Raw genomic sequence first — 72,089 nt, forward strand, 5'->3', positions numbered from 1 at the left:
CATTCTCAGAACTTTTCGCCATATTTTCTCACCTTTGCTCAATGTTCACTTTCAGTTTCAGCTCATTTTTGTTTTCCATTTTTTTCATACAGCCTATTTCCCACGGGTGTAGAGTACTTTTTCTCATTTTTTTCTCGAGAGTCTTTCTTGTCATCATTACTTTTCATTGCTTATTCCCGCGCCGAACACATTCCCTTAGAGATGACGATATTCGTAGAAAATTACCGACGAAAGCGAAGACGGTGATCTTAAGTTAATTGATTGAAACATTTTATTAATAATTTAAACATTTTAACTATAAATTTAAGGTAATGTGGGACGCGCTTTGCCCCGCTGTACAGACGACCTTAGGCAGCTGCTAGTGGGTAATATACACAAAACGCATATCCATTTTCATACTACAGTTATAATAATAAACACATGAAAAATAAATAAAATAAATGACACTCCTATTTTCACGCGGTGGTCAAAAACAGAATTGCACATAAAGTTCAGTAATAGTTCCCCATTACTGGTGTTCCGTCGATGGGTTCGAGAAACTCTTCCTCACCAACTCTAATTACTGCGATTGGTGAACTCTTCAGTGTGAATCGTGCGATTTCTGAAGACTCGATTGTGTTGATAGTATGTAAGATGAAGCAAAACTGTATTTTTTTTAATTTCACCATAATGGTTGGTGGCCTTGGTACCTACAAAGATAGATAGATAGATAGAATATTCTTTATTTGTACACACACACACATAAAATAAACTTACAAAACTTAAATACCTACTAACAAATATGTACAAAAATGGCGGTCTTATCGCTTAAAGCTTTTTTTTCAAGACAACCTTAGGGTGGAAGGATATTTTGTTTATAGAGATAATATTGTTTACAAAGATATTATAATACAAACTAGATGGACTATTGTTTAAGAAACGTCTCAACAAATAACACCCAACTTCTACCCCTGAGGTCTTATTTTGAATTAGTTCGGTTTGAACGTGACTTTATTCATTAGGTTGAAATTAAAACAGTAATATATAATTATATAATTTAATAGTAAGGAATGGAAACAAAATGCGGACAGGTTTTTGATCTATTTTTGCATGTGATGCACCATCTTGTTCATATTATTTAATATAGCTGTTCCCGCGCGCTTCGCTTCGCCTTAAAAAGTTTTCCCGTGGGAATTCCGGGATAAAAAGTAGCCTATGTTCTTTCCCAGGGTCTAGACCGTATGTATACCAAATTTCATTCAAATCCGTTCAGTAGTTTTGGCGTGAAAGAGTAACAGACAGACAGACAGACAGACAGACACAGTTACTTTCGCATTTATAATATTAGTAAGGATAAGGCCCTGTACCCCAAAAATACAATATTTTGTAACCATACTGAATGAAAAGCAGAGACTATGGGTATGTTTATTGACGCTCACGTACACAGGGTGTTACCAGATTTAAACTGCAGCGACGTACTCAATTTTAATTGGGTTTTGCTGTGCTATGTTTTATACAGGATGGAATTTAATCAACCAACTTACCGAAAGATAGTCAATGAACCTGACATACCCCTATGAGACCAATTCAGGGATATAAAAAACTAGGTGTCTGCCATTGCCTGCTTTATTTATCTAAACATAATTATTTATTTATTTAATACTTTATTGCACCTATATAAAAATACATGTACAAAAGGTGGGCTTAATGCTAAGAGCATTTTCTACCAGCCAACCAACAGGGGGTGCAGGAAAACTGGTACAAAGATTGGTATATTACTCTTCAGTTAAAGAAAGTGGACCTAAGATTCCAATACCATCTCCGCCCAGGAAATCAATCTTCACATAATTCATGTTCCGAAACAATGATATTCGCCATCATGAACGATTAATTATCGAGTATGTGCGTATTGCTCTGTCACAGGCGAAATGAACTGGATTATCGAATCTGCAGTGAATCGGACGAAAAGCATTTCAACTGAGATTTATTGGTGCAGGGCGGTCACGTTGGGTTACGAAAAACGAACGAACGCGAGCTGTAATACCATCAGTAGGTACTCTTACCCTCAAATTCATAGACCGTATTGTAAATTTACAGCAAGGTTAAAATTGGGTTTGGAACACTCGAGTTTCCACTGTATACGTCAGTGAAAAAGTTGTAATTCGTATGGCACAACGCCAATTTTAAACCTATTGTAAAGTGTCAAAAAGCTATATGAATGTGGGAATGAAAAAGATCCAGTAACATAGCACATGCCAATATTAGGTGGAACTTTTTCATTGCTCGCAAATTAATGATTATAAAATCGTAGTCGGGTATTATAGGTCGCAGTGCTCCGAAGCTTAGGACTATGGTTTTCTAAGATACATGGTATATGTGTAAGAATGCCATGATATCTAATCGCTATCTTTTTAATGATGTCGAATCTGAAGGCAGAAATTCTAAATTTAGAGCTGTCAAAACCTTAATTTCTTTGTTTAAAATTCGACTCTATAATTGTTTACGTAAATCTCGTTTTATGCTAGCAATTTTTTTAGTTTGACAGCGTTAAAATTAGAATTTATTCCTTCAGAATCGACATCAATATCACTGTCTAACATAGTTAGCTAAACTGAATCTCATGAAAATGACATAATAATATAATTGAAATGAATTGAATTGAGCCAAAAAGGCATCGTTGAGTATCAGATGTTTTTAACAGAATCATCGAGGTGCTTCCCAGACAGCCTTTTTTTGGAACATTGTGTATCATAATCCCTATTAACTTGAAACAGTTACTGTTGTCGTTCCCCTACTTCTTACTGGCAGGAAAATGCGAGCTTAATTAAATTTAAATGAATTCATCAATGGCAAACGGCTAATGGTTTCTCAAAAAAACATTTCTTAATCCATTCCAATTCAGTAAACAATTCTCATTAGTGAGCACAGTTTCCGTCCGGAATAAATATTGCTTGCTGAAAGGATAACAGCGCCATCTCTTATTGAAACGACCAACTAGCTGAAAGCTCGGAAACCGAAGTTCCGCAGCCCCTTTGACAGTTAGATTTACGTTCGGAATTCAAATAACATTTTCAGTCTTTGCCCGACCTCGGTGCCGCTCGGGTGTGTCTCGCGTTTGAGCTATTTTATGATCACCGCGTTAAATATCCGTTTTATAAATGTTATTTTAATTCTGTTACGTATTACGTTTCCTGTGTTGTGTCTTTGGTTATCAACTGAATTAAGTTAAGATTCAAATTTAAATTATGTGTGTTTTTTCAGTTTTAATGACTTATACAAATTAATAGTGTGAATAAAATAGTGACGTTTAGCGTACATTATTTTGTAAATTTTGTGTGTAATGTGTGATAACTGTTCATTCGGATATTGCAGCTCAACGCTTTTCTTTAAAACAGGTATAATTTTCTAAACTTCATTATTTTTTTCAGGGCTGAAAGTGAATAACCTTTTTTTACACTCTGGGATTCAATTAGCAAACATACAATTTAAAAATGTAAGCATAATCCATGCAAAGGAGATTTCAATTATTTACGGACAAGCTAGGTATATAGTACAGGAAGTGTACTCACAATGTCTGTACCAACTTTTAACCAATGAACAAACAATAATAATCTTGTTATAAGTTTGAACAAAATTTCAAGGGGTACACGAAAAGAGCCTCCCAATTGAAGCATGATCTAGATAAGATCTATATTTACTACCCATACTTTACATAATATACCAAAGTCCGATGCATTCTGGGCAGTCAGCAACTGAAAGCTAATCTGACTAGCTTGTCCTTAGGTACAGTAAAGGGCAGAAAGACCTGACCCCTCTCAGAAACATTATTACTATGTGAGGGGGGTTAGGTTTCTCTGCACTTGACCGTACATGTCATCGAGGTGAAAAACTCTAGTGGTCCGCTAAATTTTTATCAAGGCATAGCATGGAAATTGGATTTTAAACACAATTAAATGATATATTACATATGGAACAACTGTCAAATAGAAAATTTTGCAGACTTCGGATCAAGTTTTAGTATTTGTTACTGAAACGATTAGAAGAAGGTTGAGTATAGCAGTATGCTTTTACCCCGGACGGAATAAGAGGGGTGTAAAGTATGTATAAGTATATCATGTCTGTGTATCTGGGTGTATGTATCTGTCTGTTTTAGCGTATCTCCCCAACGGCTGGGCCAATTTAAGTTTTGATTTTTAGGGTCGTAGGTAATTTTGGCCCGAGTGTCCTTACCCATGTGAAAATCTGTTCGTTAAATTAAAACTTCTTTGACTTTTGGTGCCAATTTCTCCATAGTCAGTTAGAGCATAACCAGGGAGTAGTGGTTGACTTTTGACACATCTTTTGACAATCTGTCATGAATTTTATATGGAGATGGCGTATAATAGATAAATATATCCCTGTCGGTTAGATATAACCGACTATGGAGAAATTGGCACTTAGTGTTGAATGTCGTGGGGTTTTTAACATTGGTTAGGTCAGGTATCTCAGCTGAGATATCAGCATAGTAAGCTATGTATATAGAGGTTTTCGCTAAACACAAAAAGTAATATAAGTGAGTAGAGCTCAGCAATCCATCTTATAAAAACAAATGAATGGCCGTAAATCCAGCCCAGTACTGCTTAGTCAAGAGTGCCAGAGAACACTGCCAAAACATTACTTTGCCTCTCATATTTGATATTTATGTTAAGATTAGCCTTGTTTTAAATTTCATCGGACATGCAGCAGTAAGATTTGCGTAAAAAGAGAAAAATTGGATTGAGACTGCTTGTGCTTAATGTGCGTGCTCATATGTTTTTATATAATATAATTATGTGTACCTCTACTTACCTATAACATAAGTAATACAAGAATAAATCAAGAATAATCCGTTTGTTTACTATCGTTTTAAAGGGCGCCGCTTAAATCTGAACCAATTTACTATTCACTTTGTACGAAGGTATCTACTTAATAAGATTTGGGTCTGTTATCTTTTAATTAGTGTACAATTAAATTCATCAATCAAGGGTATTCTATCAATCTATGTATGTGTTTATATAATTATATATGTACTGCGTATAGTAATATATTATTATATAAACCGACATCGGATCACGTAACATAACACTATGTAAAGTGATTTGGATAGGCTTCGAGGCAATCTATTAGCACTGAGAGGCTACACTGTAGTGTGGGTGTTCCCATGTGAAAATCAATTCACATGCTTCCTGTATATACTAAAGATATAGGTATTTTTTGGTATGTATATAGGTAATAATAATGAACAGAGCTTCCATGAAGTAGGCATAGAAAAATGCGAGTTTTTTTTCAATTCATAGAACAAAACTTGTTTAGAATGACGAATTGTCGCACTATCTTTCAGATGTGCAGTTAGACCTGGGACAACCTGTATAAAACGGTAACTACTATAATTGCGTTACGGCAGGCAAGTCAGGTGTAAAGCGAGTGGTTGATATCGACAGCCAGCAGCATCAGTGTTTAAGGATAAAACCAGGTACAATAGAAATACATCGTTAACCATTGTTTTAAATCAATAATCCCACTATAAAATTAAATACTCGCTGTACTCTTCTAATTTAAACTAAATACTAATCTAATTTAACACGTATCCGACTTTAATATACCAACGACATGTGTATAGGAATCTGTACAAATACTCGAGTAAATTACGGTCGTATTCTATACGAGGGGAATAAAAGGTGGTCTGAAAAGGGTTAATGTCCTTCAAAGGGTACGAAGGTACCTTCATTGACGACCGAATAGCGTAGTGGTTAGTGACCTGACTACTGAGCCGATGGTCCCGGGTTCGATTCCCGGCTGGGGCAGATATTTGTTTAAAGACAGATATTTGTACTCGGGTCTTGGGTGTTGATATTTATATTTAGTATCTATCTATCTATGTATTTGTGTAGATATATCAGCTGTCCGACACCCATAACACAGGTTCTGCCTAGCTTGGGGTCGGATGGCCGTGTGTGAGATGTCCCCACATATTTATTTATTATTTTATATTTATTTGTGTGTCTTGGCCCTTCGTCCCCTGAGAAAGGGGGTAGGCATCCGGTCTGTAGATTTACGGTTTAGAAAGTCATACATGCTGTATATAATTCTTGCACTTAATTTGTGGAATACAATGTTTAAAATTGTTTAATTTGTTACTATCTATCTGTATCACCCATCGGGCGTACCCTTGGTCGTCAGCGATTAACAACTTATCTGACTTCCTAATCCTTTACGCTGTCTTTGCCGCTGGCCTCCACTGAAACACCAGCGCAGTATCCTTGGCTGTGGCCAAGGGCGCTGCAATAGCTGAGTGGACGCCTTTTTGGCGGACAGCAAATTTATACGTAAGTTCTGTATTATTGTGTATATATTTAAGTATGATTGCTGTCATTGTCAAATAAAGTTTTTTCTTTCTTTCTTTCTGAGCTCTTTATTTAACAGATACTTCTTTTCTTTGCTTGTCGGTGACAGATAGTCGAGCTGAACTAGGATTAGTAACCGTGTTGTAAGGATTAGCCCCAATTTCTCCATAGTCGGTTATCTAACCGAACAGGGATTGGTTATCAATTATACGTCATCTCCATATAAAATTCTTGACATGACTTTTCTTTCATGTACCATTGAATAAATAAGTACTTATATTACTTAAATATACTATGATAGTCCGAAAACAAAGAAACCAGCGTCTGAAATTTTCAAATTACTACTAAATGGGAGAAGGCAAGCCGAGTAAGTATTTTATAATCTAATTAAGTTAGGCTTTCCAAAATTTAGATGTACACATAAAGGTGTGGGTGGTATTATACTGTAGCAGCCCGTAGCAAAGGTTTATATTAATATATTTACGCTTGTAAATGAAAATTACGGCCGAAATTCTGTATTTCCTTGTATATTAAACCCATTAGTCTACTTCTTAACCTTTGTGTTGCGTTTTGGGCCAAATATACACACGTCAGAGGTGGGGTTTAATGAATGCCGTAATTTAAACAAAGTTATTATTACATTACATCACCTCAGCAATATTCTGAAATGTTTCATTAAATACTGGCTTTGTCATCTTGCTTCGTTCGTAGGGGTGTGGAAGAAGTGACTTACCAAAATTTTCCTTATGTTGTTCATAACCTTAGGTATATACTATCTTCTTCTTCGTCTAGTGCTTCTCCACTACTGGGAGTGGCGGTCAGCACTAGCGGTTAGCTACTATGTCTTGCTACATTGCATAGGTGTCGAAACACTACGATAAAAAAACCCTCGGATCTCCGGGGTCTCTCCGGAAAGTCATAATTAGCCTAGGTCGTCCACTAGCTTTATAACCTGGTCACCCAGTCAGTATTACACGCATAATGTCCCACCTTAGAGACTAAATGCAGAAAATCAGTCGTGCAAACCCTGACTGGTCAGTTGCTCACCTCTGGTCACAACGCTGACAAACCCCAAGACGACATAACTGCCACAGAAACGTTAAATAGATCGTATCTTCGTACTCAAACACGTTTTCAGTAAGTTACAAAAAGGACGAAACAAAATTGCAATATATTTCAAGTGACCAACCGCTTTTAACATTCGATTCCTAAATTCTTTTCCAATTGAATAAAAAGGTCGGATATCTAGAAATCTTCGGTGTTCGGCCTCCTTGGCACCTGTGCGTCCCTTTGTCATTGAATTTATTAAAAAGAGAAATATTATTTTCCCGCCCACCATCTCAACGGGTTTTTGTAGGTCATCGTCTTCAGGTAACCTTTAGGACAGTAACTTTGAGTTTATCAAGTCTTTATCCCTCGAGTAAATAGGGAAAGGTATTATTTTACGCCTTGTTTGTCAGGATAAGCAATATAATATCTCTAGAATAATTATATCAATAAGTTTAAGGTCTAAATATTTGAATAGATTGTACAATAAAATATAATAATTTCACAATGTTAAATTTAAATTTGGTGCTTTCAAAATCCACGACATTGATTCACCAAAAACGTTGTTGAAACCTAATTGAGCACAGTCTATAACATGTCTAAATACTTACTTGTCTCGTATATACCTACAACAATATTCTAAATATAAGTAGGTGGCTTCTACTGTACCTAATTATACCAACCGTAACTTTTATTTTAGTTCAGCGTACTCGTTTGAAGCGTAGCCTGAAGTTTGAAGGAAAAAACAATTGTATCGGAACCGTAGCGGCCATATTGTTTGTTACTCTTTCATTAGAAGTTGTTCGTTCGGGCCGGGAAAGTTGATGCCTGCGAGTAGCGTTTTGGTTTCAGTGTAGAAACCCAATGTTAACTTAGAGTGAGATTTAAATGGAATATTTTGATGGAGAACATCCTGTAGAAGTAAATTTTATCGACATTGGCCAATGAAGTTAGTATACATAGATAACGCTCTTTGTGATTGCACTGAAAGCGTTACTGGCGACCCGTTAGTGACGTGATACGTCGCAGGACCTATCACCATATATAATGCACTTATAATGCACTGGTAAGCATGTAGAATCGTGTGTGTAGATATGTAGATTTCTTTCAAGTTAGAGCACATGGTATGGTTGCACTTAATTAATATTGTGATTTAATACTTTATTCCACAAATATTACTTGAATTCCTATAGGAAGGTCACCAGGATTGGATCCTACGGCCTTTCTAATGAGAAGACAACGTAAGGCCCTGTAAAATATTATTTTTATCATCTTACTAATCAAAATAATGATATGTAACTTTTTTGAGTCAAATCAGAAATAAACCAACTAGAACTCTCCGCTACGGGTGGTTTGGCTTCAAGTGACCTATTTCAATTTGAGTCTCGAGCGGCAGACCTATTTATTTTGAAATGAACTTAATATTTGTACATAATTTGAATTTCTAACATAAACCACTTCCTCGGGAATTTTTTCTAAACAAAGATTCACTGAATTTTAGTTTAAACTATTCCTTCACTAACATTTTTACTAATAAAGTCAAAGTCAAATATTTTTATTCATCGTATAAATACCTATAAAATTTTCTGATGAACGTCAATTTTAACAAACTACTCTCCGTTCGGATAAGAGGGGCTCTTTCTGTCTAAGGAGAAGAACGGAATATTATTACTACGAATTATAAATTTTCGAAATTGTCTAAAATGGTCTTAGCAAGTAAAAAGTAGTTTCACAAATCTAGAACGCAGGTTTCCTCTCTCTGAGTACTGAAGCATCAAATTATTCTCTCCTTTTATGTATCTCTCAAAGCTTTCTAGGCGTTCGAGTGGCAGTTATTACGATTTTGTCACTGTCAATAGATCGACTGAGTGACGCCATTTCAACAGATTTACAACGTAACTAGCTTTTGCGTGTGAACTTCGCATTGCCTGAAAACGATTTTCCTTGGAATTGTTTCAGTGTAGGTTTTTTTTTCAAAGTGACTTCGCTCAAACAAACCATACAAACATAAAACATTATTTATATGTATATACCTTTATGCTCATGTAATAAAAAGTTATAATCATAATCAATTATTTTTACACTTTTCTTATTGTTTAGAATATTTCTATGTCTATATATTTTTACCGCAGTATATCGATCAAGGGTTGGCTGGAAGAAATTACAAACTCTAGTTTTGTATTTTATGTGTGTGTGTTTTGTATAGAATAATGTGTGCATACATAAATAATGGACGGGAGTGGCCAGCGTGGAACATCTGATGCGCTTGGCGAAGGATAGAGAGGAGTATGCAAAGCGCAGCGTTGGGCGGCCCCCCGCGAGATGGACGGACGATATAGGACTTGTGCGCGGGGAAGCACTGGATGCGGGCCGCCTCCGATCGGACAAGGTGGAAATCATTGGGGGAGGCCTATGTTCAGTTGCAGTGGACGTCCTATGGCTGAGATGATGATGATGATGATGATGCAGAGCTGACCGCCAAACTCCAGTAGTTGAGAAGCACTAGAAAAAAGAAGAAGAAATAAATAAAATAAATACATAAATCCCCGGGTTATGTACGAAGAACTCAAGCAAATGTTCTAAAATAAGCACAATCAATTTATTCCCCGCGACCCCGGTCGGCCCTCACTGTTCAAAGGCAAATTGAAATTTTAAATTTCTCAATCGAGTAAGGAATTCAAATTAACTTATTGATTGGACCTTTTTGTGAAACATTTTTTTTCATTGGGTAAAAAATGTGGTTCCTAAAGGTATTTTGTTTCATAATAAATGGTAAATCCTACGATCATACCTACCTTCTTTTTTATAAATTTAATGTGGTGAATGAAGTTTAGTATTTTCTGTTAAAATGAAAACAAAACAATGCTACCTTTTGTACACTTCCCCGTAATAAAAGTTTATTTTTAGTATCTAAAATCCAGCTGAAATAAACAAATAGGTATACAAAATTAATAACTCAATACTAAACATTAATAACTCCCGGTCGTGTTTAGAATATAAAATTCTCGTCGATAGAAAAAGGCAAAACTTGGGTCACATTCTTTAAGAACTTGGGCGGTCGCAAATAAGGGTTAATAAAGACATCTAATAAAACGAAGGCCGTATCGCCAATAAAATCTGGTGAAAGCCACGAGCTAGCTAAAGTGAATAAGCCCATACAAATGTCAAAATACTGGGTCTTAACTCCTTTTATATTATTAGTAGCTGTTCCCGCGCGCTTCGCTTAATCTTAAAAAGTTTTCCCGTGGGAATCCCGGGATAAAAATATATGTTCTTTCCCAGGGTCTAAACCGTATGTATACCAAATTTCATTCAAATCCGTTCTGTAGTTTTGGCGTGAAAGAGTGACAGACAGACAGACACAGTTACTTTCGCATTTATAATATTAGTTAGGATGAAATAAATTGTGGCAGTTAATAGGAAAACCGTTACTCTAACTTGACAAAAAACGAATCAACGAAATTACTGTCATTTCATTAGTACGTTTAATGCGACGAGATAGAGTCGTAGTCGAAACTTAGTTTTTCGTAAGATAAAGTCACCCCGCAATGGTGATAACATTTTACTATAGGCGATTTATAAAGCGTCAGATAAAATCCACAGGGCTCATTGTTATGGGATGGCTGTCTAAAATTTTCAACGAAATGAATAGAATATTAAGTAGGAGAGTTTATTAACTTCGTGGTCTTAAATATTAAATAGTCATCCCTTGGCCTGTTAATGATGATACCTTCGTTGGGTAGCTTAATTGTAAGAGTTATCGGAAAGACTTGAGGTCCAATTAAAGTTTTATTGATGTAGCAGTATTTCATAGTTTAACATCATTTATTAGGTATGATCCATACATTTTATTTCTTAGTTTTCAAGGTATAACCTACTTCCATAGACATAAATATATTACTAGCGTAAGGACAGGGCAAACCACTCAAGAAAATGGCACCCGTACGTTGGCCCTAAAATTTACATTTTAGGGCCAACGGTCCTCAGTCGACAGTTGTCTGTCAAGGAGAGATAGTCTTAATTTTTTGTGAATCTTGTGATAAATATGCCTATGTGTGTTGTGAAAGGCTGCAAAAACTATGATACAAAGGTTAAAAAGGAACATAGAATATCGTAACATCCTTAAATGAATAAATAAACACATTTTAAAGTGATAATTATTTTACTACCAAAGTCTACAATGGCCGCATGATGTAACCTTGTACGGATGTAATTTTTTGTTGGCTATCCTCCGCGAACATTTTCTTGTTGCGTACTATTTAGAGCGTGATTTCTCATTAGTTTTAGTTTTACCCGACCTGTACGGAGGATAATGTTTTCATACGTATGTACATATGTATGAATGTAATGGTCCATTTTTCTTTGTCACTTGTTAAATATCATCGCAAAAGTATAACCGCATACAACTCACTCATATTATTATTATAAACTGTCCGGTGACGATGACGGTATAATATGAACGCACGTACAAGGTTGCGTCGTCAGGATAAGTAGATCGGCACTGGCATAGTTCAAATAAATTATGACAGAAGACAGTTATTTTGTTTGAATGAAGAAGGTTTCAGTAAAATGTTCTGAAGGGCGTATCCTTCCTTTTGAAATCATTGCCTACTTCATTTAACAGGCATAAAGATCAGTCAATCAAGCGTCATATGACTCATACCCAAAGAGCAAAACCGAGATTTAGGTTTACTTTGTAAAATACAGGGTGTAAATGTCATGCTCCCGAAAACTGAAACTACATGATCTATAGGTCAAACTGAAAAAAAATCCCCAAGAAACATACCCTGGGAAATAAACTTTTTTTTTTCGATTTCCCATACAAAGTTAGATACCTACCTACTGTAAGATTTCTTAGGATATTTTTCTTAGGGAAAGTTGTTCAATTTGTCTAGTAGATCACGTACGTGGATGTAGTTTTCGGGGGCATGTCATTTTTTTTTTTTTTATTATTTATCATAACAAATCTTAGTTTTATAATACATTTTACTAGCATATTTTAACCACTAAGGTTAGTATTAATGCTACACAGTCGTTAACAATTTAGAAAAATACACAGAGAGGTTAATGCGTTATAGGTACTAGTATTACTACATAAAGGTACAAACGTAATAATAATATTTTTAGGTATAGGTATGACTTTTGGTAAATACTCGTATTACAATTTTATTTATTCTAGTTTTATCTTAATTAAAAAAATAAATAAATAATAATTCCAATACGAGTATCTATGTAGGTATAATATACCTAGTAGGCATATGAATACGGGAAAGGCACCGCTAAGCATGCATGTTCTCAATGAAGTATGATTTTAGTTTAGTTTTATAGTTCATAGGCGTGATCTTGTTTATCAACTCGATTGGCAATTTGTTTATCAGTCGGGGCACAATGTACTCAGCGGTCCGCTCGCCGTACGTATTTTTTGCGCTTGTTGTTTGTAACCTGTTTCTGGCCATTGCACGTGTATTTACAGGGTGATCAATTTTGCGTTTTAATTCATCGTTGAAGAAGTGTTCCTTAAGTATTGCTAGTTGTGCTTTTGTGTGGACTGGCAATATTTTACAGTGACTAAAAAGACCCTTGTCGTTATTATAAAATTGGTGTTGTATGTTATTTGTTACTATGTTTTTTAGTATTTTGATTTGTAAATTGTAAATTTGATTAAGATATGTATTATATGTGCGCCCGTAGCTGCTGATTCCGTATTCAATGTACGAATCTGCCAAGGAATGATACAGCATTAGTTTAATTTTGTAGGGAATTCTGTTTTTTAAAATTATTATTGTTGCTAAAAAGTGTCTTAACTTATTACACACATGCTCGATATGATTTCTCCAGTTAAATTTGCTATCTATAATGATACCAAGGTATTTTTGAGCGTTTACTATTTCGATAAAGGGACAGTTGCATCTGTTGTTATTTAATGAATGCAGACATTTATGGTTATGTGACACTATATTAGTAAATGGGTCCGAATACTTTACATATGGAGACTTGATATGTAGGAGTTTGGTTTTGTCAGAATTTATTACCAATCCAGCATCATGACACCATCTGGTTACTGCATTTAGATCCGATTGCAGAAGATCTCTAGCTTTTTGTGGATCTTTATTAGCAACAACGAGGCATGTATCATCCGCGAACTGAAAGCAAGTACAGTAGTTGATGCAGTTACTCATGTCGTTGACGTAGGATAAAAAATGAAGAGGCCCTAGAACTGAGCCCTGTGCTGTACCTTCTGTTATTGTTTTAGGATCACTGAACGTATTATTTATCTTAACAGTTGAACATCGGTTTTCTAAGTAGTTTTCACACCATTTTAGTAAAGGGCCTCTTACACCACAATTGTCCAGCTTATTTATGAGTTTTTTATGGTTAAGTGTGTCAAACGCACGAGAAAAATCAATAAAAAGCACTAGTACTTGCTTTTTTTCGTTTAAATAGCCATTAACTTCATCACTAAATTTCGATAATAGGTCAGTCGCTCCTTTACCTGCTTGAAATCCAAATTGATTATTGTATATTACGTTGTGTTTTCTGTAGAAGTTATGAATTTGTTCACAAACGTATTTTTCCACAATTTTGTCAATGGAAGACAGTAAGGTAACTGCCCGATAATTTGAAAAGTCATTTCTCTTGCCCTTTTTGTAAATCGGCCTTACACAACCTAGTTTCAGTTCATTCGGGTAGTGACCACAATTTACGCTACAATTAATAAGTTTTGAAATGGCAATTGAAATGTCCTCGCCTATCATTTTAATATCTGATATTTTTATGTTGTCAGGACCTGGAGCTTTATGGGAATTTAATTTTTTTATGATTTTAAGGGCCTGTTCCACAATGTCTGGGTAGTGGCTACCTGTCGGGTAAAATACATGCTGTCACTCTCTGTTATTATTTTTTTGACAGTGACAACATGTATTTTACCCGACAGGTAGCCACTACCCAGACATTGTGGAACAGGCCCTAAGTATATTGTGACTACGTACTATTTACACCCTGTATTTTACAAAGTAAACCTAAATCTCGGTTTTTCTCTTTGGGTAGACGTTTTTTTCTATAAAGTCCATTAAGTACTGGAGCATCACTGAAGCTTAGGAAAAAATAAACAAGAATCTATATCGCTACCTATGTTTTGTCTTTTTTGCCAAGCTGGAGCAATCCTGAAACAGCTGAGCCCCGAATTCAGTTCCCGGCCGGTACCTAATCACCGCATTAGCACAACAACGGTGACAGTTACAGAGGTATAACCAAAAAGATTACTCGACGGTTAAGCTTCGTTATTCGAAACAATTGAACGTTTTTAAAACGATCGCAAATTCACAGTGAAGACGAACTATCATTTTCACACCAGAGCAATTTGTTCTTTGACAGAGAGTGACAAACCAGTTCAATGGCTAAAGCGTCCAGTAACTTTTTAATGAATAAGGGGGTAAGACCATAAAGTTAAGCAGAATTTGTGTTTGTATAGAATTGTCGTTAATTAGGACCAAACTACAACTAAAGTTCATGCTTAGGTATATTCCCTCTGGGCCATAGAGTTTATTAGAAGTTGATTAGTTAGATACATTACTTTCAACACATTGGAATTGCACTACAAATTCAGTATCGTTCTGAAATCGCTGAGTTGTCATGAATATGGCAAAGTTTCCGCAGGTGCGTATGACAGCGGTTTCAGGATGTCCAGCGTTTTTAGAGTTCCGTACTCCGTTCCGTACCCTAATAGCAAAAACGAAAATCTTATTAGATTAGTAATCATTGCGTGTGCCCGCCCATATTTACAAGCGAAAACTTTTGACAACCGCAAATTTAACTCTTTCGAGAAATAACAGTACTATACTGGGTTGCTACCGAACCCTTTATATAAGTGAAGACTCGCACTTGACGTATTTTTGTATTTAATTCCTTGTATTCCATCTGAGTAGCTTATGCGGTGACAGGGGTGTCACTGCAATGTGAATATTTTGGTCAGAAAACGCAAAAAAAAAACTATTTCATTCGGCCACTTGACAATTTAATATTCCCTTTTTCTTTTAGAAGTTAATGTGCCGAGTCGTTTACGCAATAACCACTCCCATTGTAGTATATTAAAATTCTAGGCACTTCACTTGGTATAATGTGCGATACTCAATATAAAATACTTGTATGGGACGAGAAAACAAAAATAACTCATATTTAAACCGTGTGTATACTCGTACCTAGGCAGTTATAATATATGTAGGGTTGGCTACTCAAGACAAGATCGTTCCCTTACTGAAAATATACCAAAAAGATTGGAAGGTATCTTGCTGTAATTTTGTTGAATATACGGTTGGTATTTTCTGCGATAACATTATGGCTTCCGTTCATATGGCAAGCTCACAAATCATTTTTGCAATATTGAATCACGAGATTGCGAATAGCATCCAGTAAAAATGTCTTTTCAAGCGAATTGTGCGTTTGAGATGAAATGCTAACATTATGAAAACACGAAATAACACACTCACGTGCAATGAAAAAGTTCCAGCCACAATATCACCAAATTACTCCTATAAGGAAAAGTCTAAGGCCTGGGTCTCCTATTTACGTCGTAGTTCGCGTCCAGCGTCGCTCCGTGGGCCGCGTCACGATGCTCACTATAGAAATGTACTGATGCGGTCTCCCTCACACGCCGACGTTGGCGCGTAGACGTAGTGAGCATTGTGACGCGGCCTACGGCGTGATGCTGGACGCGATCTACGGCGCGTAATAGGAGACCCGGGGCGAAATGTACTGATGCGGTCTCCCTCACACGCCGACGTTGGCGCGTAGATGTAATGAGCATCGTGACGCGGCCTACGACATGACGCTGGACGCGATCTACGGCGCGTAATAGGAAACCCGGGCCTAAGTTTGGTTGACGCCACCGCCGTCTGCAATATTGAAGTTTACTACATTTAACAGCACATCAGAATATTACCAACTAAAAACTTAAATATAGGTATTTTGATCAAATTCTAAATTAAATGTTTTAAAAAAATGGTTTCGTGTCGACTGTAAGCGGAATATTTGTATTGCCGTGAATTCAGTGAGTGTATTGTGTGTTATCTACTCAATTACATCGTTCTATGCCGAAGGAACATATTTAAAACAATTGGCTGCTCAAAAACAGTATACAGAATATTGCGTAAAGTATTAACTCGATTCTGCTAGGTCTAACTTCGTAAGTACAAATCTCCGTAAAAATGTGTTTCATTACACCATCCAAAATAAAATACGAAAACCAACAAAAGGTTTATTCTTCTTTGTTAACATTTCTAGCAATTTTTTCCGATCTAAATCCCTTTTACCTTCTCTTAGAATTCGGTAGGTATGTGTGAAAGAAAGGAGAAATAAAATATATTATCTAAGTTCTCGGGCTATAAACTGCTTGTTCAGTGACCTTCTTGGAACTAGTCGGGCGGAAAAATGTTGCAAATGTGATTATGTTTTGTCATATCCAGTGGGGGAAATACGACTTTTATGATGCTCGTAATAATTATATTTGTGTTAGGTTGGTAAATAAGACCATTTAGGACTTTGCTGTAAGATAGGCATATTTAAAGTAGGTTATTGAGTGATAATGATGATACTAGACTCATTTTACAAAGGTAGGTATTTTATTTTTACTCATATTATGATCTCGGTTTCAGATATGTATAAAAAAATACAGTAAAATTATAAGTAAGTTTTTTTTGTTTCTAAAGCTAAACGTTCGGTTGCAAAACGATACAAAATCAGCGTCAAAGCACCGATTCAGATCCATCCGAGTCTTTAAAGTCAAAGGCTTTGAATATATCAGTACTGGCCATCCGTAGTAAGATGGCTCAGTTTACATACAAATGTTTGTCTACGGTACTTCGGAATGGTCTATCCGGCCATTTGCCCTGACGATACGGTCGCCGCTTCGAGAGCTAACGATGAATAAAGTTTCCATTTTCTTTTTGTTCCTTTTTTAAATTCCGCTTTATCGACGGCCAGGACTGTTTGTTTACTCTGTTTTGTCGTTGAAAAGATGAGAAAGCAGCTGGGATATGGATCCATGCTACATATTCTCGAAAGGTGCGTCAAACCTGTCTGATCTTGGTTTTCTTCGTCCAACCACTGAGGTCTACCCTATCTAACCTCGTTTTATAATAATTATTTTTTCTGTGGTATTTATCGTTATTATATTTTTGACTTCCGAATTAAGCATAAAATATTTAGTTATTATTCCATGTCCCAAAACTCACAGACAGACCTTTATAACTCAATACGATTTACCAACACGTGTAAAATTCACCCACACCCTACGATACAGCATTACAAAATTAAACTACTCGACATAAAGGCCCTTCTGCCGACAATAAACGCTTTACCCTAAACACAATAAGCCATACAAACAGAAGACTATCACTCGAAACCCTATTAACTGTTACATACTAAGATAGGTACATAGTGACTAATCGACCCAGAACACATTAAAACTGATGTAACTCCAGATCTTGGCGAGATATCTCTGGAAGCGAATGGGTCCCCGGGGTATGTAGCGCAAATTGTACGGCGTAGTCCGGACCAAAAAGGATTTACTTTTGATGTCCAGCTGAGCCTTAATTACATAATTCGTAGTTTCGTTTTCCTGTTTTCTGCCGCCTCTTTCGACACTTTTTCTGGGGTGTTTTTGCAGTGTTTTAGGCTTGGTTTCTCGTTGAAGGATGGCTGTGCGAATGGGAGAAGTGATCCGGGGTCAAGTAGGGATTAACTTGTTATTATTGTATGTTAGCAACACGTAATCTAATGTATATATTTTATATATAGTTCTATTAATTAGGTACATATTTTTTTATGAACAATAAATTAATAATAACGAAGCAGAAGGAATATGTTAGACTTCTTTGATCATCAATATACAAAAAAAGCTAACGTTTCTAATTTTGGTTCTACCTACATAAAATCTAATAATGCACGAATTTGACTAGCAATATATTATAACTGTGTACAATCTCACACACAATAAAATGCGAATATATTCAGTTAAAGTATTAGGTACTTCAGTACACGTATCTTTGTAGAGAAGCAAATAGGTAAGTTCATGTATCAAAGGCAATATATAATATTACATCTCTACCCCTAAATAGGTAGGTATAACATGAAAGCGTTAGGCTCCCTTTGAAGCTTTTGTTGGAGAAATAAATGCCATTCTAGCAAGTTAATGAAAAACAAAGCTTTCTGTACAATGGTGTCGGTAAACGGTAGTAAAAACAAACATTTATCTCAATTTGAAGGAAAAAAACTTTTTTGAATGTAATCGATTCTGCTCATTGATGGTATGCGGAAACGGGAAAAACATATTTGGAGTAAAAATTTTGAGGGCTATTCGTTAAAGTATTATTATATTACTGACCTGCATAATAATTTGCAAATTTTATTACTTATAAGTAATAAAATTTGCAAAAACTATATTCAAATGAGTAAATCACTTAAAATTGGATTTTGGTTTGGGTTATAAAAAAATAAGGTAGTTTTTTTTAGACCGTTTAATTATCAGAATTAAAATAAAATACTAATTTAATTTTGTTCCCGTAATATGTTTTTTGAAGAAGTTTATTATTTAATGTAAAAAATAAACTAAATAGATAGGTAACTTATTTCCCCAGCACAGAAAACAAAACAAAAAAATACGTAAACATCAATAACATAACAAAACTGAATTCGTTTCTTTTATTTATGCCCTGACAGTTTCACGCCGATAATTCTTAGAACAAGTTGTGGATATGTACGGGGTCTCGATTCCTGGGGGAGCGAGAACTTTATTCGAGTTCCCGAGTTCCCGAGTTCTCGAGTTCTCTAAAACACACACCGGAGCATGTAGCAGCACACGAGTAAAACTCGCACTGGCAAAAAAGTTCTGTATCAATAAATCGTTTCAATGTATTTACTTTGCCTTCCTTATAACGTTTTAGCATTTGCCTTTGCTACTTACATACGGAAAATTCAAACTATTTGTATTTAGGTTCCAGCAACAGATATCTTTTCTTGTTGAAAATTAACTTCATTATATTCTCTATTCTATTCTGACAGGCGGTGAAGTTCCTGTACGTTGCTCTCTCGAAGTGATCATTTGTACCGTTAATTTCAGCTCTCGAGTAAACTGGAGCAGCAAGCCTGGGTGTTGTAATAGCTGACGGAATTTGCGGTATTCAATTCTAAAATAAATTTTATTAATATGGGTCCTAACTTATTACGTATTTTCATAAAGTAATGAAGACAATTTCCGGTGGAGCTTATACAGGATTAATAATGTAACAAGATCAAAAAATACTAAACATAAACATTAAACACATCTTCGAAAATTAATTATCTTCAGTCTTATTATTATCTTTGATATTAGAATTACTGGAGGGTCGTCAAGGGTCGGAGGATCTTCCACTGCCAAAGGCTATTTGTGGCTCCACCCCTATTTCTGTTTTATTAGCATACAAAGACGCTTCATAATATCTGCCGTCCTTTTTGGAATATTTTTCGTCTCTTTCATGCAAACCTAAACGTTGTATTGTATCTATGTTGTATGTGTTTTGTGAACGAAATCTATTTATTAATATATTGTGTGTAGTTATGAATCTTTGCTTACCTTCCTACAAATGGATTTTAGCACTTACCTACCAAAAGTTTTTTGTAGGCTGAATACAGATCCTACTTTATAAAGTATGTAAAAAAATAATGATGCAAAAATACGCCATTAAACTTTGTACGAGTATCCGGCGAATTTCTCCAACATTTTGTGTGATCAAACAACTGGATGTCAAGATCGGTAAAAGCCGCAAGAAATTGAATTCAAGAAAACACTTCTCGTTGAAACACCTGTGGTACACTTTTATATTGCATACAACAGATTTCGTAAATTCCTTTAACACACACACACACACACACACACACACACACACACACACACACACACACACACTCACGCCTTGTACTAATGTACTCCCTTGCGGGGTAGGCAGAGTTGCATTGCTGCACCCACTTTTCGCCAGAGTGTTCTGTTAGTCCCAATGTAATAGGGGGCGGGCCTATTGCCATTTTACGGGCACATCCAAGACCCGAGAACAAATATCTGTGTTTAAACAAATATCTGCCCCAGCCGGGAATCGAACCCGGGACCTTCGGCTCAGTAGTCAGGGTCACTAACCACTACGCCATTCGCCATTCTTTTATTTAAAATTAAATTTAGTACAAATCCTACTTACTACATAATACAATCACGTGCAATGAAGAACCTGCCATTGAGGTTCCATATTATGTCACTGGATCTTATTCATTGCCTGTGAGTGTATTTTGAATACTTGAGTCTTATCAGTGTCAGGGCAACAATAATTACTCTTATATTTATCTGATTATTTTAATATTCTTATAGCAATGTTACAAATCATTCACGAATTTTAATCACTTAATTTTAATTTTAATCATATTGAGTACCTACTTGAATTTGCACAGCTTTATTATTATATTCTATTGGAGGAGCGCTGATGCCTGATGTACAGGTCTCTGGCCTAGTTCAGGCCCAGATGTAATTTGTAATTAGATAAGCTTTTTTGGAATAAAAAAAGAAAATTATTTATGATTATTATTATGATGTTACAAATCATTGTACCTACCTACCTTTTCTGCGTTATTTTTTTTCAATGTGGGTAGTAAAGACGCTATTTCTTTTTCGATTCTAACTTCAGAAGCTGTCGTCTCATGCAAACGGTACAAAACTTATAACAAGTTGTAAATAGAATTTGTTACTGTTGCCTTCAGAACTTTCGCGTCCCTATTTTTAATGTCGACTCATAAAATCGGGCTAGTTTCTACCTATATTACGAAAGTTATTACGTAAGTTATATCTTTAAAGCACTATTTGGTATTATGTTTTGAATAAACAGTAGGTATTTTTATACTGGTTATTGCCACTATAATGTTGGATATAACATAATTAATTTTTATAACCTGTGGTCTTGTCTGTGAAAAAAAGAACTAATAAAGGTATTAACACTATTTAATAAAACTACACTTATCATGTCATGCCAGTCATGTCATGATTTTAATGTACAGTGCCACAATCTTATCTGTTCCGGTGACGGCGTCGCTGTGATCGAATCCAGTGTTGCCATCGATAAAATTTTGCCGATTTGTGGTTTAAACGACAATGCATTTCCGCTATTGCCTATTTTATAATTAGGTACGTACATTCATAAGTATAGATAAATCAAAATATTGGGTCGATGGTAAATGAAAGAGGATATTATATATCAAACGACATTTGTTGTATGGAAAATTTGTACACGGCGAACAGAAATAAAATAAGCTTTAATTATGTTCTGATATAGGAGATTAAATCTAGATTACAATGGTATAGGTAATATCAGATCTGTGGGTCGTGGAAATACCGAGATAGACAGACTTAAAACAAAACTATTAATTATTATATATTTATTAATGAACACTTTATTTTACATTTTCTGAAGTAACAGTGAATAAGAGCATAAAATTAAAATAAATTCAGACAATGTACAAAGGCTAATTTCCAAAAAAGCAATTTCTTCCAGCCAACCCTTGATAGGTTGGGAGAAGAAGTGCGCGAAATTCTTCTTGGTATACTGCCTAAGATTTAAAGTGACATGTCCTGTAATCAAAGAAAAAAAAAGATTATATACTTTTCATTATGACCCATCCCGTCCCCACTGCTGGGGCACAGGATGGGGTGAAAATATTAATAAAATTACATGTCTATACAGAATAATGAGTATATGGGTAAAATTATTCGTCATATTTGGCAACACTAACCTGTAGCCGCTGCAACTCGTTCTTCCAATTTTTCAAACGGAATTAAAGGCAGATGCATACGTTATTCTTCCTGCATAAAAGCCAATATATCTATACTCTAATTTTTAATTCCGCGGAATTCTGACATTTCATTAGTGATACCACTAAAAAAGCTCTTCACCGAAAAAAGGAAAAATTTGGATCCGTTTCAGGGCAATATTTTTTAAATGTTTTCATACAAAAAGATAAATCTAAATATTTACTTGCTCAAGTGAAGTAGGTAATACAAAAATAACAAATATTTCAATACGAGCTGTTGCCACAAGCTTCGCTTCACCTTAATTAGTTTTCCCGTGTTAATTCCGCGATAAAAAGTAGCCTATGTGTTAATCCAGGGTGTCAGCTAACTCCATTCCAAATTTCATTAAAATCGGTTCAGCCGTTTTGACGTGAAGAACTAACAAAGATACACACATACATACATACACACATACAAACTTTCGCATTTATAATATTAAGTAAAATCACGACTCACGACCATTGTATCGAATTAATTTTAATAACTTTATTTTATTCTGTAGCATGGCATCACTTGCTACTAAATTCAGGGATAACAAACCTTTTTAAAAGATTTCAAATAAAAGATTCTCAATTCGGTAAGTACATAATAATATGTTCGGTATGTAGGTATGTAAGATTATTGGAACTGCACTATATTCACATATGACAATCCATTAAGCCTAATAAACAAATATGTATTTTTTTATTGTATAAGTATGTTTATAAATATGTTTGTTTTTATGTAAGTTTGTCCACGAATATCTCGGAAACGATTGATACGATTGTTACTATTCTTTTTTTAGGGTTCCGTACGTCAAAAGGAACCCTTACTGTTGTCCGTCTATCTGTCGGCTAAAGATATCAAGCTAATATTTCGTATAAATTTACATAATGATGAAATTAAGAGGAAAAATATCTCAGGTAAGTAGACTTGTACGGAACCCTCAGTCCGCGAGTCCAACTGGCACTTGGCCGGTTTCTTATTGTTGAACTTTCGCGTTGTGATCGTTTGTTGATTTTTATAAATGATATGGAGCCACAACCTGGCCCTTCCCGGGAAGCACCCCCATCTAACAGAGCACAAGAGTCAGACTTTCTCTCTCCCAGAAAGAAGCGTCCTTGTGGTTCTTTTGTGCCTAACGTAAAGACCATCATTCTAAATATTTAAAAATATGATATAGAAAATTGTCCGGATACAACTGATGTTCAGACTCCTATTGAAAAAAGTACCCAGCCAAAAAAGGTTTGTGATCTCTGACATGTCAAAAATTGATAACTGTCAGAATTCCGTGGGATAAAAGATTAGAGTTTAGTATTACTTTTCTTGCATCACATTTTAGCGTTTTTGGCATTTTTTCACCCAGAAAATCACAAAACAAATTAAATAACGTAGCGTCAGCCTCTTCGCAGAAATTGACAACTCAAATAACGCACTGAGTGTGAAATGACGTTTGACGATGACGTCTCGTTAGTTGCACATTTTGACCACCGGAACAGATAAGATTGTGGCACTATACCTACTGTTAAAAACATAAAAGAACTAAATACATATACTTACATTTATTATTATATTCCCTTATGTATAATATATACAGGGTGATTGGAAAGTCGATGTATTCCTTTAAATGGGTTGTAGTCGAAGGCATTTCCAGTCGATTTAACCCCATAATGCATTATCCGAATATGTTTAAAAGCAAAATATTTCATAAACCAACGATTTTTTTAATACTTTTTTGATTGTTTTGCATTGGTGACACCTTAGTCAACTAATCATAATCATTAATTGCGTAATATTTAACTTAATTTAGACACAGTGCTTCAAAATAGATGAAACATTAAGAAAATTTTACGAAAGATGAAAATAAAAAAGCTAATTTTAAAAAGAATTTTATGTGACAATTTTTCAGGCACTACAGCTTAAAAACATAATCAATTTATAAGCTTTAAAATGTCATATTCCAAACTAAAATCGATTAAGGTGTGATCAAGATATAGCCAAAACAACCGCATAGGCGGGCAAATCTCAGTAGGGAAACAAACTACATTTTGTTTAAATTTTAAGGTAAAATGTCTTATAACTGGACTTTTTAGAGCTCCGAACCGTTTGCTAATTATATTCTCCGATAGCGCGGTTCCTCAAAGGCACAGATCGACTACAAGGTTGCTTCACCGAAATAATTAGTAAACGGTTCGGATAAGTCCAGTTACAATACTTTTTACCTTAAAATTGGAACAAAATCTTGTTTGTTTCCCTACTGAGATTTGCCAGCCTATGCGGTTATTTTGGCTATATCTTGGTCATACCTTAATCGATTTTAGATTGGAATATGTCATTTTAAAGCTTATAAATTGTTTATGTTTTGAAGCTATAGCGCCTGAAAAATTGTCAGATAAAATTATTTTTTAAATTAGCTTTTTTATTTTCATCTTTCGTAAAATTTTCTTAATGTTTCATCTATTTTGAAACACTGTGTCTAAATTAAGTTAAATATTACAAAATTAATGATTATGATTAGTTGACTAAGGTTTCACCAATGCAAAACAATCAAAAAAGTATTAAAAAACTCGTCGGTTTTTGAAATATTTTGCTTTTTAACATAAATTTCGGCAAAATTCTTAAAAAAACTTAAAACCTTAATAACTCAGAAATGGTTGACTTTCGGATAATGCATTATGGGGTTCAATAGACTGGAAATACCTTAGACTACAACCCATTTAAAGGAATACATCGACTTACCAATCACCCTGTATATATGCATGCAGTATGCAACACAAAATCGATGAGGTATGTTTGAAAAGCTTTTTTTAATACTTTTATCTTTTTTTACGAATATTCCATTGTTTACTTTCGTTGCACTCTAAAAAAAAACACCGTTTGTATTACGATTCGGAACAACCTCCGTATTGTAAAATAAATGAAAATGTAACATTATATTTATTCTGAAATAAAATATTCTACATACAACGCAGTATGTTTTTAGTTCAAAGGAAATTCCCTTCAATTGTATAAATTATTGCCTCTAGCGATGAAAAAACATCCGTGAATGTAAAATAGGCCTTTTCGGTAGAAAACCGTTCATTTGAATAGAAAAATATCGGCAGTTGTTTCTGTTCACAACATTTAAAATTTCTGCTTTTTAAACTGCGACCAGAAAAGGGAGTGTTATGTAAGTGTTTGACGTGTGTGTATAGTAACTCCTATCCTAGATCTAAATTAAATGGTTATTATTTATATCTATCTATCTTGATTTAAGTCACGGAAGTAGCACTATGGAAGCCGCCGAAAAAAAGTCTTGCCATTATTTGCGTCGTTTACGCAAACGGAGGCACTGAGAAACAATAATTTAAGGCCAAATATCCCGCTGACATACAAATGGTTGAGAAAACAGCCCTATTTCTGCCCCTTTCCTTTGTTGACCGTTCCCATTTTAAGCACTCGGATTACATTTGTGATTCTTCCTTTTTATCCCATATCCATTGCTGTTTTAGTACGCTGCCAGCCGTTTTCCGTGATAGAAACGCAGCTATGTGAAGTCTAAGATTCGATACGGTTGTAGGTTGGCAGTATTGGAAGTGTTTTGATAGAGGATACGGGGTCCAGTAGCAAAGGGTCATGATATAACTGGCTCGATATAAGCGGGTAGGAGTGAAAGGCAAGTGAAAATATATAGGCTCTACTATTATAGATTCTGTTTTACTGGCTACATAGCATTTTCCTAGATTGTGGGCCGACGCTTTGCGAAAATATTTCAACGTCATTTGTTTGATTAAAAATAATATATTTATTAATTTAAAAACTGCCTACCATGGTGGCTTGATAATAATTTATGTAGGCATTTAACTTAGTTTATAAATTAATAATCATAACTACAAACTACAAAAAACTACGAGTACATACCAAACTAAAAGGACATAATAATACAAAAAAATAAATGCATTTCGTTGTCATAAAATTCCTTTGTGTATAAAAATCAGCAGCGCATTTTAAAACTCATTTCCTGGTTATTGTCCATATTTTTAATATTCAACAGATGCCTCGTGCGAGTGATGGTTGTAGATATTTCAGATATTTCATGCCACTTTAAAAACACAAGTGAAATTTTACAATGTATTACAAGCTTCAATGAAAACGATTTCGTGAACAGTTAAAAATATTTTGGTAACCATTGAACCAATAAAATTGCCAAATTAAAAAAAAAATATATATATTCCGATAGTACCTAAATGAGAGTTCATTAAAACGCCTGCACTACACTAATCATTTTTGAATATTTGGGTCCCGTAGTTTTATTTAAAAGTAAGATATTTTAACAAAATTATTATTACCTACTAACTAACTTTTGAATATTGAAACTTCGGCTTACTACTTATGCCACTTTTGCAAACATTTTGTATAGGCTTCTTTGCGGGGTAGGCAAATATGCACATTTACACTATTTGTTACTGATTTGTTAGGAAAGCAACTTGTTCGTTCGTAGCGTTCGTAGGTTCATATTAATTTTATTTGATATTTTCGTAGCACCTCGTAGCACCAACATAAATCTTATAAACGAAACTATTTATCCTAATTTGACCATATAACAGTACGTCACTGGAAAGGTTTCTAGCTTGTATTTACACTACTTACAAAATTATATCATGATCAATCTTCATGTTCATTTACCTATGTTCAATCTTCACTGCTTCTGTTATTTACTTATAAAAATGTTCATTGAATGGGAAGGCACTGACTCTCAAGATACAGGGTTACCTAGTTTGGGAGTCAGGGTTTTCATGTTTTATGTTTACTCTGCTTGTTTTCAATAAAGATTATTTATTATTATTATTATTATGTTGTGTCTTTACCATCACGGGACCATGGGGTCCCGGGCATTTGGAAGGCGTGCATGGGGCCGAAGCCAACATGTAGAGGCCCGTTTGAGAACATTAATCTATATGAAATGTGACACCAACCGACGATTTCCCCTGTGTAAACTATAGAGTAAACCCATGGAAAATCCCCGGTTAGTGCAGAACTATTGTAGGATATGGACAAAAATAATACAGGGTTATGGAAGGGGGTGCTAAATGGACTGGGTAACTGGGACTATGGAAGGACTATGGCCCCTGCCTGACCTATATGTTTCACACACGGATAAAAAGGCAGGGGGTGACTCGCACACACTTATTATTATTATTATGTTGTGTCTTTACCATCTCGGGACCATGGGGTCCCGGACATTTGGAAGGCGTGCATGGGGCCGAAGCCAACATGTAGAGGCCCGTTTGACAACATTAATCTATATGAAATGTGACACCAACCGACGATTTTTCCTGTGCAGACTATAGAAGTAAACCCAAGGAAAATCCCCGGTTAGTGCAGGACTATTGTAGGATATGGAGAAAAATAATACAGGGTTATGGAATGGGGTGCTAAATGGACTGGGTTCATGGGACTATGGAAGGACTATGGCCCCTGCCTGGACCTATATGTTTCACATACGGATAAAAAGGCAGGGGGTGACTCGCACACACATTAAATGGGCCCCCCAAAACAGTCGCTAGCACATAACAGTGACGTAGCAACAAGGGGGCAACATGGCATGAGGTGCTGAGGGTGGAGAGGTATACCAAGGCTCTCAGAGCAATCGCGGATGCCGGTCAAGGCCCCTACAAGCACTTACTGGATATACATCCTTCCTCCGAGCATTTCTGCTCTAGCGGTACACCACTCAAGCCAGCCAATGAAGGCAAGCAAGAGGTGGGAGATCCTGTTCCTCGTCAGTGTTCACTCTGGACAACCAATAAAGGCAAGCCAGAGATGAGGAACAGGGGTTCTCCCCGGCATCGGGTGGGAGGGGTCGCTAATGCCCAACAGCTCGCCACAAGCTGCCCTGCCGCATTATTATTATAATTATTATTATTTCATGCAACAAATTTAATTTAATCTCCTTAATAACCTACATTAAAATCTCGGCAGAGTTACTAAAGCCCTTTTTAATAGCCATGGAAGCCTTGTCCACTGGCCCAATGTTTAACAACTTGAGTTACTATCAACTTACTGAACACAATTGGAGTGACCACTTAAGTCGAAACTACATCCAGGAAACGGTCAGGGAGTTCACCAAAGTCCTGTCACAGAAAGTTTCTTAATCAAACATTAATCTTATAACTACTACCAGAGATTGGTAGGATGGGGATGGTCTCTGAAAGCTTTTGTGTATTTACATTTATAAATATTTAAGACAAGTCAAAGTTAGTGCCTTATCCTTAGTTTGGATTGGGTTTTTATTAAAGCAATGTATAATTTGTATTGCATACAAAATAAATTCTGTAATTATTGTAATGTATTAATAAAATATCATCACATTATAGTAAATAACTTAATAAGTTGTTATTGATTCGCTATTGGTATTGATACATCCGACGTATCAAATCAACGGATATTTTAAATGAAAACACATTTCAGCCACTGGATTTAAATGTGAAAGCGGGAACATTAACATAATAATGTAAAGTAGGCTTTAATTTATTTGTTAACGAGAATAGCGTGGATGTGACCAAAACCGCTGAAAACTACATGAATTTATACAATGCGATGAGTTTTTGGACCGCAGACACGGGTAGTACATTCAACTTTTACAACCTGATTCTGAGTTAATATTTTTACAGTATTTTTTCCACCGATAAAACTGGAAGCTTTTATAAGCAAGGCAGGTGTTTGTGCAGAAGTGTATATTTGTGGAAAACCTAGTTACACATAAAAAAGAGATGTAAATAGTAAATTCAACCCCTCTTACTGCTATAGATTTACACTTTGCGTACTCTTCGCTCCAATTTAAATTACAAAACAAAACCGAAAGTTATTAAAACTTACCTCATTTCTTGTTTCAGATGGTGAAAGTGCGACCAGACTCCATAATTTAGTAAGAAAATCAGAGCAAAAATGATTACTTGACACAAAATGTTATACAACCGGCTATACCACAAGGCACGGTCCAAAATCATCAGTCATACTATGTGTCAACAATGTGCCAAAGAAATATCAGAGAAACAAAAAACGATCAGAATAGTCCCGCCTCGCCGACTCGGCAGTAGCTCATTTTGCCTCATTGTCATAGCATGTCTCTCTCTGCAATCAGTTAATTCGAATACAACCAATATGAACAACAGGAAGGCTGACAATAATGATAATCCGCAAAATGATGACCCCAACGAAGACAGCTACGATGAACACGGCATACATAATGCAGATTACGCCAAAGTCAATTTAGACACAAACTTTTACAATAGTAATGAAGATTTCCTACATTTAAACAACTTTTATAACTCCGAGAGCGCTTATAGCAACTATGTAGACTACAAAAATTTCTACTTGAATCCCTCACATCCACTGCCAAAGTCTAAGGTTAAGTTTAAGATAAGTAGTAGGATAGTTCAAACTAAATTTGGGAAGCTACAAGGCATCGTGCTTGCGATGGACGAGCACAGGTTCCTCAGTCCTCTGGAGGTGTTCCTGGGAGTGCCGTACGCCACGCCACCTGTTGGTTCCAACAGGTAAGAAACTACTATTTTAATTTCATTTATACACGTTCTTACCGAAGCGTAGCATAAACTTCAGCTGCAAATCCTCATTATTATTTTTTTAATTAAAAAACTATCGCGCTTATGGCCCCAGTCAGATTAAGAAAGGATAAATGATTCGTTCGATTCTACTCACTAACTTTCTAAACTATCTGGCAACGCACTATTTTATCAGCCTCAAAATAGTACATTACATATATATATATAATATAAAACATCTCAAATCTGGCTACTAAATAAGGTTGAGGTCACGACTAGCGTTAATCCTAATCAGGACATGCCCTAAGTCTGTCACCTAAAAACTTCTGACGCACAAAACACAGAGGTCAAAATATCTTTATTTTAACAATACCTTTTGAGACTGTACTTTGGAGGACCCTATTAGAGGACAAAAAGGTTCGATCTTCTGTTCACATCAAATTGACCCTTAGTCTAAGCTGACGACTGATCTTGAGAGTCTTATGACACTTCAAATAGAGAATAATTTTATATGACGATATTTATTTGTAAAGAGCATGTATAGTGATTTGTATAATGCTTACTTGTAGCTTCAATGATTTTAAGGGTCAAAAAAGGGTTATTGGTTATTTGGGTTTAATGCATAGAAGAAAGAATATTAGAAATTATATCATAATAATATCGTTTATGTTAAGATACTTAAATATTAATGTTATCTACAAGAGATTAGAAAGTATTAAAGTCTTTTGTCAGGTAATTTAAATTTAAAATCAATTCACACGGCAGTCATAGATCACATGTTATTTGAATGTTTTATTTATTTACACGACTATTCACTAGCTAATTCACGGTTTTGTGCTAGTTTTTTCAACAGGCAGTAAATTATACATAAAAATGTATTAGAGTGTACTATTAAAGTTAAGATACATATATTATACATAATGCTCACGACTAGCGACTATAATCCCCGAAGGGGTAGTCATGTCATAGGCAAGGACTTTGTATAAGTCCTTGGTCATAGGTGACTTGACAATACAAAAAAATCCATTTCGGTATGTGTAATAAAGTTTTTACTAGCTACTCTGTAAAATTCAAAGCCAATCATCCCACTCACAAAATGTATTAATGTTTAACATGGAAATATGAATTATTTCTTAAATTAGATTTAAAGTCCTTGTGAATATTTCAGCTAAGAAATGAAATTTAATTTTTCTACAATATTCCAAGTTTAATTACCGTGCACTTCAGGTCTCAGCGAAGAGAAAATAGAGCTATGACCTAGAACAATGAAAATGAAAGAAGAAAGATACCTACTTTTTTGTTTGTACGGATTTATTTAATGTTTCTGGTCACTAACAAAACCAATATTGATTAATTTGTAATCTGGGGGATTACAGTTGCGAACATGATTGTATATGTATGAATTTTCAAAAGTCGTGGATTACTTATAATTATGTGATTTACAAGGAGCTTGTGAGTTATCCCTCCCCTTTCCTTTGACCCATACTTTCAAAAACATCGATGCAAAGTTGGTATTATAAATTATCTGCTCCGATGTAGCCTGGAAGAAATTGCTCTTAATAATAATGCCCCCAAATATACCGTCTATTTTGTGTAATTTCTGTTTGTGTGCAATAAAGAATTATCTATCTACCTATCAATAGCCGTATGCCGTCGTATCAAAAGTTAAATTTTAACGAGTTATAGAAATGTGAGCAGGAATAACCACACTTCTACTTCTACGTAGTTCTTGGCATACGACCATTAAACAAATGAAATAAAAATATTCCGTCTGACGGCATTTTTCTTTTTATAACGAAGAAGAAAGTCATTAGTGACGACTTTTACCTAGCTTTCACGGCTCAGATGCAAGGAACACAAGTACTTCTCTAAGCTCAGATGTGGTCATTTCTTATGTTTACAAATGACAGTTAGATTTCTGGTTTACTATGTAATTATACAGAACAAACTGTGTTGTATTTTAAAGGTAAGCGTTTACTTTTCAGCATCGTACACAACGGACGCATGCATTCAGTATTCTTTGTATAGAAATTCACACAAGTGCGTCCCACTTCATCGGCATTGTTGATACGTATGATACTGATAGGTGAATGCTTACCTTTAAGACTTATTTCATTATGTTCTATTATCTGTCTGACTTGACATACATCACACATCTAGATATGCCTATTCTAGTTGTGTATGTTTCCTCACGAATTTTTTCTCCCACTTAAGATCACGTATCCTAATTATACCTACTCAAACTTGTGTTTAATAAACTGAAATTTTCAGGTTCAGTCCGACCCGGACTCCCTCGCCGTGGGACGGGGTTCGAGTCTCGGACAGGCCCGGTCCGGTCTGTCCTCAGAAGCTACCCGACTTAGAGGAAGAGAGGACCATTTTAGAAAAAATGCCTAAAGGCAGATTAGAATACGTAAAAAGACTGATGCCTTATCTTAAGAATCAAAGCGAGGATTGCCTCTATTTGAATATATTTGCGCCGCTGCAAAGTAAGTGGGATTAGTTAGAAATTTATGCTATCCGCCTTCTATTGATTTTTCCAATACCCATCCATGTATGCTATAAATGGGTTTGAACATTTGTCTCAAATAAATCGCGACAAAAACTTCCAAACGTACATTATTGTGATAAAGTTACTTTCGATGTACAATAATAATTGTGCAGTTACTATATAAAAAAAAGAATTTAGGTACTTTGTTACAAATATTTGTACAGCGCTTGTAAAAGATTAATGAACCTTTTCTTATAACACCATTTTATTAAGCCGGGCTTGTGTGGGCTGTGACCCAGCTAGTGAACCGTTGATCTCTCTTGCAGTGGACGAGACAAAGCTAGCTCTACCAGTGGTGGTCTACATCCATGGGGAGGGCTACTCCTGGAGTTCGGGGAACCCTTACGACGGAGGAGTTCTTGCCAGCTACTCCAACCTCATAGTAGTCACCCTCAACTTCAGACTCGGAGTATTGGGTAAGTGTCCTTCTGATATGTACCTTGTACCTACTGTATGCGGAGTTTACTATATACTGAATGTTAGAGCCGGGTCACTCGCTTGGTATTTATATTAGTTACTCATTAAATTTAGGTTTTCAGAATCTCCGTTAGGGTAAAATTTTACTATAATTTAACTATGTATACCCTAACAGACAAAAATACCCTACAGATATTTTATTAGCTTCTTAATAATGAAAATAGGTACTTTAGATAAATAAGTTAATATACCTTAATTAATTATATTTATTTATTTCTGGGTACAAATGTAAAATTCATGTCAGTGGTTGGTCGAATGATGAGCGTTGATTTCAAGTAGGTCATCTTCTGTGTGACGTCATCAACCCTGACGTTGAAGTGGCGTAGGACGTACGCCAGTCCAGTTTTCATCTGCAGATGGGCAAATCGTTGTCCTGGAAAGATGTAAATTATATCAATTTCTAGGTCAACACCTTTATTACGTTGTCTATGTCTATATTCGTTTAGTCTTAGGAAGATTTAAACTTTGTGCCGTTACGTAAACGTACGTGTAAAAAATCAAACTGTTTTAATGAGAAACAAGATAATATTTTCATAATTTCTGTAATTTATGGATAGCAGTAGGGACTAACAATAGCACAAAATTTATAAAGAATAATTTTAGTAATGCGTTATTTTTTCGTTTAAAATTATAATAGTTTGGTGGATAACTTACCTATGCAAAGCCGACCTCCTTCACCGAAAGGCATAAAAGTCATGTTTGGCCTGGAGTTCTTGTTTTCAGCTGAAAACCTTTCAGGGTCATACACATCTGGATTTGGGTAATACTGAGGATCATGGTGAATGGCCATTATTGGTATGTCAACCTTTGTGCCTTTTGATACTCTTATGTTACCAACCGGCAGAACTGATTCATCCATACACTGTCTGGTGAGCATGGAAATTGGAGGGTGCATACGTAAAGATTCATTTACCACTTTTGTTAAGCACTCCATTTTGCTAATAACATCATACCCTATTTCAGTGTTGTTTTCAAATGCACTATCGATTTCTTCTTGCAATCGTTTCTGTATATCAGGTCGTTTGGCTAGTTCAAATAATGCTCCAAACATGCCCATAGTAACTGGATCTACACCAGCTATTAGGAAAAAGAAAGCTTGTGCTGCCAATACATCATCTGTTGGGTCTATTTCACAGCCAGTTGATTCATCTTTCATTTTACCTTCTTTCTGCAAACTCACAGCGATATCGGCAAAATCGTGCTTCTTCACATTCTCTTGCTCACGTTTCCTTATCACTTGACTGATCGCACCAATGAACTCTTTTTCATATTCGCCAAAAAATTTAAGTCCAAGCCTTTTAAATAATGTTGGGGACAATGCCATAAGAATAAATTTCAAGTTGGCTTTTAAAGTTGGTTTTGTGGCATGCTTTGCCATTTGTAGAAAAGGTGAGTCTACAGTTGACTCACCACTATTAATTCCGAATATTGAGGCTAGTATTGATGCACAGCTGTATATAGACAATGTTTCAAATGCGTTTGCATCTTTATCATCAAAATGCTCTTTCAGATAAACGATGTAATCTTGAGCACACTTATCTATGATGTAGTGCATGTTCTTCAGCTTCGCACTAGTGAATAGAGGCGTCATTTTTTGTCTCATAAGTTTCCAGCGACTGCCACTCAGGAACAGTACATTTTTAGCAAGTAAATCATTGTCATTAACCTCAACACCTCTGTGATAGAAGTTTTTAAAGTTGTCTGTTAGTACGTGCTGTATGTTTTCTGGATGTTTGACGAACAAAGCGGGTCGCAGTAGCGACGGGGTGGCCACAGCTGGATCATCGGGGTACTGCTTGTAAATATCACCAAATATATCAAAAATGCCACGATTCGAAAACAAAAACTCTGAGAATGTTGCTATGATGTTTTTCCCGCCATGGTATTTAACGTTCCGTTTCGCCCAGTAAGATTCAGTGTATGATCCAATTAGAAACGAAAATGTAATCACCAAAATCACAATTAAAAATATGATTGACAAAATCATCTTGACATTTAATTTAAAATTAGAACGAATATTCGTCAAAACAAACACGTCCAATCTTAACTATGATTGAATTGAATAATGAAAATGAGAGGCACTTATATTTAACTAGTTATCTCAAACTAAACTTACAAGTCATATTTCGATTACATATTAACAATGTTATGTTGAAATGTTTACAACAACACATTGATAACGCAATCGGTAATCCGATGCCAGTTGTGTTTATAAAATAGAGTAAAAATATTATCTTGTACTAGTTACTTAGTGGTTCTTGAGAAATGATATATGATGAAGATAAGATAGTACACAGTCACAACATTACGAGACGTTTTTCTTTTTCGTGACAAAGACTAATTGATTAAGACTAGATTTGTCACCGTGGTGAAAGGATTATCCCGCCTGATTAGCGTCGTTGCTGACTGAATAAGTACCCAGGGGTAGTCTGACGTATACAAGGAACAGGTAACATACGTCACTCGGGAACCTCATGTTGTGTTTATCGACGTCATTAGTCTAATGGCGGCATTTTCTGATAGCAAATGATAAAGAAGCGAGGAGATATTGTTGGATCTGGGCCGCAAGTCTCCATTTTTTAAATGTCGATTAATACACGATTAAATTTCATATTTGACAGCTATTTGGTATGCAAATAAGTCATTTCCTCGTGTTTAAATTAAATACGATTGACGTCTGTACAATTTTCAGACCTCAGGCCCTGATTTACGTCAAAATGTACATATTTATTTTTATGTATTTTTTAATTTATATTTATCTTTGTATATATTTCTACCGGTTAGACCGAATGCAAGATAAAAAGAGCACTTTATATTTATTTGAAGAGGAACTGGGTACATTTCACAACCAGTAATGTTTTGTACTTTATGTACAAACTTGTATCTTAGCTGTCTAAAAGCAAATCTTTTTCCTCTAAAGTTTTTCTCGGTGCTAGTGAAATGTCCAGGAGGTTGCCTTCAGCGAGTAGAACGGAGGTTCTTAAAACTATTTCCTTCAAGTTGAATGCAGTGCTTTGAAATAGTGTTTGGTTAGATTACACTCTTTATTGTGAAAACGATATACCTATTTTGCGTTATGTAGAACTAAGCGTACGTTGGAACAAGCTATTTCCAAGAATAGTCGAGTGTTTTCATATATTTATACGATTTTCGCACATAAAAAATTTAGAATCTGTAAAATTCGTTTAAAAACAACTTCCAGATATCGATAATATTATTGCAACCGTAGCAAAACAGAGTATTTTACAATTTCTTTGCTGAGTTGGAATATTGCCTAAGTAATCTTACAGCTTGAGCTGAAATATTAGTCAGTATTGAGATCTTGCTTGCAATATTAATCCGTGGACGGGTGCGGTGGCCCCTTAATTATTCCGGCGAATATCTTAACTGGCCTCACTTTGAGTCGGCCGTATCGCTACGCTTATTGGCCACAAGATATTACCGGAATCCTTTACATCGCCTTCCTTTGGGTAAATACCGTAAGCGATCTCAGGCGTTTCAATTTACGTTCCTTGATGGTGTTTTTTGAAGTGACGGTACGAGAGTCGATCCAATTTGGGATTTTGGCGCATTTACAAATCCAATCTACACGGAGTTTTAAAAAATATGTTAAAAAAGTCATCTCTCACTTTTAGGGAATTTTCGTACCCATACCGCAAAGTCACTTGTCCAGCAAACTAAACAAGTAACTTCATGGAAAATTTAGATAATTCCCGTAAATGTGAATTAGTGAAAAGTGTTTTTTTTTTAAAGTCACTTACTATTTTTTCATAGCATACATGAAAGTTTGAACAACGAAATTAAACAATTAATTTCTATGTATTCAGCACGGGTGCATAATTTATAACAAATTTCATAGCCTTTAGGGCCCGACATTAAAATATCTGTAAAATTACTCAAATCCTTGTTCAAATTTTGTTCTTATCAGTTTAGCTCTTCCACACCTATAACGGCCTATTTCCTTTGAGCGCGTTAGATCAGAGACCTCGGTTTAAGCGACCTTCATTAGGCCACATTAACGTTCAGATACTAATCTCCATTTGAAATCTGCAACGTGGCTTCGCTCGGGTTTGAAAGCGTGTTGCTAACTACGCGATTTGAATTGAAACTATGGGAAACTAAACTTAGTTTCTTCGGACGAGACTCTAATGTCAGAACCGTTTGACTCTGAACGGGCGACCGTTATTGCAGTTGTACAATGCTTTTGTGATGTTCCATTGCAAATGGTTCAACGGAGAATTTGTCGTTTTCAGATAGATGTTATGAACTACAGAATAGATAGGTAGTTGATTTTCAACTTCTAGATAGAGAAAAGTGATAAACATAGGTTGTTATAATTATTCACTCATATTTAAATAGGTGATTGGCCAAAAATTGTTTGCCATTTATTGGAAAAGGGGGACGTCTAAATTTTATTGGCCTCACACCTTTAATAACATAATTTGAAGAGTGTCAAGATCGTAATACGATTTATAACATAACCCTTCATGTAGCAACCCAATCAACCTATTACAATGTATCTATATCTCACGCCAAACCCCCACCCACAGGTTTCCTCAACGCGAACCCGGCCCCTCACCAGAAGGCGCGCGTTGCGAACTACGGTCTCATGGACCAGATAGCGGCGCTGCACTGGGTGCAACAGAACATCGCGCTGTTCGGCGGCGACCCGGGCAACATCACCCTCATGGGGCACGGGTCGGGGGCCGCCTGCATCAACTTCCTCATGATATCGCCTACGGTTATGCCTGGTAATTATTGTAGACTTGGTTTAAGAAAATTGGTGTTTATATATATAATGAGATATTGTAGTCAGTGTATCTATCACGGGCTAACATGGCAATACGCTAGCGTTGTACAATACTACACAAACGTATAGGAAAAGAACAGTGCCAACGTAGTCACGTGTCATAAAAATTGGTATCTAATCACGCTGACGATTTGAGTTGTCGTTGTGATCGAGGCCCTCATAGACCCCGAGGCACCTATAATATAACTTAGGTTTATCCTTGCTGACTTTTGTCGTGAACCCAATATCTTCATATTATACAAAGTTATTCATCTGTTCCTGTTAAATTAGAACATAAATCTAAACTTTAATTAAAGATAATGTAACGGTCCCAGATGGTAGGTTATGAATGAAAATCAATGGATTCCCTCCAAAGTTTCCAACTCCATCTTTTATCTTGGAACAATGAGTTTCAGCTTTTAACGCTAATAAGACTTATCGACTTCGGAAACTTCTGGAACTTTTGCTGTCGACGATACAAACGAGTTGGAGATTATATATTTTTAATTGTTACCTTTCTTAGAATTTCTTTTTAATCGACCAACTTTCCTTTCCTTACGCTGAAAGAATTCTTATTAACAAGGTATTTCTGCCAACAGGTTTATTTCACAGAGCAATCCTTCTATCAGGCTCAGCGCTGAGCTCGTGGGCCATTGTTGACGATCCCGTGTACTACTCACTCAAGCTGGCCAAACACATGAACTGTACAATACCGGAGGACATGGCTAAAGACCACGAAGCTATAGTAGACTGTCTCAGAGACGCAACGATAGAAGAACTACTATCCATAGAACTGACAGCACCAAACTTTCTGACGGCGTTCGGACCATCGGTCGACGGAGTGGTTATAAAAACAGATTTCGCTAAAGACTTCCTGACGTCGTACCCCACAGGGGACTTCCCTAGCTTCGGCCCGCTGAATAACATGAATCAAAATTTTAATATCCATACAAAGAGAAGCGATAGTGGAAGAAGGTTATTTCAGAATAAGTACGATTTATTGTTCGGAGTCGTCGCCAGTGAGGCGTTATGGAAATTTTCGGCTCACGATATTCAAAATGGCATCGAGCCTGATAAAAGGGATCGGATGCTGAGGTAAATATTTGAACAGATCGAATTTCTTTATTTGAAGCAAATACTTAAAAGAAATCTTTGCGTAAGCAGCAACCCCTTTGATTTTTTATAAATAGGATTATATCGCCAGATGGTCTCGGCTGCTTCTTTTAAAATAAACTGGACAAACCTTTTTTTACTTTGTATTTCTTTATCAAAGGTTTCAAACATTGTTTCAGAGGTAAAATCTTAATACTTGTTTTATACACAAGACATGAAAAATATTTTATAATTATTTTACATTTACAAGAGATATGTTAACTGAATATGTTAAAGAATTCAAACGAATTATTTCAGACATTTCAATATTCAGTACTAATGAACACTTCATTTCAAATTTCAACTCAATTAAATCTTGACCACTGACTTATGACCCGTCACGGACTTCGGGTTTGGGCTACCGAAGCAATTATAAACTAGGATTAATTTAATCAATTTCAAATATACGTCAGTGAATTCACCCTTGAAATTTACAGGATGTTTAATGGAGTGGCTGTTGGTTAATATGTGTTAACTTTTTAAAACTATATGAGAAAATACCTGTTTCTAATAAGTTTCATACCTATCTACCTCACAAATAGTTTTTTAACGATATTTTAATACGGAGTATGAGGGAAAATAACGTCTCGCCAAATAAGACCCCACTTCTACCACTGAGCTCTTATTTCAATTTATAAAATAAAATTCGGGTAGAAGATGTATGGCTCTATTCATTGGTACAACAGTTGTCATTAGGCTGAACTTAAAACGGTTGAACAGTAAATAAAATGCGGACAGTTTTTTGTTTTTTTTTGTATGTCACAAACCATCTTGTTCGTATATCGTTAATCTGAGGGTTTTATTATATTTTAGGACGTACGTGCGCAACGCCTACACCTACCATCTGAGCGAGATATTCTACACCATCGTCAACGAGTACACGGATTGGGAAAGAACGGTAGAGGTTTGTTTTATTACTAAAATTAGGGAAAAGAAACGTAATAATAAAGTTGAGTTTAGCGCTGATAATGATAATATTACAAAAATAAAATTGACTGTAAATGAGCCCATTTGAAACTTATAAACGCAAACATAAAGTTGTTTACTATATAGTAACAAATAGATATGATACTGGAGAAGTGCAGTTTCATATCCGCTATTATACATATTCGAGGAAAACCTTTACTTACTACAAAGTTTTTGGTAAACTCTAAACCTAGCCAGTATTTTGTTTCCAGTTTGAGATTGCCAATCTAAAATTTTCAAAGATAAATCTGATAAATTCATGTTTTATATATTTATAAACGAACCAAACACTTCAATCCATATAGAGTATTTTTGGTTCGAACGCTCTTTTCAAATAGATGCTATCTTTTTTATACAAAACAGAATTTCTTCGCGACTTCGTTTCTCACCCCACGTCATAAAACTGTCACTCAATCGTGTCTTGCTTTTCACTCTACTGTAAGATATCCATCCTTACACGCTTTTTTATTATTCAAAGAAATAGGGTAGGAGTCGCTACTATTGAACTTTTTCCTCTTAGAAATTCTGATTCGACGTTTTTATAGATAAAACTTAAAGATAGACTCGTTCTGCTGTTAGCATGAATAAAATTTATCAACGTTTTAGGTTTTAGTTAGTGAGACAATGTTTGATACTTGCCCAAATATTTTGACTTGGGATTTTCATTACAATAATATTGCCAACTGCACCACTCATAAAATTGTAATGCCATCTCTATTCAAAACCTGTGACATCCAGGTGAAAGAATAAAATGTATACTAAAAAAAGATCCCGACGAATTGAGAACCTCCTCCTTTTTTTTGAAGTCGGTTAAAAACCAAACACCTGAGCCGTGTATACGTGGCATCTTTTATGACAAAATTTACTCCGAATTTAAGTCACATAATATCCGCTTCGGTGATAGCCTGCTCACATTGAGTTTTCTCTTGTTAAACAAGCGCGAGGTTATTCAAACACCGACATGTAGCACCGGAATCGATTTCAATATCCAAATATTTAACGGTGGAAACTGGCTTACTGACTCGACAATACTGCGTCAGTCTTCATGACATTTGGTATCCATCTTGATCCTATGATGATCTGTTTGTGAAATGTGAGGAAGAGTTTGGGAGATATGTGGGAAACTTGAATAGTGATTTACTTGTGGATCAGTAAAGAAAAAAAAAGAAATGATGAGCAAAGCGTTAAGTAGACTTATTTAATATTCATTCATATCAATAAAGAGTTTAAACAAAAACGATAATCAAAAATAGTTTCTTTAAAATTTAGGTTAGAGGCACAAATGTACAAAGAAAAATCTTACCTACCTGGGTTTTATTACAAATACGTTTTTATTTATTAACTAACACCATGGTTTACAGCCGTTGTCATAAAGTTGACGAGTTAAACCGTGGATAAACCGCAGTAAAATGACGCCATTTCTATGAAATAAACTGACTGGAGCGGGATAGCTTGTCAAAACTTTGGATAAATAAGCCTTTGAAAGCAACAGATTAAACAGATTTATGAGCCGAATAATGATTCATTCAAAATTGATTAGAGGTTATAATGAAGGCAAATAATAAGTGAGGTAGATCTTGCGCGAACATTTTAAATAATAATACGACTAATACTAGTATATAAACTACTGTTTGTGTTTATATTTTAAGACTATAATATAAATATAAACATTTCAATCTAAATTAAAACAACAGAACATAATTTACATGTCTATGTATGATGTTCTCGGATAACATAGGTACACATTTAGTACATTCGAAGATAATATAATTATTTTATATGATTATGGGTGATAGATATAGATAAATAATTGCTATCAATCAATACACGTTCCACGTAAATTCAAGTTTATATTTCCGTATCAAACCGATTTCACAAATACACCCTCTTTTAGTCGAACTTAAAGTTGGAGCAGATTAGTAGGGTCGCATTGCCTTCGAGTTTTATAAGGCATAGGGTACAATAGTTCATATCAATTTCTTTCTTATATACATACATCTATAATACATAATGTATCCGAGTACCATTTACAAGAATCTCTGACACCTAAGCTTTCTTCCAGAACCCAATAAACACGCGAGACGCAACAGTAGCGGCCCTATCCGACGCCCAATACGTAGCGCCGCTGGTCCAGAGTGGGGACCTGCTGAGTGGTGGACCAAAACCCACGCTGACTGAAGAGGATGGACCAAGGAGGCCGACGAAAACCTTCTTTTACGTGTTCGACTATCAGACGAAAGACGGATACTATCCTCAGGTAAAATTACCTAATAAGTTCACATTGTTCATTGTGCATATTACTTCACCTCCCGCTGTATATACTGGTACACTATCGACGTCGATAAATACGTTTAATGTGGATTCTATCTATCACTGCGCCTTATTTATGGTGAATCGCGACATAGTGACGTTTATCTACGACGATAACGAACCCTCGTAGCGGCGTAATGTGTGACTTACGTAAGTATTTCTCATGTCACCTCTCACCAGTTAGAGTTCACGCTTAGGGGGTATAACATTTATCTTTAATGATACCTCTATTCTAACCAGCAGTATTCTCCCATCTCTCTTTTCTCTCTATCTCTATTATAAACAACAGTATTCTTCCAGCGAATGGGCTCAGTCCACGGCGAGGAACTCCCGTACGTGTTCGGAGCCCCGGTCGTGGACGGCTTCGGGCACTTCCCTCGGAACTATACCAAGTCCGAGATAGCGCTGGCCGAGTCCATGATGCTGTTTGTTGCCAACTTCGCTAGGACTGGGTGAGTCACACAAACACACACACTGATACACATACATAAAAAAACACATACAACTCCTTTAGTGCTTCAGGAGTCAGGAGGGTTCTAGAGTGTGCCGAGGGTCTATCATCATGGTATAAAGATTAGCTAGTCAAATTTTCTGGACACAGATTACTTTTTGGCAATAAGTCCACCTTAGATATTCACGTATACAATATACCTACTGTATCCCCATTTTACAATAAAATTAATCGTCTGTTTGATAACACCCACTTGTAACCAGATCTTAAAATAGTCACTGAAACCTTCACCCACATTCTAACCACTACTTCTCCCCTTGCCCTTTATTAGTTCTGTAACTATCGCTTAACAATTCTGTAACATGATACCTCGTAGCTAATAAATAGTTAGGTTGTAACCAACTTCTCCATTACACAAGTTAAATCAGTTGTGGTTCCCAAGTTGGTGTTGCCATAACATATTTACATACATTCATGACTGTACGCGAGCCTTACAAGTCTATGTAAATATGAGAATGTTATTTCAGGCGCAATTAAACATGTTTTTCAGTAATTTGTACTTTTGTAAATTACTTTGTAAATCTACTATTTACAATACCCAGACCGTATTATATAATCTACTAAAGGAAATAAGTCGTCCAAGAATGGAGAGTTCTATTCTATTCTAGAGGGTTATTGCCATAATCTCCACGCCTCCGCCCGTCAGCAGGCGACTTGAAGATATCGCACAACACAAAAAACGTCAATTTATAGTAACCGTAGAATAATTGTCTGTCTTCAAGCAAATATCTGACCAGATGGTCATCATACTCGTATATGACAGCCATGTTACCACAGATGTAAATAAAGCCCGAAGCAATAATTAAGTACTAATATAGCTTCTAAAATATAACAATGCAATATTCAACAGACTTGATTGGATATCTTTAAAATAATTAATGAACCAACTTTGCCGGTTATCAACAGGTTAATAAGTTAGAGACTTTACCATCAAAGGTGACTTTGTAGGTGAACTGACAAATTCATACAACTTTACTTTGTAACTGACTTTAGGGTGCCTTGACACTGCAATCCATTTTACAGATCCGTAATTTCGTATAGGTTTTATTATGGAGTTCACAAAAAAACAGCATAACGAATCCAAACCACTGCAAAATACGAATCTGTGTGAATGGACGGCTGTATGAATTACCCACCCCTAAATCAGATACAAAGATGTATGAAACATAGGTATCTAATCGGATGTTAATAAATGTGTGTGTTAAGACTAAAATAATAGTGTGTAAAACTATGCAATTTAGAGTCGTATCTCTGAGAGTTATCAATATATTGCAAATTATAAACGTGTTTCAAACATGAAAATATTGTACCTAATCACAATCTATGAATTACCGAAATATTCCTATATATTATGTATTCTGTCTAGTTAATTACATTATAACCTATGTTAACAATCTCTTCTTATGACTAACCTAATTATCAGAATTCAAATACGGAAGACAGATTGTCAACTAATTTCCTCTAATTGATACGGCTATAACTCAATTGGGTTTCAGTATAATATGGTGGTGGAAAGGCTTAGAAGGTTATTATAATAGTTTGACGTCACAACTCCCTCTGACGCTGAACCGACTCTTAAGTTCAATGTTTAATCATGAAGTTCCTAACTTGGTTTATACAGAAACTTAGTCTCCGTTCTAAATATTTGGCAATTTAAATTATAATCCTTATTTCAATAACAAAAGGGGCTGCTTCACCGCGTCACAACTTAAACTATGTGATAAGAAACATTTATAAATAGACTGGAGTAAGGTTTGTATTAGAGAGCTCAGAATAATAACGGCTTTAAATTCCTTTGACTTTGGGTACAATTGTTGAATTTGCGTGCATTTTTCTATTAAAGTTGAACATAAAAAAGTTGTTTCGTGATCCGATATTCTAAGATACTAGTGAGCCATGAAACCAAAAATATATTAATTATCCAAATCAACCTTAAAGAGTTAGAAAATTAATATTTAATCGACCACAACAAATCTTGGCACAAAACCGTGCGACAACACCTTAATTACTTAAATAAATCTGTTAAACAAACTTGACTCTCCCCGCCCCGTTATATTACTGTGTAGAACTTAGAATGTAATTTTAAGGGTAGGAAATTGAATGACAAAACTTGTAGCGAACATGCTGTGAATCTTGTGCCATATTATTTAATTATTTTAGCAGGTTATGTATGGTTTTCATTGAAAATCTAATTCTTCGTAGGTTTTACCTTTGGTGCCAATTTCTTCATAGTCGGATAGAGCTTAACCAGGTATTAGTGGTTGACTTTTGACACATCTGTCATGAATTTTATATGCAGATGACCTATAATTGATGAACCAATCCCTATCGGTTAGATAACCGACTATGGAGATATTGGGGCTTAGTCTTTGAGTATCTTTTGACTACAATAGGATATAGAGAATTCAGTGTCTTGATTAAAATGTGAAATTATGTTAAATGTCCATTTAGTCAATTCAATACTCACATTACTTTTGTCAGAAATTAATCATCAATCGAACAAGCATTTATTATTTATTGCTATCAATGTGCAAATGTAAAACAAATTTTAGTAGCTGCAACTAAGTATATATTTAAAAAATAAATAACCACTAAAACCTTTCTTCCTCTTCATATGAAAATTGTATTTATAATGATTCTACACTATATAATATTTGACATATCTATCTATCACATCTACACATGTTTATATACATATATACGCACAATTTACCTACAATACTCACACAACACATAAAAACAAATATAACTTTAATCACATGATACCTATATAATTTATCTATATGAACATAATATATTTATGGTATAAGTATGCACTAAACCTACTGTAACACCTGATAGCATAATTTACTGTTCATTCTGTTTTTTATTTATTTAAATTTTTTAGTAGATTTTTACTTTGTTACTACCATGTTTTGTTTTACTGGATGTTTTTTCTTATATATTTTTTATTCTATTATTTTTTTGTTTGAAAAGGCACCTCTGTCTGATTTCTAAATTCTACTACAAGAACTAAACAAACTGGAGCATGCTGAAAAACAGCGTCGTTCTGAAACAAGCTTTCAGTCGACATTGCTGAGCATGATGCCATTTGCCAGAACTGAAGTACCTACTTACCTATTTTATTATAACTCTTATGTTAATTCTAGTTACCTACTGTCCTTGTTATAAGTACTTAATTGTTATGTGTTTAGTTTTTACTATAGAATTAAGTATTTTATGTAGTAGGTTTCATTTGTTTTTGGCAATAAATGCTATTTTACTTTACTTACTTTTACTTTTACAATGGTTAAATGTAAATGAACAGTACTTAATGTTTTATTAAATAATAAACCTGCTCAATTCAAGTTCGGAAACTGTACGAATGCTGTATAAATCATAGTATAATAATTTATAATTGGCCATAAAACTAATGAGAATTTCATAAATAGAAAATACTCGTATCTAAATACCTAGGTACCTGTTTGTTGTACTGTGATGTATAAAAACGTAACGTGAGGGTTACCGTAGCTTCCATAGCACAACGCTGGCTCGGGTTGAGCAAAAACTAAGGAGAGCAGAGCAGTCTTGGAAATATAGAGTCGTGGTAATGCTCCAAAAACTCGTTTTTAGTAAAGTATTATGACCTCGTGGCCGTTAAACGTATAAAATAATAATATTCTCTTACAACTCCCCTATCGTTCTCTTTTAGAACTAAATCATTCGTATGTTTAGCTTTTGTAAATGTTTTTACACTTGTCCAAAATTAATAATGCACATGCAGATCTTCACACCCGAATCATTAAATCGTAAGAGCCTTAAAAAAACACTTGCATTTTGCACCTTGTTCGAAAGAAATATGAGTCAATATCATGTGTCACATAATCGAAAATAACCGATCTGTCAAAGATTTCCATGCGCATTATCAATTTTGGAGCACTGTACACGCAACGTTTACCTTTTGGTTCTTGGTAGAAGCACAGAAACCGGTGATCGTTGTATTTTCATAACCAATTAGTAGTACTGGAGTTGGTGAACTCATTTAAATAATAACAGGAATGTTATTCAAACGATATTGCAATTCTTTGCGGCTTCCCTACCTCGGGACTTCTGTAACTTTTAGTTAAGTTTGAATGAGGTGAACCGATCCAATTGGCGTTTAATATTCTAGATACTTTTATTATGGTGATGACACGAGGTTAGATCGTGATGTAATTAGAACAGAAATCGATAATTTAAAACAAAAGTTGTTAAATTGATCCCCAGAGTCATCTTTTCCGTTGGTCCACTAATTACGAGATACCCTGTATTATTAAACGTTAAACGCTTTTAACATACCTCAGTTTCACAATCCTAACAGCATTTCAACTTCATAATACATTATTTTAAACACTACAAAACAACGCTGTGTTTTCCAAACCCAGTTCCTCCCTCACCTATCAGTTCAGGCGACGGCTTTATTTATCGCACCTTGTTACAGGAACCCGAACGACAATTTTCGCCAAGAAGTGCTGCTGCCAGCGTCGCGCGAACGCAATAAATTCCGACCCGTCAATTGGGAAGAATACGACTCGACGCACCAGAAGTATTTGGAAATAGGTCAGTCCTATTTTTTACAGGTTTCGAGGAATTTTGAGAATTTTTTGTGTGGCCGAAATTGCGCACGCCAAAATGCGCATTACTGTGACAGTGGCGTAGAGCGCGATAGGTAGATTATTTCCACCAGTGGAAACAAATACACAAATAAACCCATACCTTTTATTCAAATTAAATAAATACCAATAAGTAGCCTAGTGGATTGGAGATTATACACTAAATTATATATACAGAACACTAAATAATAAACATGAAGGGTATGATAGTTCAAAGGGCAGTGTAATTTTTAAAGTAAATTTTAGTTGGCCAAAACTAAATGGACAATGAAATACGAGGCAGACTCGTAAAATATGGTCGTACCCGAAACAGCCGTATCCAAATGTTGGTCGGGCGAGCGGGGCCGTGCGGTAAACATGTTTACATGTTTAGGTTGGATGTCGAAACTACTCGAGCCCATTAGGCCTAAGCCCGAGCCCCGCCAGCCAGAATAATCCAATTGTTCATTGCTACTTCACTCGTATAATTTATAACTTATAACTCCTCCAATTCCACCCGAAGTTTGCCTTCCGGAAATGCTGTACTCACTCCAAATTATTGCGTTTCTTTTATTCATAAAGAAATATCACGTTATGATAATCGAGCGTTTCTTTATGCCTTGTAAATTCGACGGGAAATATTATGTGGGAAATCGGGAGTTTATGCACCCTCCGTAATTTTATCGGTGGTTTGTACCATGGTCGCTTAAGTAGTTGTTTGTTGGCAGGCATGAAGCCGCGGCTGAAGAACCACTACCGGGCTCACCAGCTGTCCGTCTGGTTGCGACTAGTTCCCGAACTGCACCGCGCGGGGATGGAAGACGTCGCGGGACGACACAACCTGTTCCGAAACCACAACGAACAAGACTTGTACGAGGGGGTGGTCCGCCCTGACCCGCTCTCCCGCTCCGTCACCGACAGCGACCAAATACACAGAACAAACGGCTCCGTTTATGTTGACACAGCTTTGACTACAGTAGACACTATCCTCGCCACTTGCGTCACAATGCTGCCGAATGGAAGAGATCTGCAAACAGTTAATACTACTGATAGCTCTCTCGCTCATTTGGAAGCCGCCGGCTATGCGGCGTACTCGACGGCACTCAGTGTAACCATAGCGATAGGCTGCTCCCTTCTGATCCTCAACGTATTAATCTTCGCCGGAGTGTACTACCAGCGGGACAAATCGAGGTCGAGAGGCAAATCTAATCAGCGATTCAATGAGAAACATTTTGAAACCATATCGGGGAAGCACTCGCATTATCATATAGACCCGACGCATGCGCCGAGTCTAGTGGTCGATGTCGAACGACACAATCGGAAGAAAGGCCACCCGATGATGGGGAGCGATTCTCATTTAGTGAGCCTGAATTTCAAAGGCCCATTAGACGGGAAAGCGCCGCCGAGTCCGACCTTGAGCATCGACAATATGATGCTGCCGGGCAAATTGGGCAGCCGTAATAGTAGTTTTAGGCTGCCGCCGAACGTGAGCTACCCCCAAATGACGGGGTATGCGACGATGCCAAAGAATCTGAGCCAGTTTAATAACTCGCCGCCTCTACAGGAGTTGAGGCAGCAGAAATTCTTGCCTCCGAACGGGTCGGCGGGGCAGCAGCCGGCGGGGGCGGGGGCGGGCGCGGGGGGCGCGGGGGGCGAGGCGCACGCCACGCTGCGGCGCGGCAAGCCGCTCCACTCCAGCCTCCCCCAGGCCGCCATCGACGAGATGAGAGTGTGACACTTAATCCACTCGGATGACGATGTCACATTACGCGATTAAAAACATTGTTATCTATCAGAACATTTTAATGTGAGTGTTGTAATGTAAGACTCTTCGTTTCTAGGGGTGTGTTATCGATTTTCTCGGTCGCCGGATAATAAATATCGAATAAAAAATCCATTGTACATTTTGACGTTTTATTTGCTTCCGTTCCACGAGTGCGGGTGTGATGTTTCGGTAAAAGCTTTCCGCTGAAGATGTTAATGCGGTAGCGATATCTAGCATCTGTGTTTAGGAGGAGCACACATGGATACGTAAGTTAATATTATTTCCCCGCACTGTATCATCATTCTCTATTGCCGCACACACTGGTATCTTTATATGGCTGCAGATAAAATTCCGGGCAAATAAAAGCCGCCACAAAGGCGTCTCGGAGGCTACAATTCCTTCCTAAATAATCCGCAATAAGGGAAGGTGGTGTACTCAGGACCCTTGTGAAATGCTCGAGCCTCGTTCTACATAGTTGAAGACGATAAAATTGTAAAGGGCCGCGCCGCAAGTGCCGGCACTACGTGACCTAGAAAAGGGATTTCAGTGTAATTGAAACTTCTGTTTTAGAACAAAGTACTTTCAGCTAACATTATAACCTCCGTTAATGTCTTTTGACTTTAATTCTGACCTAAATGGCATAACTTAGTGTTATTGCGAAAGGGTGTGTTTAGTTATATTTTATGCGGGTATTATTTCTGTAATTTCAGTTGAAAATACGTTCTGGTACCAGATTGCTAGTTATGAATAAAAATTGTGTTATTTCTGCACTGCCAGAATTCAAAGTTTTGTTTAAATATTAAATCAGTACCACTGAAAACAAACTAAATAAAATATGAATCATATTTAAATCATGTTTAAAACACGTAGCACAGAATTTTTCGCACAAGCGTATGTAAATAAATTTAACCACATGGCAAAAAATTCAGAGCACGTAAGTTTAAAAAACTCCAAATGAAACTGACAACTTCAGAACAACGGACAAAGGGATATAATTAACGTTGATTCAGAAAGCACAAATTTTAAATTCAAATTAAATATTTGCGTGTTTTGAAACAAAATAAATACTTAAATTTTAGGAGTATTTACACAAAATACCTAATTATATAATGGCTGCTTTTATGCTAGAAGTGACCTTTATCCATAATTATATCCATGGGACGACTAGTGATAGGTAGGTATCTACATCGTCGTAAGTCAATATTCAACACAAAGGCCTTTCCCAACGAACAATACTAATAAGTAGCTACTTATGGGTACACGTCACAGATTATTTTTTCGAGCCAGCTGGAGTTAATGTGAAATTGGCGAAAATTCAATTTTAATTTCGCCGCAATATAGGTAAGTACCATGAACACTAGGAATAACATAGTTACTACTAAGTAGCTGAAAACACTTTAAAGGTCCCGGAGGAATAAATAGCATGAAGCGTCGTGGGAGAAATGTGTAGGTGTCAAAACCGCGCGACGCCATTGGTTGGCGCGCATTTTTCGACAATTTCTCTCCAAATCCTCTCCTATGATTCGTTCATAAACGCACCATGCGCAGACGGCCGCCATATTAGTCTAGTTACGTTACCAGTACACATAACTTGATATTCAGGACATTTCCCCTTTAATTCTTTTACCAGGTGACCGTCCTAATGCCGGCAAGGTAAGTAGATTACGCACCTACACCTTACATACGCAGCAGTTATTGAGGACCGGACTTTTTGACAAGGGTCAAGTAAAGAGGGTGTGCACTCATTAGGAGACGTACCGCTTCCAAGGTCTTTCGAATATTACAGTGTAGTGGGTAATGAGCCTGGTATTGCTGTAAGTACTGTACCATTAGGAGCTTCAGATTTTATACATTCGCGAGCAATGAAAAAGTTCCAACTGCCGTTTATGTTCCTTATGTCACTGGAACCTTTCATTGTATTATCGATATGTCGAAAGTCCATAGCTATTAATTTAAAATTGGAATGCTTTTCTCGATTCGAATGTTATTGCTCAGAATAAGAGGATCGATTTAGAATAAGCTTGTAGTTATTCACATAATTGAGAAACAGATTAGATAGGCTTTTATTAGGTACTTACGACGTTATATTTAGATTACATACTACATTTAAACAGTGTGTCTCACGGCGATGCCACGTGGATGAGGATGTATTTACCTTAAATATTTAATATAGGGCATTTTACTAAAAGGAGTGTTTTCTATGGTGGACCCCATGTTTGTAATTAAAAGTAACAAACAAAATTACCTGCGCACAAAACTCAATTTCTGATCGTTACATAATTTATTCAAACAACCATTTACCTTCACCTAACTCGAGATTAATATCCAATTATCGATCTGACCCTTCCAAAACAATGGCTTTAAAAACTCCCACTAATTGTAATCTTTATGCTCGTTTAATTTTTTACAAGTTTCCGGGCCCTTGAAACACTTTTCTGGGGTTTTTTGCAGTCGTAAAAAAAGACTGGCGACATGATGGGCGGGCGGGGGCCGCGGGGGGCGCGGGGGGCGACTTTATGAACACTGGGTCCCTTCAGTGCCTGAGATCCTTCATCAAAAAACTATTTACTAAATGGAAGGAGCGGTCCTGAGCCTCGTTCTAGCTAAGAAAATGTAAAACGATAAATAAGGTCTTTATTTGGCTCGGATTCTTCCCAAGGAAATATATTGTGGGATTTCCTTCTACAAGCGTATATGTGGGGCGGCAGATTAATTTCCGTGGGTATTGGATGGAGTATGCGTATAGTTATTATATAGTATAATATACGGAAAATGATATTCATTATGGTAAATATTAATATAAGAGGGTGTATTATATATTGGCTTTTGGGTCGCTGAACAATAAAGTCAGTAATTGTATTAGTTAGTCGGGCTCGATTGGATTTAGTAAAAATTGCTCGATGACAAAAATATAAAACTTTTATTACTTACTGACAAAAATTTACGTCTAAACTTTCAAAAAATTGTATCCTTTTAACATCATCACGATGATAAGCCGCATTTTTACTCAATCCAATTTCCACAATTCTGTGGTTATATAAAATGTAATTGACCAATTACGATTTTGAAATGATAAGAACAATGAGAATACAAATATACTAAACCAATATTGGTAAATTGCCAAAAATATGTTGGATCGAATCGTAGTATACGACTTATATTATAGTAATTGTTGGAAAACATCCTACTACCTTTGTAAATTAAGTTACGAGTAACCGTACTAAAATATTAGACGTCGGCGTCGTGTCTGTAATTTTGTGGAAAATATTTCAGACTTCGATACATGCCTGAAATATTATAACGTGTCTAGAATTCCCAGATGTGCACTTAAGTTTCTTTGGATGTTTTCACGATAAAAGGATCCTGCGCTATAAATAAAATACGGCATTTTCGTATTACTATCAAACACTGGACGATTATATTATTACTTCGGTGGTCTAGTGGTAGAAGATTCACTTCAAAACTCATAGGACCCGAGTTTGATTCCCGGATGGAACCATAAATTTTTGTTTCTAAATTGTAGTTCCTCTTTTGGATATCACAATGGCAATGTTCTAGACACATCTACACAAGTTTTTTGGTACTAGAGGTATACCTCTCTACTATGTATAAAATAATAATCTTTGAGAGCAACGAGAGTGGCAGAGCTATGGAGCATTGCTGCATTCACTTTATAAGTAAAGCTGTTCCCGCGAGCTTCGCTTTGCCTTAAAAAGTTTTCCCGTGGGAATTCCGGGATAAAAAGTAGCCTATGTTCTTTCTCAGGGTCTAGACCATCTGTATACCACATTTCATTCAAATCCGTTTAGTAGTTTAGGCGTGAAAGAGTAACAGACCGACAGACAGACACAGTTACTTTCGCATTTATAATATTAGTTAGGAAAGAGGCGAGCCATCTAAAACAAAACGAAATAGCAAACACCTATCTGAAATCAGCACAGAACACAATCACAATAACGGCATAACGAAAATCCCTTAAAGCAGCCATTTAACTCCGGTTCTAACGTTGTAAAGTTTCCACACAAAAATCCTTTTAGCACCAGGAATAACTGTGAAAAAAAAACAGTGAAATTCTGGGCACTAAATGATTATTCTTACCTGGGAAACTGAACCGTGTTACGTAGGTAATAAGAGTGAGAGAGTGAATGTTGGTAATACCGAAGAACACTGCAAACCGCGTGAGATCAAAGAGTAATCCTTAGATTAGAGATGTCGTGACATGGCCAAGAATTATGGCGGTTTGACGCTTTCCCACGACCGTAATGCGTCATTGGGAAATAATTTATGACCGACCGTCTTAGTTGATGGAGGAAACCTTATATATTGAGGCAGTTGTGTTAAACGTAGCACAGTATTTTTTTGTTTCTTTGAGAGTGCCTCTTGCCAATACGCACTGTTGTACCTACTTTTTGTTTCTTTGAAAATGTTGTAATTTTTCGGGACCAACAAAAAAAAAACAACAACTGTTTTCACCACGGTGAAACCCTTTCAAACCCTGGCCATGTAGCACGGGGCGCTATTAAGACTTGACAGTAGTTCTCCGTCGCGCTCGCTCTTGTGGCAGAGCGATGTGAGTGACCGCGATGCAAAACTCTTGTCACGTCTTAAATGCGCCCCGTACTAGCCCTTCTGGTCCAACTAGTATTTGTCACCGACACGCTAAGAAAGAGGAAATAAGGAATTTGTGACTATTATTTAATATATAAATGAGATTCTAGTATTTTCTGTTTGAAAAGCATTCCGGGTTTAATTAAAGGGGTTGACAAAAGGTGAATTTACAAACGTAAACAGTGGTCCAAATTTGTTTTATGTTTAGAAAGTGGCATCATTAAATATTTCATTGTCGACACTTATTTAAATAGGCTACGAATTTCAGAGTTAACAATCAGTAAATTGTATATTTCTTTGTCTCCTTTCCGCCTGCCTTGTATTCCTAGAACTGTTAAGTGTCACATTTGAAATACTTTGATCAAGAGAATTCGAATCGACAGCTAAAGTGGCAAAGTCAAAATGACTTCATAAGTTTCCTTCTCGGTACCTGGTTAAGTTGAATTAATTTTCCTAGAAGCCCGGATACAAGGTGAGTTATTGCAATGTTCGATTTTTTATGTCACTGGATATTAGCTAGGTGATGTTTAATTTGTACATATGTAATGCTGCAACATCATTAAACTATATCATAATTTATGTACTTATTTAATTTTTAAATGTATAAATTAAACAAACCTCTTTGGACTTACGTATATACATAAGGTACCAAAAAATATCACCAAAAAGTCAAAACCTGTTTTGCATTCGGCAAAACAAATTTTTATCCGACCTAGGTATTTCAGTTTGCTGTAAATTTCAGACTAGCGAGCTAGGTGCACCTATTTGCCTATGTCCGCCTCTTTACTGAAATCCCCTTCATCTCCCTTTGCATGCGGCAAAGCAGAGTCCGAGCAAAGCGAGCTGGAGCGAACCGGAGCGAAGCCATCATCATACATCTACGTCTCTAGCAGAGATCTGCAGTTGAATATAAAATCTGTTGCAATCTTTGTAAATTCTGCTTTTTGAAAGATTTTTATGAAATGTCATGTGTGAAAAATATAAACCTGTACCAAATGGAATCATGTATAATACGTATTTAGGTACAACAAAAACTAAACACACGTTAGAAATATGCCAAAACTAATAAGCTTTTCCATCCTGAAGTTAGTTGCCATCCTAACGCTACGGAGATTATCTTGTTTTCACGATTTCTGAGTTGCTACCATAACGAAAGTGGCTTATTATCCTAACTAATGAAATTTGGTATACAAACCAGACATAGAGTCTAGACCCTAGGAAAGAACATAGGCTACTTTTTAACCCGAAATTCCCACGGGAAACTTTTTAAGGCAAAGAGAAGCGCGCGGGAACAGCTATATCAAATAAATTGCCCAGGTATACACTTTCAATGATAAAATTCCATCCTGTATAATAAGTGTAAGTCCACTGTGGCTAGGCTAAAACGTAACAGAAAATCAATAACTGCTTAGCCGCCAGCCCACAGCACTGACCCTATAGTCTGGATGGCCATTAATTAAACCACAGGCATCCAACTATTTACCCATCTGAAACCACGAACTAACAGTTGGTTATTTAACATGCCATTTTGTCTGATTTCGGATTTGATTTGGTTTATCGTTGAAGCGGTCGTAGCTCGGTCGGGTAAGCAACCGCTTCTCACGACTGAGGTGCGGGTTCAAATCCCTGGATTTTATATTATATTATTTAATATTTATAAAGTAACATTTCAGGGAGCCAGATGCATGCACTTACACCTCACAGAGACATGGATAAAATTAAAGAAAAATAGTGATTTACTTATTTCATTTATACGTAGCATTAACATACTAAATTAGAAGTTACACGTTGAAAATTATAATTGCATGAATTGTAATCAAAGTAGCTATGTAAGTGCCACTGTCATAAGACTTTTTCAGTCGGGGGTTAAAAAGAAAATCCCCAGCACTGGCCTAAATCCGTTGGATTAAAACTTTGAATCCGCTATAAAACTTTGTATTTATTTCTTATCTTCAAATCTAGTACCGTGGTGGATGCTATAAAAGTCTAAGAGAAGTTACTTCAGCCTTTCTTATCAAGATTAAGGACAATTGTCTCAAAATCTCCCTTGAGTGAGAGTATAAGTAAAAATTAGCAATCAAGATTTTCCTCAACAGTAAGCTTGGCTATGGTTTTAAGAAAATACAACATTTTTACAAACGTGTATAATTTATAATGATGGTTTTCATTATAAAGTATTCATAGAAAGTAGCAAATTCTGAAAATTTCAAGTGAATTAGAATGTAAAGCTATTCTCTTTCAGTTATTATTTACAATACAATCTGATATTCTACTTCTACAATAATCAGTGGCAAATGAATGTTTCAGTGGCTAGCAACATTATGGAAAGAAACAAAAAGAAACACAAATTTCCATTGTTGAATCAGCAGAGTAAATCACAAGGTCACTACTGCTACATTTAATACGAACCTAGTTCTGCTACACTTTTATTAATGGCCAGACCCTGTAAAAAGAAAAATAATCCATTTTTTCCGTGTTAATGTAATTAAATCTGTACTTCTTTACTTACCTTTTTCTTCGCAGAAGCAAGAACAACCCGACATTAATTTAGCTCTGCGTGTTTATTTCACAGTCAATTCTTTGAAATGTCACCGAACTTGATAGATGCGGGATTAAAAGCGGAAGTCCATTACTTGAACACTCAGGAAATACAATAATGATGTCTCTGGTGAGAGGCCAAGGGGAGTTTTGTCATGGTTTGGGTAAATTAAATGCCTAAGCACCGTTAGTACTCGGCCGGGGATCTAACCCAAGACTGTTCTCTTAAGGACTGCACAATGCACATTGCACAAGTGCACGAATCATAGTTTTTAAACACTATGCATAACTAAATATTACGAACTAGAAGGGTGAGATTACCGCAATTCTCTTGCCTGTGGAGGACCCAAAATTAAAACTGTCTGATCAGAAAATAGGTATATCTATCTAGGCTATCCAAGGTGAGAAAACATTTTCACCATCCGCATTTCGTTTGCTTTTGAATTCCTGAAAACGCGCAATCTGCTTTCATCACTTGGAGTGGTAACTAGTTTTTACACATTTTCATCAATAATTTAAAACAAGATAGGAAATATCCGACTGCACTTAATTTTTTTGTTGGAATGTGAAAAAGGGATAGAAAGTACGTATAGTCATGTATGTTTATTAATTATTTTTCTTAAAATATGCAATCATATTTATTTGAACACCGTACAATATACCAGATAACGACTTCAACTTAAACAACATAAAAGTTCAAAATGGAAATCTTACCGCTTGTAGCAATTTTTTCGTACCTAGTTAAAATACATCGTCCTACGAACCTATTACTCCAATGTTTATTCATACACACACGCACACACATACACACTCACGCCTTGTACTAATGTACTCCCTTGCGGGGTAGGCAGAGGTGCATTGCTGCACCCACTTTTCGCCAGAGTGTTATGTTAGTCCCAATGTAATAGGGGGCGGGCCTATTGCCATTTTACGGGCACATCCAAGACCCGAGAACAAATATCTGTGTTTAAACAAATATCTGCCCCAGCCGGGAATCGAACCCGGGACCTTCGGCTCAGTAGTCAGGGTCACTAACCAATACGCCATTAGGTCGTCTCAATATTCATAATCCTGTTTTAATTTACTTTCGATCACTTCCAAAACGCTGTAAGATTGAAAAGGTAATCCAAGCCAGCTACAAGCTTCGCCACCAGGCAAACAGAGGACAAAAGAGAATCGAAGTAAACAAACGAAGCGTTTCATCCTATATCCTTATTTTGTTTAGTAGTGATAACACGGGATTACTTGGCGTTTCGGCGCTTTGAGAGACACCTATCTTTAGCAGTCCCTGTATATATTTAGCTATTACGTCGCTCAAGGTTGAGCAGTATACAAATACAAAAACCTACTATAGTGTATAGTTTTTTGCTAGATCTTGAAGCAAATTCATACAGGTCATGTAGGTTTGTCATTATTCTGAAGTACTTTAATTTAAGACTAATTTAACACCATGGCTTTGGCGGCGGCGTACCAAAGTGCTTCTTTGCTACGTGCAGCGTAGCAACGTGCTACGGTGCTACGGGTTACTACGAATGGCGTAGCACTATTAACAACGGTGTCTTCTGTGGACTGGATTTTACTTCTTCCAAAACGGCGATATGGTTCGCAACCTATCACGTGAGTATAAATGTGCTGCAAAAAGTGGGTGGCTCGCTTGTGAGCCACCTCTGACTACCCCTTCGGGGATTACAGTCGTGAGTGCATATGTACCTAGTATAATATGTCTTCTGTGGATACGGTATAGTAAACAATCAAATCTTTCTCTAGCATTATTATTTTTCTTGAGCGACAGTTGGTTTACAAAATATCGATATTGGAGAAGCAATTTAACCAGAACTCGCTTGTAAATCATACAACGCTGCTTTAAATCCCATCTTGAGCATAACTGAATGTCAAACGAAAACCAACTTTATTTCTTGGACATAAAACTAACGGGTACGACCTGACAGTTAAAGCCTTGAGGAATAAATCTTTCGACTTATGCATTTTGCCTTTTTGCTTTCAAACTTCAGTTACAGTAAGTTTTGTTCATTTGGTTAGTTTGAGTTTCGATAACACTTGTTTAGTTTGAATTATGGGATTTATACAGTGTGTTCTTTTTCGGACCGGACAAACTTTAAGGGTGGATTCTAGTAGCAATTTTATCGAGAATAAACCCCCATATCCGAAAAACAACACACTGTATCACTCGCGTTATTTTTTGTTGTGAAATTAATAACAAAAGCAAGTAGAATATTAATTGTGGTATTGAAAACTAAGATGTTCATGTGGTCATCGATTGTTCTTCACTTGATTCACCATTAAAGATGTTATAAATTAAATTGATAATTTTATTCATTCAAAAGTCTGTTGTAAATTGTGTATGTAGGTATGCATTTATTATACATACAAAAAAAACAACAATATTTATTTTATATAACTCTTAAACAAATATCATAAATAAAAGTACAAAGGGTGGACTTAATGCTAAAAGCATTTTCTGCCAGTCATCATAAAATAGGTAAGGTGTACAAAAAAGAATGCAATAAGTCACTTAATAATTTTATAAGTACCTAATTAACCTATACATTAATATGAATACGTCTCAAACTACCTACTAAATATACATACAATATATACAAATATAATATTATACATAAAATATATAGCAATACATATCCAGTACATACATAATAATATATTTAACCAAGTGTTGTTAAACAAGTAGCGCATGAAACATTTAGTGAGCGAACAATGAAAAATCCAATCCGACATCAACTGTTTTTATTACAAAACATGCTTCGCGATATCTGAAATAGGAATAAAATGTTTATTTACGTTTCCGATCAAATCCACGCTGAACAAATATCGGTTTACAGAAAGATACTGTTTGAATGAAAATTAAATCAATCATTGTTTGTGTTGTGTTGTATCGATATTTTGATATGCTTTGCTCACGTTCAAATTGGCTTTAAATTTTTTTAAACAAACATGTAGGTACAGTGCTCCAAAATTGATAATGCGCATAGAAATCTTTGACAGATTGGTTGATTTCGATTATGTGACACATGATATTGACTCCTATTTCTTTCGAACAAGGTGCAAAATGCAAGTGTTTTTTTAAGGCTCTTATGATTTAATGATTTGGGTGTGAAGATCTGCATGTGCATTATTAATTTTGGACAAGTGTACCTAATATTAATTATTAATCTGTTAATTTTAGACACATTAATGAATAACATAATATTAACAAAACAAACTTAAAATAACTGTGCGGTATTTTAAAGTGCAAAATATCTGTTTTACATTTTCCAACTCTTTTATGGGAACACCAATATATCCTAACTTAACCCACTGACGGACACTGACTGCATTTGACGTCCTCCACACTTTTAGAAAAAAATCACAACGTCGAATGCAGTCCCCGCTCTTTTTCTAATTATTTCAACAACGGTCAATGCAGTCCTGTTTTACCTAGAGTTTGTATGAAGACCATCTTGTTGTGCTTTATTTGGAAGGATTTCAAAGTTATATGTGCACCCAGAGTACCTTTTTTTCACACAGCAATAATTTTTCATACAGAAAAAAGTGTGAACTCACACGCACACAACGGTCATCGACGTCGTGATTTCTTTACTGCGCCTAGGCAGTGTGCCGGCATGTGCACCAGCAGATCATCACACAACTCCCATACAAAAATGTTGTGCGTTTTTATGAGTTTCACCGTTAATCTAGTGTCCATCAATGTGTTAATATTATAAATGCGAAAGTAACTGTGTCTGTCTGTCTGTTACTCTTTCACGCCCAAACTACAAAACGGATTTGAATGAAATTTGGTATAAATATGGTTTAGACCCTGAGAAAGAACATAGGCTACTTTTGTTGCGGAATTCCCACGGGAAAACTTTTTAAGGCGAAGCGAAGCTCGCGCGAACGGCTAGTTTTGATATAAAAGGGTGATTTTCAATCTCCAAACAGGCCGTATGTCAGGAACAAGAGATACGTCACTCGAGGAGGCTCCATTCATGCAATCTGTTAAGTGATAGGTTGTAAACTGTGAACCACAGCCGCTCACTATAAAATGCACAAAGGTACGAGTGTAAATGTGATGCGTATGTGTTTACACCCAGTGTTTTATTTTATTTCCACTCCTAGGGAATTATGTTATACTGTTTTATAGACTAATTTAAGTTTCACCATTAACTTCATAAGATAGGAATTAAGTTGTAAGCTTCTAAGCTTCATAATATTGTAAGTTTGACGTGGTACCTTGGCATTATAGTTTAGAAGTGGATGGAATGATTCATTTGCGGTTTATTCAAATATAAAACATAATATTATTATACAGTATAGCAGGGATATTATTATGCTGGCATTTTCGGCTCCATATTTATATAGTGTTTAGTTTCAGGCACTCTAGCTCACGAAAAACTAGGTTTTTATGATGGTGCGGAAACCTAGACTCTGTCCACTTGCATTACAGCTTTAATGTAATAGTTTTTTTAACAAATTAGAATGACCCCTGAAGCGGTTTCTATTCAATGCCTTATCGTATAATTTATAAAGCCATTCAAACTCAGGTGCAGCTGACATCCATAGAGTGTCGTAGACATTCTATCCCTTTCACACTTGCGGAGTTTCTTACATCACCGGAAGTAAGGCTGGCTCTAGAATCGAAAGAGGAAAATTAATTCGTTAGAATATTCAGGAATAGGGTTAATCCTCATGAATGATTTCCGAATACCTTAAGCTTGGTATTCGTAGACCTAAATATAGAAAACAATACACTTTTGTACACAATTATTTATTTATTAAGTATGTAGGTACCTATTGTTGGACAGAAAGTATTTTTTTTTTCATTACAATGACGCTTGCAAGCCTCATGTAAACTTTTTTTTTTTTTTTTTTTTAAGTAGCCTGGTTAGTTTCCCACTGCTGGGATGTATGTAAATGGATGTAAACTTATAGTCAATGAATAAATATTCTTCCTTTATTATCACTTTTCTGGCAATTTTGCATACGTGTGGAGTCAGCTTAAACCCCGTTCGACGTGAAGGTGATGAATGTGATTGAAGTGCAGATGCGCCCCACGCCCGGAAATGTTAGCCCGTCGGACGCCCCCCGAGAAACAATTAGTCGAAGTCAACAGAGTGAAGCGGAGCGGTAACGCTTTGTTTGCTTTTAATTGTAAAAACGCTAAAATATTTGGTTTTTACTTTTACTTTTTCCAATCTTTGTCTCGAAGTTGCAGGTGTTGATTCAGGTAGGTATTGTGTCTTCGGACTTTTTATTCGACATGTGTCGACGTGTTTATTATTGTATTACATTGCGATAAAATTTGACCAGAAATAATTTAATAATGTAGTTTAATATGCAGACTCGTTATTTTCCAATGTACAATGTGTGTTTTAAAAAAAATCATGTTATTATAGCTTGCTAATAGACTTCAATGAAAGTACTGTGGGGGAATTGGACGAAAGTCTAGCTTTAAGCTTAGAATCGCTTGAAGCCTGCCCGCATGTTCACTACAAACACACAATACGACGAGTGCCGCTCAAGTTAGTTAGCGAAGTTATTTGACGAGACGATTCTTTTACACTCCATCTTGTTCGTATATTGTTAATCTTAGTATGACATAGATTTCCCCGATGGTACATATAAATAAAACGCCCGCTCTCTGATTCAACTGGCAGCGAACGTGTTAATGTTTTAGCACCTTGAGTGCAGTAAATTGTGCGAATGGCCCTCGCGGGTAGCGTCGGCGATCGGCCAACGTCCGTCTTGGTTGTGAGCTCTCGTAAAGATTACAGCTTTATTTACTCTGCGTGGAGTGACGAAATTGGTTGAAAACTAAGTGGATTGTACTAACGGTACTTATACCTCAGGATGGGTCCGATAGATTCTACACTGCTGATTACTCATTCTCTCATTACTGAGAAAGTTTCACTTATAAAAGAACGACACCAAATTTTTCAAAATCAAACATTTGGTTGGTTTTATGTACGGTGGCCTGCGCCTAGAAGTATACAGGCGGAGTTTTTAAAATAGCGATCACAAGCTCACATGCTGCTCAAGCACATCCACATAAACACCACTGCTACACATATCACACACAACACGTCCCCGGATTTATAAGAGATGTAGCTGGTCCCTTCATCATCAGGGATCGCTATTTTAAAAACTCCGCCTGTATACTTTTAGGCGCAGGCCACCGTACTTGAATATTACAGAAGCGTTTTGCGCTGAGCAGGAGTTTGGTGCTGCTGTCTCTGGAACTACAGCTAGTAAACATCATATATGTACTTATATTATTCATAAAATAGCTATCGCAGAATTTCATAATAATATATATCACTGTTTTACTTCATAGCTGGACACTAACGTACCACACGTCTATCTTAAAACACCTCTAAGTTTGCTTCAGTAGTTCCTAAGCTGCGCCAAGACTCGCAATTTGCTCTGACACAGGGGGGTCTCTCTACCTTGGGAAAACCGAAATGTCAGAGCGCTGCTGAGCTAACCACAACTCTATAACAATAATATTATGTAATATAATATGTGGGCACATCTCACACACGGCCATCCGACCTCAAGCTAGGCAGAGCCTGTGTTATGGGTATCGGACAGCTGATATATCTACACGAATACATAGATAGATACATATTAAATATAAATATCAACACCCAAGACCCGAGTACAAAAACGTCTTTTTTATATTTTGGTTGGGTTTTTGAGTGCTTGTAAGGAAAAATATAGTTTGTTATATTATTATTTTTAATATATACTTAAGTTTGTTAAGCCAGAAATCGCAAATCAACTCTGATTTTATCCAAAAGTATAAGCACATATGGATCAAATCGCTCATCCATTACCAAAACTATACCAATAGCAAAATTTAGCTTGATGTGGAGAAGAATTTTTACGAAATGTGATAATGAAATATGTGTCTTACTGGGCACGAGTTAAAAGCGTCATAAGCTTCAGAGTATGTAGTGCCGGGGGCACCTATACCTCTCCGGTTTCTATCTAATTGTGCAATTACTTGGTCACGTGCGGTGGAGCGAGGGATCTATAAGTAAATTACGAAAATTTTTAAATAAAAGTTACACCAACTAGACTTAGAGACCTTAATATTATTTATTGTTACAAGTCACTTGTCTTTTGTAGACGTACCTATAGTAATTTTAACGTTAACGTTAACGTTTTTGTCTCGTCTTTGTCAGAGAGTCTTTGAACAAATATCTACCCCAGCCGGGAATCGAACCCGGGACCTTCGGCATAGCAGTCAGGGTCACTAACCAGCTTAGCTAGATTAAATACTTGTGACACGAATTATATTGTATTACCCATTCCACTAACCACTACGCCATTCGGCCGTCAATCTCGTTGTATTGCACGTACCGATTGCATTACGACTCTCGTTCGTTCGTTTTTTATCAAGTTGGAGTAGCCCTCGAGATATAAAGCTAAAATCAATACGTAAGGAATATTGTATTATATTCTGCTGACAAGACAAATCAGAAGCTTTACCTAATTGATGTAACAAGCGGTTTCCCGTTTGAAATAAGATAAGCATTTGTCATTATTTTCCCTGATTCTTATTACTGAAACGTAGGGTAACGTAACGTACCTTGGGACGCTTGTACCTCGGGACATTGATTGTATTTTAAAAACCGGCTAAATAAACACATTCAAATTCTACCCTAGGCATAGTATTTTACTCGCTTGGCAAAACTAGTGAGTCTCGTGATCATACCAGCATCGAGTGTGTGGTGAAGACAATATGAAGTTTTTTGGAGTCAAAAGTAGCTTTTGTATAGTTTTTTGTGTTGCTTTATCTCATCGAGGCATGCTCAAAATAAAGACATGGATGTCACGTATAACTTTTCAGTTATTTAATTTTATGACATGGCAATTATCTGAAAGATTCCTATTAATTAAAAATAAAGATATTTAAATTTTGGTTAAATATTGCTTTTTTGTACCTTGGGACACGATTAAATTTGTACCTTGGGACACTATTTTCTATGGCTTTGTACTATGGAAAATGCAAATATCTAAATAACGCCTTATATCTCTGTTCTTATTAGTGCCAGAGTGAAACTAGACAGAAGAGAGATGCAGTAAATCAATAAGAACAGAGATATAAGGCGTTATTTAGAAGTTTGCATTTTCCATAGTACAAAGCTATTGGAAACAGTGTCCCAAGGTACAAACGTGTAACGTACCTTGGGTCAAAACAAGCATTTTTACTTTTATCTTAATTTAATAAAATCTGGCCACACTAAAGCTTTATCACAAATACTAGTGATAATAGATTATATATCCTACCGAATAAAGAAAATTTCACATTAATATCTCAGTTGTACGCTGCGATAGCTTCATTCAAAGTTGGGGTAGTCGAAAATGTCCCTAGGTACGTTACGTTACCCTACCTTTTTCCTTCTTTTGTTATACATACATAGATATTGTCATGATATACACCGTCTATTTGTATTGGTATTTCCTTATTAAGGTAAGCGTCTACCTTTCAGAATCGTATGCAACGGGCGCATCGCATTCAGTATTATGAAAAACATGGGAAATTTATGAAAATCTGTTTAGTCCCATACGTTACGATACCGATAAGTGGACGCTTACATTTAATCTCTACCTGAAAAATATAGGCATTTTTACCTAATGTGTGTATCTGTGGTTTGGTTATATCTATTGGAATGTTTTAAATCACTACCTTGGTGGTATTTTTGTCACTTAGTCCGAAGGTGTGACATAACCGTATTTTTTACCCTAAGAAAATTTAACACATGTTAGCCTAGTACGGGGCGCAAGACGTGGCAAATATTCTCCATCGCCCTCGCTCTCGAGGCCGCGCGATGTGAGTGAGCGCGATGCAAAACTTTTGTCACGTTTTGACAAGCGTGTCTTGCGCCCCATGCTAGCGCTCTGTAATTCTTGACACGTGGATAGCTTGGTCCCCGAATAACAGGCATCTCAATTCCCTAGCCCGAGCTTTGACTGAAAATAGTCCACAGCAGCTGCACAAACCTGATTAACTGAATGCCTTTGCCATCGCGATACGGAACTCGCTGGATTGCAACAGACGCGTTGTAAATCAAACATGGCGCCCACACACCACAATTCATTATGGTCTGGAATGCTTCACTAGCGTGATTTCATAGTATACTAGTTGTTCTCGCGAGCTTACTTGACCTTAAAAAGTTTTCCCGTGAGAATTCCGCAATAAAAAGTAGCATATATTCTTCCCAAGGGTCTAGACCATCTGTATACCAAATTTCATTCAAATCCGTTCAGTAGTTTTGGCGTGAAAGAGTAACAGACAGACAGACACAGTTACTTTCGCATTTATAATATTATTATAGTTAGGAAGTGTAACATACGGTATACAAAGCACCTTTGGTAGCGCGTGTTGGGTGTTGAATTCTTCTGATTGTTAAGGTTACCTCTTGTTGATGTAGCCCGAACATCATGCGTAGCCAAATGAGATAATTGCTCACGTCTCACCATTGGCAGTTGGGCACTATGATTTCTAATCTGTAGGTCTAGAACAGGTTTGTTAATTTTTCGAAAACTATAAGAGTTTCCGTTTTCTCGCATACTAAGTGGCGCCTCTAATGGAAACTATCATGAAACTTTTGACGGATAATGTATGCAGATGACAGGAGAAAACGTAAACTTTTTTCGTTTTCATAATAAATTAGCAAAACCCGTACTAGAGGGTCAGAAGTAAGTTCAGAATGACAAGCGGAGTATTTGCGTGTCGGTTACAATTTTTGGGTTGCAATATCCTGTAGTTGACGTCCCGACTAGGCTCGCTGTTAGCTGTTCACTGAGCTGTACAAGAGCTGTAGTGAGCAGTGCGCTATAGCAACTAAGCAACTGTAATAGCGGCTGCGTTGAGAGTTGGAGTATGTATGCCAATGATACCTATATGCTTAGTAATGTACGTTAACTATTAATTACTTAACTAGCTGTTCCCGCACGCTTCGCTTCGCCTTAAAAGGTTTTCCCGTGGGATTTCCGGGATAAAAAGTAGCCTATGTTTTTTCCCAGGGTCTAGACCGTATGTATACCAAATTTCATTCAAATCCGTTCAGTAGTTTTGGCGTGAAAGAGTAACAGACAGACAGACAGACAGACAGACAGATAGACAGACAGACAGACACAGTTACTTTCGCATTTATAATATTAGTTAGGAAGTTAGGATAGGCAAGTCTAGTTTTATTTTTATTATTTTTTCTTATGATTATAATATTTTCTTAGATTAGGTAGTAACAGTTTAGATGAACATGTAATACTATAATATGAATACAGTATGGAATACAGTAGACATATTTTCGGAATATACATTTTACGAACTGTGACAAAACAGTGACAATTAATTTCACAATTAAGCTTCCACAATACTATTTCAACCAAAGCGAAGGTTAGGCCTAGGTTAGGTCCGAGACCGTATTGTATTCCTAAAGTCCTTGACCATCCCAGTGGAAAAGACAGGCAAATTTATACTAAGCCGTTGAAAACCATTCAACTTTAGACCTTAAAGGCTAGGGTCATAAATGTAATCCGGTTACAGAAGCTGTCCCTCCCCGTACTTATGTTATTAAATTATGTTACCTTGTTTAAAGCTGGCAGACAGATGAGACTTGAGTTTGAGCCCAAGTGATGAAGTGGTCTTAAGTCCTTTGATCTTTTGGCCCTCTTGGTGTGAGTGAAGAGGAGTAATTTGACAAAAAAGTTGGAATTATACTGTTGAACCTGTTTGAGGTGAAACTGAGACAGCCTTTGTGAGTTCATTTGTGAGGCCGTTGGTGTTTCTTCGCAATTTACGTAAGGTTTTTGAAATTGTTTTTAGTCTCTATTTTATACCTATAGGTTTGCCTGTAGCATATTCAGGAAGAAAGCTATATATATACACCTACTGTTTTAAATAAGTCTTAAAGCAACTTTGCATCGGTATTAAATTCATCAGACCTACATAGGCAAACATACAGTTTAAACTAACCAACCATCTTTTTCGACTCGGAACTCAGAATATGTCACAGAATCCACTAACCAGACCTTAAAAGCCAACTATAATGAACCATTAATTGTAGCCGTCACGACTCGCGACTGCTGACTCCGCGCCAACTAATAGAACTGGCTGACAAGCATAAACAGTGCTTAAATCAACATGCCGCGAGTTCCACTGTTCCCAAATGGACTGTTCTCAGGTACTGTTTACGTTCTATCGTGGAACTGTATTAGTAAATTTTGTGTACCTATGAAAATTTTGGAAATGTTGTATGATTTTCTGCGGGTTTGATAAAAAGCACTAAATACATAAAAAATAAGGTAGTTCGAAAAAGAGCTCAAGTAACGGACACAGTTATTTAAATCTACAAGCGTCAGTTGCAGTAGGCAGAGGCAGAGGGTAAACGAGTTCTATGGCTCCCTCCGGCCAACTGTACATGTAGCTGGATGAGAAAAACCGGGAACCAAGAGAAGTGTTGTCCTTTCAAGAAGCCTATGCCCAACACTGGACGATTACGAGCTGATGATGATAATAAATTAAGTAACGATGCACGGGCGGGATCTGTACCGTATATAGGACTTGCACTAATGTGGCTGTTATAATAAAATTGTATGGTCTAAGAGCTCTACCAATAGACTACTCACTGGAATTGAGGTCCACAAAGGGTCTCCAAACTTACGCACTACGGCAGATTTTTCGTGACAGCACACACAAGCACTGCGAAAATTCACGCCTGACGCTACCTGCCGCAGAAACGTGCACGTAACAACCCACAGGCTGTCCCAATAACTACCTGAAAGCAAGAGACCTTTTGCTTACATTGTCAGCCGGAATAGCACACGTTCACCCGACGTGGGAAACGATAAATCAGACAGTCTTGCTCGATGACAGTTAAGTTCCGGTGTGAGCTTTAAAATGAATGAACGAAGATAAATAGTTCTTCTGGGACGCATCTTTCCGAAACTACTCATAGTTTTTGTCGAGAGTATGGTATGGCATACCTACAAATTACAAATAAGTAAGATTACAATATTAAGGTGGTTTGTTATTTTATTATAGTTACAACGAAACGATTTTTGAAAGTGTTAACATCAGCCACAAAACAGGTAAAAGTGGGATGTTATCCCATTTTTTATGAGATTAATAATAAAACTGTTGATTATTTGCTAGCGATGATACTATATATATTTTATAATTATAAGTTTCATTTTTTATGTTTCAGAGGTCACGTTATCATGTTTTTTTCGTTGATGCCACGATCACTTCCATTACTGAAAACGTTTATCATAAGCGAGCGAAAACCCTCCAAATTGATCATAAACCGTTTTATCGGCCATTTGAAATTCAATAACAATTACATTTGAAGCTGGAGTTGTCCACTTTCTCACAGCAGAGAAGGCTTATAAGATTAAACTGTGTATCTGTATGACAAGTTGGGCTTCAAAACAACTAATACATTACCAGTATGTACTATTAGTAATAGCTACATTACAAAGAATTGTATTGTTTATAATGATTTGTTAAATAAGTAACATACGTACGTATTAAAAAGGCCAACGAATAATTGAATTTCCTCAAAAAATTTATGTATATAAACACACACATTGGTGCCTCATGTAATAACTAAATTATATAAAAAGTATTATTTCTAAAAAAACACTTAATTATCTAAATAAAGTATGTCTCATAAAAAGAGTTAAAAATCCATTACTGACGAATCCACGTGAAAAAAATTACACCGCGTTTTATTTTATCAGCAAACGAATGGGAAGTATTAGGCTTTGATTTATTCCAGGCTTACCGTAAGGGCGAAAAATGCGTAAACAGGACGCGGTATTCGTTATAGTTCATTTATTATAGCCACATAATGGATTTTGTGCGATATTGTTCTTTATTTGCATACGTGAATTACTGTTTGCGAAAAAAAAATGTATACAATATTTTTATAAATTCTTAGGTGGAATGAAATTACATTTTGCCCATCTAAATGTGTGAATCCACCAACCCGCAGTGGGCCAGCGAGATGGGAAATGGTCGAAGCTTTGGAAGGGAGTTTTTATCTTAGGGATTATGTATATCAAGCTTCTATTCAACAGCATCAGACCCATGTACAGGTACATGATAATAAAAAATACCAATTTGCTTTATAACATGCGAAATCGCAGGTTAAGGTTTAATTGTTCATTATTATATGTTGCATATTAAGGAGGCTTTGAAGGCGAATTGGCATAGTTTGTAATTATAGCACTCAAAAGAACGTAGGTACTTTGTAAAAAATATAATATGTTCAGAAAAATAAACAATAAAAGTCCTTTAAAAAAACACAAGGACCCTCCTTTGTGCTGTGTCATACTTCTACTATACCTATAGCTACAAACCTACCATTACGCTATAGTTACATCTGTTAATAAATAGCGTAAATAGCGGCCGAAACTGTTATAGCTAGTAGTCGCTGCCAAATTATGTAACAGCATACCCGTTGGATTCTTCAGTACGGAGATCCGTTTTCCAGCTAAAGTAATTGGAACGTTATTTTTAGTGACGGTAGAGAACATTTTCCTTTGTGTCATTATGGTGCTTACATTTTGATTGGATCTCTTAACGAGTACTTTTGAAAATGTCTTGGTTCTTCGGACTTTAGGTGTCTTGTAATAACGAAATGAAACGTGTTTACGTAATACTTAATTAAAAGCATGCACTATGACTAAGCTTGCCTTTACAACTCCTACCGGCCTACAAGGCCGGTCTCATAGATCTATGTCCAGTAATTAACGGCTATATATTATTATGATATTGGCCAATAAATGCTTTTACAGCATTTTTCAAAACTTTAATTTCACCGTCATATTCTGTCTTAGCTCAGTTTGCTTTTTGGTGTTCAAGGATATTTCAGGACAATAGAATATGAATGGTACGTTTTAGCGTGGGAAAGTGCCGTGGCCACAACATTCGGACACCGTTTATTTTATCCCCTCCCTTCTTCCCCCTTCATCCCTTAACCCGCAGGGGAAGGGGTGAGCGTTCAACTGTTAACGCCTTGCTGGAGGCTTTCTGGGTATTTTCATAAAATCTATCTGGTTTTGTGGAAAAAGAAGTTTTAATTAGTAATTGGTATTGTGGCAGATTGTGGAGCTGTATTTAAGGTTTCTTGAATAAATCATTATAAGATAAATGGTATGATTTCTATATTTTTGTTATAATTAATTATTAATATTGTTTGTATATTATGTATATCTATCATATTATTCAGCATACAAAATGAACTAAAAGTGGCATTTATGGCTCTGATAAATTATTTTTAAATAATGATGTTATTTAATTTGCAATCTAGGTATGTAATATGTATGTTTGTTAATAAAATCGGTAGGTATTTAACTATACCTACAATAGTACTAGTTTAAGCAATAGAAATAAAACAAACAAAAGCAGACTCTGAAAATAAAGTAAAAGTAGAACGTAGTTATTTTTAGCCACTGAAAAAGGTTTTAGCTCCACACATCTGTTGAGGCGTCAAAGTTGCTTTAGTGCTTGCGGTTTTAGCTTACAAGCTTTCTCGATGTGTTTACTAAAATAAATTGGTTTAAATATTTTAAATAAATGTAACTTCAAATAGCATTATGTTTGATTCAACAATGTACCTCATATTTCATCATTTTATGAAGTTAGGAAGAAATTAATTCAAATCGTAATTTTAGCAGGATCTCTGTATATGGTTTATCTTGAGACATGGAGCTCTAACATTAGAGAGTATACTTTCTTTAAGCACGGGAACGGAAGCCCAGATTAACAAAAATACAGTATATTACACAGATTGTGTGATGTAAATGAGAAAGATTATGTTTCATCATAATAAGTGTTTTTATAATACCTCTACTATTGAACAAAATTAATTTTACAAATTTAACAAAACAGAGCTAATTGCCTTTTTCTGGGTTTCTAGCCAGTTCAACGATCACTTGACATTACAGCTACCAATTTCAAAATGACCTCACACCTGAGGTTACCCATCCTACGCAGTGTCAAACGTGTAATAATAATTCTATCGGTGGAGCAAGCTGTAGTGAAATCTTTCAACAAATTTCCCTCGAGACGCCGCGCCTTCGTCTTTCGTCGCCACCGTGACATGGACTGACATAGGTCACTCTAGCTTACGAAAATCTATGATTCGGTAGGTACGATCAGATATATTAGTTCTTATACACTTCTGTACTTTGTCAAAGTGACGAACCGTCAATGCTTCAATGAATGGATAAGCAGTTTGTTAGATTGACAAGGTTCAAAAGTGTACAACTACTTATGCAGCTGACTGTATGTTGCTGTGCTAACCACAACACTATTCTATAATAATTTTTTTGGGGGTCTAAGTACCTGCACCTATCTCTCTACAATGTAACCCTTGTGTATTCCCAACGTCTAAACTACCTTCCTTAGCTTGGACCATTTCCCACCACGCTGGTCCACTTTGGGTGTGAAATCTAGATGTGTTAGATCTTGTGTACAGGTTTCCTCACGATGTTTTTCTTCACCGTAAGAGCATCATCGCCCTTATTACATAGAACTTAAATTCCAAAGAACTTACCGGCACCTGTCAGCGCCGGCATTCGAACCCGCATCTCTGGCGTGAGAAGCGGGCGCTTACCCGACTGAGCTACCAACGCTCTATGTGCTTGTTCATGTTTATATTAAACTCGCGGGTGTGATAGCGAATTATTGAGGTATGCTTGTGTAAAATTAGGTCCCGCTGTCAAATTATTACATCATTTTGTGCCTGATTGTACCTACGTCTAGTCTCCATAACATTCCAACAGATAAAACTTTCGCACTAATATTAATATTTGCTTTCGGCTGAAAACTCGTCTCATATTGATGATTATTAGAAAAGTTTCAGCATAGTTTATTCGATATTAGCAATTTATTTTTGTTTCATCTCATGTTATGAAGAGTTTCTGCTTATAAATGATGAGTTAGTACTTACGTACTTTTGTGTAATAAATAGGTAGGTATATGTTGCTATTTTACCATTTTTCCAT

The 72,089-nt window shown here is 36.1% G+C and overlaps 2 protein-coding genes across 3 annotated transcripts; one reads left to right on the forward strand and one right to left on the reverse strand.

The window, feature by feature from the left end:
* Window positions 1–3,067: 3,067 nt before the first annotated feature.
* LOC105383420 (neuroligin-4, Y-linked) lies at window positions 3,068–49,041 on the forward strand. 2 transcript variants are annotated; one of them, XM_048626088.1, is made up of 11 exons: window positions 3,068–3,374; window positions 29,103–29,765; window positions 32,043–32,260; window positions 32,589–32,738; window positions 37,350–37,550; window positions 38,188–38,683; window positions 39,554–39,644; window positions 41,769–41,963; window positions 42,317–42,468; window positions 46,987–47,105; window positions 47,866–49,041. In XM_048626088.1, the coding sequence occupies exons 2-11, from the start codon at window positions 29,173–29,175 to the stop codon at window positions 48,870–48,872; spliced, it is 3,222 nt and encodes a 1,073-aa protein (XP_048482045.1). In that variant the 5' UTR covers window positions 3,068–3,374; window positions 29,103–29,172; the 3' UTR covers window positions 48,873–49,041. The 2 variants fall into 2 exon arrangements, with proteins under 2 accessions (XP_048482045.1, XP_048482046.1); XM_048626089.1 differs by having other exon boundaries at window positions 39,554–39,638.
* On the reverse strand, window positions 32,988–34,871 carry LOC105383408 (cytochrome P450 6k1). Its single transcript, XM_011553454.3, has 2 exons — window positions 33,454–34,871; window positions 32,988–33,172 (listed from the first exon to the last, which is right to left on the reverse strand). The coding sequence occupies exons 1-2, from the start codon at window positions 34,784–34,786 to the stop codon at window positions 33,006–33,008; spliced, it is 1,500 nt and encodes a 499-aa protein (XP_011551756.3). The 5' UTR covers window positions 34,787–34,871; the 3' UTR covers window positions 32,988–33,005.
* Window positions 49,042–72,089: the final 23,048 nt, after the last annotated feature.

Source organism: Plutella xylostella, chromosome 15 (genome assembly GCF_932276165.1).
Source record: "Plutella xylostella chromosome 15, ilPluXylo3.1, whole genome shotgun sequence".
Lineage (NCBI taxonomy): Eukaryota > Metazoa > Arthropoda > Insecta > Lepidoptera > Plutellidae > Plutella > Plutella xylostella.

Excerpts from the sequence above, each read along its gene's own strand:
- LOC105383420 (XM_048626088.1), top strand. The coding sequence starts at position 29,173 with ATGTTATACAACCGGCTATACCACAAGGCACGGTCCAAAATCATCAGT. Across the intron at positions 32,261-32,588 it reads TATATTTGCGCCGCTGCAAA|TGGACGAGACAAAGCTAGCT; the intron begins GTAAGTGGGATT and ends TCTCTCTTGCAG. Across the intron at positions 41,964-42,316 it reads AAGACGGATACTATCCTCAG|CGAATGGGCTCAGTCCACGG; the intron begins GTAAAATTACCT and ends GTATTCTTCCAG.
- LOC105383408 (XM_011553454.3), bottom strand. The coding sequence starts at position 34,786 with ATGATTTTGTCAATCATATTTTTAATTGTGATTTTGGTGATTACATTT. Across the intron at positions 33,173-33,453 it reads AGGAGGTCGGCTTTGCATAG|GACAACGATTTGCCCATCTG; the intron begins GTAAGTTATCCA and ends ACATCTTTCCAG.